The sequence below is a fragment of the Theropithecus gelada genome, chromosome 4, assembly GCF_003255815.1.
Source record: "Theropithecus gelada isolate Dixy chromosome 4, Tgel_1.0, whole genome shotgun sequence".
NCBI classification, from domain to species: Eukaryota; Metazoa; Chordata; class Mammalia; order Primates; family Cercopithecidae; genus Theropithecus; species Theropithecus gelada.
In genome coordinates, this window is record NC_037671.1 from 86,973,313 (window position 1) to 87,045,401 (window position 72,089).

The 72,089-nt window shown below is 37.6% G+C and overlaps 1 protein-coding gene across 1 annotated transcript; it reads left to right on the forward strand.

The window, feature by feature from the left end:
• The first annotated feature begins 27,375 nt into the window (after positions 1-27,375).
• On the forward strand, positions 27,376-46,302 carry SPACA1 (sperm acrosome associated 1). The gene is made up of 7 exons (XM_025384084.1): positions 27,376-27,586; positions 33,370-33,426; positions 36,975-37,076; positions 38,096-38,202; positions 38,847-38,982; positions 43,643-43,763; positions 45,666-46,302. The coding sequence occupies exons 1-7, from the start codon at positions 27,379-27,381 to the stop codon at positions 45,817-45,819; spliced, it is 885 nt and encodes a 294-aa protein (XP_025239869.1). The 5' UTR covers positions 27,376-27,378; the 3' UTR covers positions 45,820-46,302.
• Positions 46,303-72,089: the final 25,787 nt, after the last annotated feature.

Genomic DNA, 72,089 nt, shown 5'->3' on the forward strand with positions numbered 1-72,089 from the left:
ACCTCCAACATTGGGAATTATAATTCAACATGAGATTTGGTGGGGACATATATTCAAATTATATCATTCCACCCCTAGCCCCCTACATCTCACGTCCTCACATTGCAAAATACAATATTTCTTTCCCAGTAGTCCCCCAGACTTAACTCATTCCAGCGTCAATTCAAAAGTCCCAAGTCCCAAGTCCAAGTCCAAAGTCTCCTCAGGAGATGAGTTCCTTCTACCTATGAGACTGTAAAATCAAAACAAGCCGTTTACTTCCAAGACCCAGTGGGGATATAGGCATTAGGTAAACACTTCCATTCCAAAAGGGAAAAATTGGCCAAAAAAAGGATGCTATAGGCTCCATGCAAGATCAACACCCAGCAGGGCAGTCATTAAATCTTATAGCTCCAAAATTATCTCCTTTGACTCCATGTCCCACATCCAGAACATGCTGGTGTAAGGGGTGGGCTCCCAAGGCTTTGGGCAGCTCTACCTCTGTGGCTTTGCAGGGTTCAGCCCCCATGGCTGCTTTCACAGGTTGTTGAGTGCCTGGGGCTTTTCGAGGTACAGGGAGCAAGCTACCAGTGGACCTAGCATTCTGAAGTCTGGAGGATGGTGGTCCTCTTCTCACAGCTCCACTAGGCAGTGCCAAGGGGAAATGTGGGGTTAGAATCCCCACACATAGTCCCCAAAGAGGCACTGCCCTAGTAGAGGCTCTCTGTGAGGGTTCTGCCTCCGTAGCAAGCTTCTGCTTGGGCACCCAGGCTTTCCCATACATCCTCTGAAATCTAGGCAAAGGCTACTAAGACTCCTTTACTCTTGCACTGTGTGTGTGTGCCTGCAGGCTTAACACCACATGAATGCCTCCAAAGCTCATGGCTTTTGCTGTCTGGAGTGACAGGCAGAGATGTACTGGGGTCCTTTTGATCCACAGCTAACGATGGAGCAGAGGAGATGTAGGAAGCAGTGTTCTGAGACTGCACAGGGCAGCAGAACTCTAGGCCTGTTCATGAAACCATTCAGTCCTCCTAGGCCTCTGAGCCTATGATAGGAGGGGCCGCTGTGAAGGTCTTAGAAATGCCTTTGACACCTTTTTCCCATTGTCTTGGCTATCAGCACTTGTCTCCTTTTAAGTCATGCAAATCTCTCTAGCAAGTGGTTGCTCTGCAACCTGCTTGAATTTCTCTCCCCAGAAAACTTTTTCTTTCTCTGCTGCATATCTAGGCTACAAATTTTCCAAACTTTCATGTTCTGCTTCTCTTTTAAATATAACTTCCTATTTTAAAAAATTTATTTGCTCCTACCTCTGAGTGTATCCTGTTAGAAGCAGCCAGGCCACACCTTGAACACTTTGCTGCTTAGAAATTTCTTCTGCCAGACACCCTAGGTCATCACTATCAAGTTGAAATTTCCACAGATCCCTAGGGCATGGGTACAATGCAGCCAAGTTTTTTGCTAGGACACAATAAAGGCAACATTTGCTCCAGTTTTTAAGTTCTTCATTTGCCTCTGAGACCTCAGCAGCCTAGACTTCACTGTCCATATCACTGTCAGCATTTTGGTCACAATCATTTAACCAGTCTCAGAAGTTCCAAACTTCCCTTCATCTTCCTGTCTTCTTCTGAGCCCTCCAAATTCTTCCAACATCTGCCTGTAACCCAATTCCAAAGTTGCTTTCACATTTTCAGGTATACTTATAGCAATGTCCTACTCCTAGTACCAATTTTCTGTGTTAGGCCATTCTTGCATTGCTATAAAGAAATATCTGAGACTGGGTAATTTATAAGAAAGCAATTTAATTGGTTCATGGTTCTGCAGGCTTTACAGGAAGTATAGCATCAGTATCTGCTCTTGGGAGGGCTCAGGAAGCTTTTACTTATGTTAGAAGGTGAAGCAGGAAGCTTGCATGTCACATGGAGAAAGCAGGAGCAAAAGGGAGTGGGAGGGGGGTGTCACACACTTAACCAAATCTTGACAGAACTCACTTACTATTGTGAGGACAATGCCAAGCAGAAGGGATCTGCCCCCATGACCCAAATGCCTCCCACCAGGCCCCCCTGCAACATTCCTCAATGTTGATTAAATGAAACAGGATTAAAATTCAACACGAAATTTGGGGGGAAGATATATTGAAACTATGTCAATACTATAAGGCTGAATACAGTACGTGGCACTATACATCCGTCCAAATGATAGAATGTACACCACCAAAGGTGAGCCCTAATGTAAGCTATGAACTTTAGGTTACAATGATGTGCCAATGCGGGTTCATTGATTGTAACAAATATAGCACTATGGTGCTTGATGTTGATAGTTGGGGAGATTATGCATGTGTTGGGGGTAGAGAATAGATGGGGAATCTCTGTATCTTTCACTCAATTTTGCTGTGAACCTAAAACTGCTCTAAACAATATAAAGTCTTTAAAAATATATACTTTATTTTTTATAAGTTTTGGTTTGCAAGACAATTGAGCAGAAGGCACAGACAGTTCCTAAATACTCATTCAACCCAAACACACCTCCTGGTTTTGCCATGCATTAGTGTGGTACATTTTTTACAAATTATGAGCCAATCTTGATACATTAATATTAAAGTCCATAGTTTACATTAAGGTTCACTCTTTGTATTATACACTTCTATGAGTTTTGACAAAAACCCTATCACATGCATCTACCACTACAGTATCATACAGAATAGTTTCGCTGTTCTGAAAATCACCTGTACTCCACTTATTCATCCTTTCTTCACCTCTTTCCTCTGAACCCCTAGTAACCACTGATCTTTTTATTGTCTCCACAGTTTTGCCTCTTCCAGACTGTCATATAGTTGTAACCTTACAGTATATAGCCTTTTCAGATGGGCTTTTCTTACTTAGCAAGTTTCCTCCATGTCTCCTCACAGTGTGATAGTTCATTTCTTTTTATTGCTGAATAAAATTTCATTGTATGGATGTACCACAGTTTGTTTATCTATTTACCTACATTGGTTGCTTTTAAGTTTTAGCAATTGTGAATAAACTGCTATAAACAAAAGACATCGAATCAACCTTGATGCCATGAACAGCAGATTGAATGAAGAAAATGTGGTACATATACACCATGGAATACTTCACAGCTACTAAAAACATAAGATCATGGCCTTTGCAGCAACATGGATGGAGCTGGAGGCATTATCCTAAGCAAAGTAATGCAGAAACAGAAAACCAAATACTGCATGTTCTGACTTGTAAGTGGGAGCTAAACATGAGTACACATGAACACAAAAAAAGGATCAATAGACATTGGGGCCTATTTGAGGGTGGTGGGTGAGAGGATGGTTAAGATTGAAAAACTAGCTATCAGGTATTATCCTGATTACCTGGGCAACAAAAATATCTGTATACCAAACCCTTGGGACATGCAATTTACAAATGTAATGAATTTGCACATGTACCCCTTGAACCTAAAAAAGCAAAAAGCTGGAAAGAAAAAAAAAGAATAAAACTTACAATTAAAAAAAACTGAAGCAGGAAATTAAAGAAAAAAAGGAAAAATAAAATTACACAGAGAAAAACAAGCTTTCTATATTAGGCTGAGTCATCCCAAAGGCAGTAACAGGCAAAGCCTGGACCCAGGCGAAGTCTCAATAACATTATCAAAGAAACCAGGCTCAAAGGAATGTGCTCTAGAGACTCTCCCAGCACTCCCTCAACATAAGGAGAAGAAAGCAAATTTTCCTTTCCCCAATGATATGAGTAAACTTATGAGTTTATAGATTCCTGTTTTTGTAACTAGTAACTTCACGTATTCTGTTTTATCTAAGCAGCACAGTGAAAGTTATAAGACGTGCCTGAGCAGGCCTGGGCTGCAGCCATCTAGGTGCCATAGCGAAGGTTATGAGATAAGCCCATGCAAGGCATTAGAGCAAGCCTGGATAACAGCCATCTACACCGCATAGCAAGAGTCGCATGTAATCCTGAGTTATGAACCTGTCACAATTTGATTAACTGCCTTTGTTCTGCCTCTGTATGCTTGCTTTCACACCACTACGCTTTGCACTACTATAAGCTTATTTCAAGCTAGCCCACCCCCTTTTGGAAGTGTGTTGGGAGGCGGGGCTTGCAGTGAGCCGAGATTGCGCCACTGCCCTCCAGCCTGGGAGACACAGTGAGACTCCGTCTCAAAAAAAAAAAAAAAAAAAAAAAAAGTTAAGTGCTGTCTTTGTTCTAGGCCCAGTTTTTGGATGTTAATCTGCTAAGTCTAAGTGCACTCAATAAACATCCTCCTATTTCACCACGTAGTCTCTCCAGTCCTCCTCATTCCCACAACAAAACAAAAAAACAAAATGAAACTGTCATAAACATTTGTATGTGGGGCTTTGTATAAATATGTTTTCAATTCATTGGGATAAATACCAAGGAGCAAAACTGCTATATCATATGGTCAGAGTCTGTTTAGTTTTGTGAATATTGCCAATCTGTCGCCCAAAGTGGCCATACCATTTTGCATTTCTGTCAGCAATGCATGAGAGTTCCTCTTGTTCCACATCCTCACCAGAATTTGGTGTTTTAGTGTTTTTGAATTTTAGTTATGTGGTGGTTTATCATTGTTGTTTTAATTTGCAATTCCTTAATGACATGTTGTGTTGAGGATCTTTCTCTATGCTTATTTGCCATTTGTATATCTTCTTTGATGAGATGTCCATTCAGAACTTTTGCCTATTTTTCAATTGGGTTGTTTGTTTTCTTTTCTTATTGTTGAGTTTTAAGAGTTCTTTGTTGAATTATTTGGTTATCAGTCCTTATGTGTTTTGCAAATATTTTCTTCCAGTCTGTGGCTTGTCTTTTCATTTTCTTAATAGTATCTTTCACAGAGAAGTTTTTAAAATTTTAATAAAGTCTATTAAAAGTCAAAATCTGTAAAATCTGAAAAGAGTCAAAATCTGTGAAATATTTGAAGAGATTTATTCTGAGCCAAATGTGAGTGCTAAAGCCTGTGACACAGCCCTAGGAGATCCTGAGAACATATGCCCGAGGTAGTTGGGCTACACCTCGATTTTTTTTGCATTTTAGGGAGACAAAGACATCAATCAGTGTATGTAGGATATAAATTGGTTTGGTCCAGAAAGGCAAGACAACTTGAAGTATGAAGTGGTGGGTGTGGGTATGGGGGTGCTTCCAGGTCATAGGTGAATGCAAAGATTTTCTGATTGGCAATTGGTTGAGTTCATCTAAGACCTGGAATCAACAGAAGGGAGTGTCTGGGTTAAGATAAGAGGTTGTGGAGACCAAGGTTCTTATTACACAAATGAAGCCTCCAGGTAGAAGGCTTCAGACAGAATAGATTCATTTCTTATTGGACAGAATAGTCTTATTAGACTTAAAAAGGTGTCAGACTCTTAGTTAATTCTCTTCTGGGTCAGACACAAAAACCTGGAAATGGAAGGGGATTCTCTACAGAATGTAGATGTCCCCCACAGGAGACAGCTTTGTGGAGCCATTTCAAAATATGGCTCTCTCTCTATATATATAATACTTTATATATATGGTTATATATATATACTATATATAGTATTATATATATAATACTATACTATATATATATAAATACTTTATGTTCTAGGGTACATGTGCACAACATGCAGGTTTGTTACAAATGTATACATGTGCCATGTTGGTGTGCTACACCCATTCACTCATCATTTATATTAGGTATATCTCCTAATGCTATCCCTACCCCCTCCCCCCACCCCACAACAGGCCCTGGTGTGTGATGTTCCCCTTCCTGTGTCCAAGTGATCTCATTGTTTAATTCCCACCTATGAGTGAGAACATATGGTGTTTGGTTTTCTGTTCTTGCAACAATTTGCTGAGAATGATGGTTTCTAGCTGCATCCATGTCCCTACAAAGGACACGAACTCATCCTTTTTTATGGCTGCATAGTATACCATGGCGTATATGTGCCACATTTTCTTAATCCAGTCTATCATTGATGGACATTTGTGTTGGTTCTAAGCCTTTGCTATTGTGAATAGTGCCGCAATAAACATACGTGTGCATGTGTCTTTATAGCAACATGATTTATAATCCTTTGGGTATATACCCAGTAATGGGATGGCTGGGTCAAATGGTATTTCTAGTTGTAGATCCTTGAGGAATCACCACACTGTCTTCCACAATGGTTGAACTAGTTTACAGTCCCACCAACAGTGTAAAAGTGTTCCTATTTCTCCACATCCTCTCCAGCACCTGTTGTTTCCTGACTTTTTAATGATAGCCATTCTAATTGGTGTGAGATGTTATCTCATTGTGGTTTTGATTTGCATTTTAATATTAATAGCTGGTCATTCTGTGCCTGAATTCCAAAGGGAGGAAGGTATAATTAGGAATGTCCAACCACCTATTACCATCATGAACTGAACTAGTGTTTCAGGTTTACTTCAGACTGCCCTTGGCCAAGAGGGGTCCATTCAGTTGGTTGAGGGGCTTAGAATTTTATTCTTGGTTTAGAAGTCCAATTTATCAGTTTTTCTCTTTCATGGGTCATGCTTTTATTGTTGTATGTAAGAAATTATCACCAAACCCAAGTTGCTCTGGATTTGCTATGTTATCTTCTAGGAGTTTTATATTTTACATTTTGCCTCCAGGTTTATCATCTGATTTGTGTTAATTTTGGTGAGACAACTAAGGTCTGTATCTAGATTCCTTTTTTCGGGGGTGGGGGGCATGTGGACAACCACTTGTTCCAATACCACTTGTTGAAAAGACCACCCTTTCTCTGTTGGATTGTCTTCTCTCCTTTGTGAAAGTTCAGTTGACTATATTTGTTTGGGTCTATTTCTGGGTTCTCTTTTCTGTTCTGCTGAAATATTTGTCTTTTTTCCCCCAGCAATACAACACTGTCTTGATTACTGCAGCTTGTGAGTAAGTCTTAAAGTCAGGTAGTGTCAGTGCTCTGACTGTTCTTCTCCTTTAAATACTGTCTAGGTTGTTCTGGGTCTTTTGTCTTTCCTTCAGGGAGTGAGTGAAGACAAAAATGTAAGGGCAGGAAGGCAGAGATAATGTGGTTCCTTGTGAGGAGCTGTCTTCAAGTTCAAGGTTTTGAGCCATTTGTGCTACTGGCTAGAAAGCTGATAGAATAGTCTGGTAGAAAGTAACAGGGAAGGAGACTGGGAGAGAATGATTAGGGAAAATCTGTGCGAGAAGGAGAGAGACAGTTGAATGAAAAGAAGAAAGCAGGCAAATGGAGGTGAGGGGAAGAGCTTTCTATGCAAGGGAGAATAGCCAGTACAAAGATCTACTGGTGGGAAAAAGCTCAGAGTCCAAGAGAGAGATGCCAATGTCTCCCAGCAGGGTGAAAGGTGAAGTTTGTGGGAAAAAAAAGGAAAGAAAGAGAAAAGAAAAAGAATGAAATTGAGTCTTCCTGTCCACATACATGAACTGTCTCACCACGTGTTATCTTCCTTGATTTCTTTCATCACAGTCTTATAATTTTCCTCATATAAATCTTGTGCTTATTTTTATAGATTTCTTTTTTCCTTTCAGTGTGAATGTAAATGACATTATGTTTTCATTTCAAATTTCAATTTTTCACTGCTGGTATGTAAGAAAGCAATTTATATATTAACCTTGTATCCTGCAACCTTGTTAAACTTGCTTATTATCTTCGGGGTTTTCTGATGTTGATTCTTTGAGATTTTCTACATTGATGGTCATGCCATCTATGAACAAATATAGTTTTATTTCTTCCTTCCCAATCTGTATACATTTTATGTTCTTTCCGTATCTTATTGTATCAGCTAGGACTTCCCAGTAGGATGTTAAATAGGAGTAGTAAGAACAGACATTCTTGCCTTGTTCCTACCTGATCTTAGGTAGATCGTGCTTCTCGCCATTAAGTATGACATTAGCTGTATGGTTTTTGTAGATGTTTTATATCAAGTTGAGGAAGACCCTCTCTATTCCTAGTTTGCTGAGGATTTTTTAAAAAAATCATTAATGGGTTTTGGGTTTTCTCAAATGTTTTTTCTGCATCTATTGATAAAATCACATGTTTCTTCTTTAGCCTGTTAATGTGATGAATTAACTGATTTTTGAACCACACATGGAATAAACCCCAGTGGTTCATGATGGATAATTCTTTTTATATACCGTTTGCTAATAATTTGTTGTGAATTTTTACATTTGTGTTCATGAGAGATGGTTAGAGATATTGGTCTGCAGTTTTCCTTTCTTGCAGTGTCTTTGGTTTTACTACTGGTGGAATGCTAGTCTCAGAATGTTAGAGAGTATTCTTTCTGCTTCTATTTTCTCTAAGAGATTATAGATAATTAGTATAATTTCTTTCTTAAATTTTTGATGGAATTTACCAGTGAACCCATCTGGGCCTGGTGCTTTCTGTTTTGGCAGGCTACTAATTATTGATTTAATTTCCTTAATAGATATGGGCCTATTCTAACTGTATATTTCTTCTTGTTTGGATTTTGGTAGATTGTATCTTTCAAGGAGTTGGTTCGTTTATCTGGGTTATATATGTGGGCATAGAGTTGTTCAGAAGATTCCTTTATTAACCTTTTAATGTCCATGGAATCAGCAGTGATGATACATCTTTTATTTCTTATATTAGTAATTTATGTATTCTCTTTTTTTCCTAGTTAGCCTGGCTAGAGGTTTATTGATTTGATTATTTCAAAGAACCAGGTGTTAGTCTTGTTGATTTTCTTTATTGATTTCCTTTTGCCAAGTTCACTGATTTCTGCTCTAATTTTTATTATTTCTTTTCTTCTACTTACTTTGCGCTTAATTTCTTCTTCTTTTTCTGGTTTCTGAAGTTGCAAGCTTAGGTTATTGATGCTGTATCTTTCTTTTCTTTCATACATGCATTCAATCCTTTAAATTTTCCTCTAAGCATTGTTTTTTTCTGTATCTAACAAATTTTGATAAGTTGTATTTTCAAAATATTTCTAAATTTTCCTTGAGACTTCTTATTTGACCCACATGTTATTTGGAGGTATGTTTTTTAACATTCAAATATTTGAGTAAGTTTCTACCTATCATTCTTTTATTGATTTCAAGTTGAATTCTATTGTGGTCTGAGAATATGTTTTGCATGATTTCCATTTTTTAATATCTGTGGTGGGGTGTCTTATGACTCAGAATGTATTCTATCTTGATAAATGTTCCAGGCTAGCTTGAGAACAATGTGTATTCTGTTGTGTATAAATGTCAATTAGGTCCAGTTGACTGATAATGCTGTTCAAGCCAACTCTATCTTTACTTATTTTCCGCTTGTTTCATCTCTCAATTACTTGAAAAGAGGGATGTTGAAGTGTCCAACTATAATAGTGGATTTATTTATTCATTGAGTTATATCAATTTCTTCCTCATATTTTGAAACCCTGTTGTTAGGTGCATACATGTTTAGGATTGTTATATCTTCTTGGACATAAATATTTTCTACTTATCAAGTCAAGAGCAATTGTTTAAGATTAATCTAGGACTTTAAAGACCAAATAAAAGATGAGCTTTTATGTACAACCTCAAAACAGTATTTAGTATTTACAATTCCATCAACTATATTCTATGGATAAAAAAGAAAAAGAGGAATTGTCTCATAATTTGAATCAACTGGTCTCAAGTTTGGTATGAACAATTTATTAGAAACCCCTGTCAAAAATGGATAATGTCCTTATCATGTTATACAGTGCTCATACAAGTTTCACAGAGGGGTAGGGATTAATGCCATTGTGGTACTTTCCTTACAGAGGCATCTTTATTGAATCAAATACTAATGTAAAGTTCAGGTTATAAGTATACATGATTCATTTATTTTAAAGGTGCTTAGAATTAAGTATCACTCAGTACCTACATGAAGGCTTGTTCAGGTTATAAGTATACATGATTCATTTATTTTAAAGGTACTTCAAATTAATTATCACTCAGTACCTACATAAAGGCCTGTCCCCAGATCTACTAGGGAAAAAAGCCACCAGAAAGTTGGAAAAGTTATCTCATGCCTAGAAATGATGTCTAATAATGATAACTAGTAATGATGTCTACTGGCCACTTCCCTAAATCCTTGGGTAAGGAAACTACTCTCCCCACTAGCACTAGTCTGTTAATGGTAAACATTCAGAGAAGAATTCTAGTCATTAATCAATTCTAGTCACTAATCAAAAGTGATATTTGATATGCAGGAAATGGGATGGGGCTCAGAGAAGCTGGAAAATGTGGCCCCCAAAAGAAAATTTCAGAGCCTTATTTGAGAGATCTAACTTCAGAACTGAACTGTAATATAAAGTTGGATTAACTCCTTTTTCATGACATTCAACTGGAGCTTTCTGAATATCTGAATTTCCTAGATCTTTATTCATGAAATAGGGGGACAGGGAAGGAAGCCACCATATCCAAAACCATTAGAACATACATTGAGACTTTGACTAATGCCAAAGATGAAATAAGAAGAATTGCTTTTATCCTGCTGTGTCTAGCAACTCACTCTTTTGTCTGCCCTACCCGCAAGCAGAAAAAAGTATGAAACAACAGTTTGCAAGACACTGGTCATCAGGCAATGAAGTATAGTGATCCCTTAGAGATGGGAAACAATGAGGTAGGCTTACAGTTGCCCCAGAATATTGCCTTGAGAGAGTTTGCAGGCTGTGGTGCAGGGAGGGTGAAGCCAGGAAGAACCTGGCAAACTCTCTGAGTTGAAGGCATGGAGCTGACATTACCTGATGATAAATAAGTTAATCTACCAAGAAGATACAGCAATCTTAAATGTGTATGCACCAAACAACCAAGTTGCAAAATATGTGAAGCAAAAACTGATATAACTGAAAGGAGAAATAGCAAATCTAAAATTATACCTGGAAACTTCAACACCACACTCTAAGCAATAGATAGAACAACTAGACCAAAAAATGAGCAAAGATACAGAAGAACTTAATAGCACCATCAACCAGCAGCATCTAATTGACATGGAACATGCCACTCAACAACAGAAGAATATGGACTCTTCCCCAGAGTCAATGGAACATATACCAAGATAGAACATATCTTGGCCATAAAACAAACCTCGACACATTTAAAATAATTGAAATCATACAGAATGTGTTTTCTGACCACAACGGAATCAAACTGGAACTCAATAACAGAGAAATAACAGGAAAATCTCCAAACATATGGTAACTAAATAACATTCTGATAAATAATCCATGGGTCAAAAATGAAGTCTCAAAGGAATCAAAAAATACTTTGAACTAAATAAAAATGAAAATATATTAGAATTTGAGAAACACGCCTTACATAGTGTTGAGAGGGATATTTATAGCATAAATGCTTATATCAGAAAAGAAAACAGTCTCAAATGAATAACCTAAGCTCCCACCTTAAGGAACTAGAAAAAGAAGAGAACAATAAGCTCAAAGCAAGCAGAAGGAAATAAACAATAAAGATAAGGGTAAAATTCAAAACAGAAAATAAAGAAAATTAATAAAACAAAAAACTCACTCTTTGAAAAGATAAACTGACAAATCTCTAGCAAGAATGACAAAGAAAAAAAGAAGACACAAATTATCAATATCAACAGTGAAACAGAGGCTGTCACTACAGATGCTGTAGATATCGAAAAGATAACAAGGGAACACTACAAAGAACTCTATACCCATGAAATTGGCAACTTAGACAAAATGGACTAATCTCTCAAAAAGGACAAACTATTATAACTCATCAAGATGGTATAGATAATTTGAATAACCCTACAGCCATTTAGGAAATTGATTTTGTAATTTAAAAATTCCCCCAAAAGACATATCCACGCCCAGATGGTTTAACTGGAATATTCTACTGGGGGAATACAGTTGGTCCTTCTTGTCTGCAAGCTATGCATTTGCAGATTAAACCAATCACAAATCAAAAATATTTGAAACAAATTTTAAAAAGTAACAACAAAAAATAACACAAATAAAAATACAGCATAAGAACTATTTACAGGGCGGAGCAAGATGGCCGAATAGGAGCAGCTCCAGTCTCCAACTCCCAGCGCCAGCGACACAGAAGACCGGTGATTTCAGCATTTTCAACTGAGGTACTGGGTTCATCTCACTGGGGAGTGCCGGACGATCGGTACTGGTCAGCTGCTGCAGCCCGACCAGCGAGAGCTGAAGCAGGGCGAGGCATTGCCTCACCTGGGAAGCGCAAGGGGGAAGGGAATCCCTTTTCCTAGCCAGGGGAACTAAGACACACAACACCTGGAGAATCGGGTAACTCCCACCCCAATACTGCGCTTTGAGCAAACAGGCACACCAGGAGATCATATCCCACACCTCAGCAGTGAGGCTGGGGGAGGGGTGCCCGCCATTGCTGAGGCTTAAGTAGGTAAACAAAGCTGCTGGGAAGCTCGAACTGGGTGGAGCTCACAGCAGCTCAAGGAAACCTGCCTGTCTCTGTAGACTCCACCTCTGGGGGCAGGGCACAGTAAACAATAACAAAGCAGCAGACACCTCTGCAGACACAAACGACTCTGTCTGACAGCTTTGAAGAGAGCAGTGGATCTCCCAACACGGAGGTTGAGATCTGAGAAGGGACAGACTCCGTGCTCAAGCGGGTCCCTGACCCCTGAGTAGCCTAACTGGGAGACATCCCCCACTAGGGGCAGTCTGACACCCCACACCTCACAGGGTGGAGTACACCCCTGAGAGGAAGCTTCCAAAGCAAGAATCAGACAGGTACACTCGCTGTTCAGAAATATTCTATCTTCTGCAGCCTCTGCTGCTGATACCCAGGCAAACAGGGTCTGGAGTGGACCTCAAGCAATCTCCAACAGACCTACAGCTGAGGGTCCTGACTGTTAGAAGGAAAACTATCAAACAGGAAGGACACCTACACCAAAACCCCATCAGTACATCACCATCATCAAAGACCAGAGGCAGATAAAACCACAAAGATGGGGAAAAAGCAGGGCAGAAAAGCTGGAAATTAAAAAAATAAGAGCGCATCTCCCCCGGCAAAGGAGCGCAGCTCATCGCCAGCAACGGATCAAAGCTGGACAGAGAATGACTTTGACGAGATGAGAGAAGAAGGCTTCAGTCCATCAAATTTCTCAGAGCTAAAGGAGGAATTACGTACCCAGCGCAAAGAAACTAAAAATCTTGAAAAAAAAGTGGAAGAATTGATGGCTAGAGTAATTAATGCAGAGAAGGTCCTAAACGAAATGAAAGAGATGAAAACCATGACACGAGAAATACGTGACAAATGCACAAGCTTCAGTAACCGACTCGATCAACTGGAAGAAAGAGTATCAGCGATTGAGGATCAAATGAATGAAATGAAGCGAGAAGAGAAACCAAAAGAAAAAAGAAGAAAAAGAAATGAACAAAGCCTGCAAGAAGGATGGGATTATGTAAAAAGACCAAATCTCCGTCTGATTGGGGTGCCTGAAAGTGAGGGGGAAAATGGAACCAAGTTGGAAAACACTCTTCAGGATATCATCCAGGAGAACTTCCCCAACCTAGTAAGGCAGGCCAACATTCAAATCCAGGAAATACAGAGAACGCCACAAAGATACTCCTGAAGAAGAGCAACTCCAAGACACATAATTGCCAGATTCACCAAAGTTGAAATGAAGGAAAAAATCTTAAGGGCAGCCAGAGAGAAAGGTCGGGTTACCCACAAAGGGAAGCCCATCAGACTAACAGCAGATCTCTCGGCAGAAACTCTCCAAGCCAGAAGAGAGTGGGGGCCAATATTCAACATTCTTAAAGAAAAGAATTTTAAACCCAGAATTTCATATCCAGCCAAACTAAGTTTCATAAGTGAAGGAGAAATATAATCCTTTACAGATAAGCAAATGCTTAGAGATTTTGTCACCACTAGGCCTGCCTTACAAGAGACCCTGAAGGAAGCACTAAATATGGAAAGGAACAACTGGAACCAGCCATTGCAAAAACATGCCAAAATGTAAAGACCATCGAGGCTAGGAAGAAACTGCATCAACTAACGAGCAAAATAACCAGTTAATATCATAATGGCAGGATCAAGTTCACACATAACAATCTTAACTTTAAATGTAAATGGACTAAATGCTCCAATTAAAAGACACAGACTGGCAAACTGGATAAAGAGTCAAGACCCATCAGTCTGCCGTATTCAGGAGACCCATCTCACACGCAGAGACATACATAGGCTCAAAATAAAGGGATGGAGGAAGATTTACCAAGCAAATGGAGAACAAAAAAAAGCGGGGGTTGCAATACTAGTCTCTGATAAAACAGACTTTAAACCATCAAAGATCAAAAGAGACAAAGAAGGCCATTACATAATGGTAAAAGGATCAATTCAACAGGAAGAGGTAACTATCCTAAATATATATGCACCCAATACAGGAGCACCCAGATTCATAAAGCAAGTCCTTAGAGACTTACAAAGAAACTTAGACTCCCATACAATAATAATGGGAGACTTCAACACTCCACTGTCAACATTAGACAGATCAACGAGACAGAAAGTTAACAAGGATATCCAGGAATTGAACTCATCTCTGCAGCAAGCAGACCTAATAGACATCTATAGAACTCTCCACCCCAAATCAACAGAATATACATTCTTCTCAGCACCACATCGTACTTACTCCAAAATTGACCACGTAATTGGAAGTAAAGCACTCCTCAGCAAATGTACAAGAACAGAAATTATAACAAACTGTCTCTCAGACCACAGTGCAATCAAACTAGAACTCAGGACTAAGAAACTCAATCAAAACTGCTCAACTACATGGAAACTGAACAACCTGCTCCTGAATGACTACTGGGTACATAACGAAATGAAGGCAGAAATAAAGATGTTCTTTGAAACCAATGAGAACAAAGATACAACATACCAGAATCTCTGGGACACATTTAAAGCAGTGTGTAGAGGGAAATTTATAACACTAAATGCCCACAAGAGAAAGCAGGAAAGATCTAAAATTGACACTCTAACATCGCAATTAAAAGAACTAGAGAAGCAAGAGCAAACACATTCGAAAGCTAGCAGAAGGCAAGAAATAACTGAGATCAGAGCAGAACTGAAGGAGATAGAGACACAAAAAACCCTCCAAAAAATCAATGAATCCAGGAGTTGGTTTTTTGAAAAGATCAACAAAATTGACAGACCGCTAGCAAGACTAATAAAGAAGAAAAGAGAGAAGAATCAAATCGACACAATTAAAAATGATAAAGGGGATATCACCACCGACCCCACAGAAATACAAACTACCATCAGAGAATACTATAAACACCTCTACGCAAATAAACTGGAAAATCTAGAAGAAATGGATAATTTCCTGGACACTTACACTCTTCCAAGACTAAACCAGGAAGAAGTTGAATCCCTGAATAGACCAATAGCAGGCTCTGAAATTGAGGCAACAATTAATAGCCTACCAACCAAAAAAAGTCCAGGACCAGATGGATTCACAGCTGAATTCTACCGGAGGTACAAGGAGGAGTTGGTACCATTCCTTCTGAAACTATTCCAATCAATAGAAAAAGAGGGAATCCTCCCTAACTCATTTTATGAGGCCAACATCATCTTGATACCAAAGCCTGGCAGAGACACAACAAAAAAAGAGAATTTTAGACCAATATCCCTGATGAACATCGATGCAAAAATCCTCAATAAAATACTGGCAAACCAGATTCAGCAACACATCAAAAAGCTTATCCACCATGATCAAGTGGGCTTCATCCCTGGCATGCAAGGCTGGTTCAACATTCGCAAATCAATAAACATAATCCAGCATATAAACAGAACCAAAGACAAGAACCACATGATTATCTCAATAGATGCAGAAAAGGCTTTTGACAAAATTCAACAGCCCTTCATGCTAAAAACGCTCAATAAATTCGGTATTGATGGAACGTACCTCAAAATAATAAGAGCTATTTATGACAAACCCACAGCCAATATCATACTGAATGGGCAAAAACTGGAAAAATTCCCTTTGAAAACTGGCACAAGACAGGGATGCCCTCTCTCACCACTCCTATTCAACATAGTGTTGGAAGTTCTGGCTAGGGCAATCAGGCAAGAGAAAGAAATCAAGGGTATTCAGTTAGGAAAAGAAGAAGTCAAATTGTCCCTGTTTGCAGATGACATGATTGTATATTTAGAAAACCCCATTGTCTCGGCCCAAAATCTCCTTAAGCTGATAAGCAACTTCAGCAAAGTCTCAGGATACAAAATCAATGTGCAAAAATCACAAGCATTCTTATACACCAGTAACAGACAAACAGAGAGCCAAATCAGGAATGAACTTCCATTCACAATTGCTTCAAAGAGAATCAAATACCTAGGAATCCAACTTACAAGGGATGTAAAGGACCTCTTCAAGGAGAACTACAAACCACTGCTCAGTGAAATCAAAGAGGACACAAACAAATGGAAGAACATACCATGCTCATGGATAGGAAGAATCAATATCGTGAAAATGGCCATACTGCCCAAGGTTATTTATAGATTCAATGCCATCCCCATCAAGCTACCAATGAGTTTCTTCACAGAATTGGAAAAAACTGCTTTAAAGTTCATATGGAACCAAAAAAGAGCCCGCATCTCCAAGACAATCCTAAGTCAAAAGAACAAAGCTGGAGGCATCACGCTACCTGACTTCAAACTATACTACAAGGCTACAGTAACCAAAACAGCATGGTACTGGTACCAAAACAGAGATATAGACCAATGGAACAGAACAGAGTCCTCAGAAATAATACCACACATCTACAGCCATCTGATCTTTGACAAACCTGAGAGAAACAAGAAATGGGGAAAGGATTCCCTATTTAATAAATGGTGCTGGGAAAATTGGCTAGCCATAAGTAGAAAGCTGAAACTGGATCCTTTCCTTACTCCTTATACGAAAATTAATTCAAGATGGATTAGAGATTTAAATGTTAGACCTAATACCATAAAAATCCTAGAGGAAAACCTAGGTAGTACCATTCAGGACATAGGCATGGGCAAAGACTTCATCTCTAAAACACCAAAAGCAACAGCAGCAAAAGCCAAAATTGACAAATGGGATCTAATTAAACTAAAGAGCTTCTGCACAGCAAAAGAAACTACCATCAGAGTGAACAGGCAACCTACAGAATGGGAGAAAATTTTTGCAATCTACTCATCTGACAAAGGGCTAATATCCAGAACTTACAAAGAACTCAAACAAATTTACAAGAAAAAACCAAACAACCCCATCAAAAAGTGGGCAAAGGATATGAACAGACATTTCTCAAAAAAAGACATTCATACAGCCAACAAACACATGAAAAAATGCTCATCATCACTGGCCATCAGAGAAATGCAAATCAAAACCACAATGAGATACCATCTCACACCAGTTAGAATGGCGATCATGAAAAAGTCAGGAAACAACAGGTGCTGGAGAGGATGTGGAGAAATAGGAACACTTTTACACTGTTGGTGGGATTGTAAACTAGTTCAACCATTATGGAAAACAGTATGGCGATTCCTCAAGGATCTAGAACTAGATGTACCATATGACCCAGCCATCCCATTACTGGGTATATACCCAAAGGATTATAAATTATGCTGCTATAAAGACACATGCACATGTATGTTTATTGCAGCACTATTCACAATAGCAAAGACTTGGAATCAACCCAAATGTCCATCAGTGACAGATTGGATTAAGAAAATGTGGCACATATACACCATGGAATAGTATGCAGCCATAAAAAAGGATGAGTTTGTGTCCTTTGTAGGGACATGGATGCAGCTGGAATCCATCATTCTTAGCAAACTATCACAAGAACAGAAAACCAAACACTGCATGTTCTCACTCATAGGTGGGAACTGAACAATGAGATCACTTGGACTCAGGAAGGGGAACATCACACACCGGGGCCTATCATGGGGAGGGGGGAGGGGGGAGGGATTGCATTGGGAATTATACCTGATGTAAATGACGAGTTGATGGGTGCAGCACACCAACAAGGCACAAGTATATATATGTAACAAACCTGCACGTTATGCACATGTACCCTACAACTTACAGTATAATAATAATAAATAAATTAAAAAAAAAAGAACTATTTACATAGTATTTACATTGCATTGGGCATTATATGTGATCTAGAGATGATTTAAAGTATGTGAAAGGATATGGCATAGGTTATATGCAAATACTATGACATTTTATATAAGGGATTTGAGCATCCTCAGATTTTGGAATTCATGAGAGAGAGAGAGAGGCAGAGAGAGAGAGAGAGAGAGAGAGAGAGAGAGAGAAAGAATGTGTCCTGGAGCTAATGCCTCTTGAAACTAAAGGAAAACTGTACTTCTCAACTCATTCTATGAAGCTAGTTTTATTCTGAAGAAAGACACAGACAGTACAAAACAAAACAAAAAAAGAAAACAAAACCAAACTACAGACCAATATCTCTCATGAGTATAGATTTTATAATCCTTGAGAATATATTAGCAAATTCAGCAATATGTTAAAAAAATGAATTATACAATATAATCAAGTGGAGTTTAACAAGGATGCAAAGCTGGTTCAATATTTAAAAATCAATCCTGGTTCAATATTTAAAAATCAATCAATGTAATTCATCATATTAAGTCTGAAGGTAAAAAATTACATGATCATTTCAATTGATGTAGAAATGCATTTGACAAAATTCAATACCCATTAATGATTAATTTTTAAAAACTCCCAGAAAAATAGGAATGGGAGAACTGCCTCATCTTGAGCATCTACAAAACCCTACAGCTAATATTACACATCATAGTGAAAGACTAAATGCTCTTCTCCCAAGGTCAGGGACAAAGCAAAGATGTCTGCTCTCATCACTCTTATTCAGCCTAGTACTGAAAGTTCTAGCCAGTGCTGTCAGGCAAGAAAAGGAAATAAAATGCATACAGATTGAAAAGGAAGAATTAAAACTGTCCCTACTTGCATATGACATGATTGTGTAGAAAATCCCAAGGAATCTGCATAAAAACACCTAGACCTAATAAGTGAATTTAGCAAGTTCATAGGATACAAGATAAACATACAAAAATAAAAGTACAAAAGTAAACATACAAAGTAAAAGATGATAAATTGGACTTTATCAAATTTATTTTTTTTGCCTGTGAGAGATTCTATTAAGAGGATGAAAAACTAGCAATGGACAGGGAGAAAATATTTGCAAACCACATGTCTGACAAAGGACTAGTACAATATTTGGAGTATATCATATACTTATCAATACAGCTAAAATTTAAAAAAAATGTTGTTAAAGATGTGGAGAAACTGTATCACTCATACATTGCTTGCAGGAATATAAAATGGTTCAGCTACTTTTCAAAACAATTTAGCAGTTTCTTTAAAAGGTAAACATGCACTTTTCATACAACCTAGCAACTGTGCTCCTAGCATTTATCACAGAGAAGCGAAAATTTATATTCATACAAAATCTGTATATGAATGTTTATAGCAACTTTATAATAGCCAAAAACCAGAAACAATCCAGATGTCCACCAATAAGTGAATGGTTAAAGAAACCGTGCTACATTCATATCATAGAATACTACTTGGCAATATAAAGGAACAAGCTATTGCTACACACATTAGACTGAGAATTATATGCAATAAAAAAACCAGTAATCTCAAAAGCCTGTATACTCTATGATTCCATTTATATGGCATTCTTGAATTGACAAAATTACAGAAATGGACAATAGATTGGTAGTTGCCAGTGGCTAAAGAGGGGTGTTAGAGCAGCAGAAGAGTGAACGTGGCTATAAAAGGGCAACATGAGGAGCCTTGAGGTGAACCAAATGTTCCGTGTCTTGACTATATCAATGTTAATATCCTGGATGATATTTTAGTGTAGTTTTACAAGATGTTAGTACTGGGAAAACTAGATAAAGCACACAAAGGACTTCTCTGTATTATTTCATATAACTGTATGTAAATCTACAGGTATCTCAAAATAAAAAGTTTAATTTAATACATAGTAGCTATATGTTGCCTACCAAAAATACAACTTAAATATAAAGCCAAAAATAGGTTAAAAATAAATGGGGGCTGGGCACTGTGGCTCACACCTGTAATCCCAGCACTTTGAGGGGCTGAGGCGGGCGGATTGCCTGAGGTCAGGAGTTTGAGACCAGCCTGGCCAACATGGTGAAACCCTGTCTCTACTAAAAATATAAAAATTAGCTGGGTATGGTGGTGGGCACCTGTAATTCCAGTTACTTGGGAGGCTGAGGCAGGAGAATAACTTGACCCTGGGAGATGGAGGTTGCAGTGAGCTGAGATTGCACCACTGCACTCCAGCCTGGGCAACAGAACAAGACTCCATCTCAAAAAAAAAAAAAAAAAAAAAAAAAAAAAAAAAAAAAAGACAATGGAAATAAAATATATACTATACTAACATTAATTTAAAAAAACAAAGCTGGATTGGTTATTTTAATATAAAAACATATATTTCAAAGAAAATATCACCATGGATAAAAAAAGATTATTTCATAAGATAAAGAGATCATTAATCGTGAGAACACAAAGATCTTAAATATGTATGCCCCTAATAATAGAACTTCAAAATGTATGAGGCAAAAATGGATAGAGCTGCAAAAAAAAAATAGAAAAATTCACAATTATAGTTGGAGATTTTAATACCTCTTTTTTAACAACTGATAGAACTAGTAGACACAAAATCAGCAACAGTATAGTTGACTTGACAACACTATCAACTAACTTGACCTAACTGGCATTTATAGAGCACTGTACCCAGCAAGAGCAGAACACACATTCTTTTCAAGTACACATGGAACATTTACCAATATAGATTATATTCTAGGCCATAATACTAATATCGACAAATTTAAAAGGGTTCAAATCTTACAAAGTATATTCTGTGACCATAACACAATTAAATCAGACATTTAATTATCTGGAAAATTAAAAAATATTTGGAAACTAAATGCCACACTTCTAAATAACCTATGGGTCAAAAAGGTCAAAATGAAAATTAAAAAATATTTCCAGTTGAATGAAAATGAAATCATAGCATATCAGAAACTGTGGGCTAACGTTAAAATAGGACTCAGGAAGAAATGTATAACACTTAATGCCTATATTTAAAAAATCAGAAAAATCTCAAATCAACCACCTCATCTTCCATTGTAAGGAACTGGAGGAAGAAGAGCAAATTAAAACTAAAGTAGGCAGAGAAAAGGGAATCAAAATTAAAGCAGAAATCAATAAGCTAGAAAACATAAAAACAATAAAGTAATTGAAGCCAAAAGTCAGTTCTTTGAGAGTATATCAATAAACTTCATACACCTTTAGCCAGGCTGAGAGAGAAGGCATAGGTTACCAACATCAAAAATGAGACAGATAACATCACTAGAGTTTCTACAGATATTAAGTGGATAATAAGAATATATTATGAACACTGTTATCACTATAAATTTTGTAATTTAGATGAAATGAACAAATTCTGTGGAAGGCACAAACTACTAAAGCTCACTCTAGAAGAAACAGATAACCTGAACAGCCTTAGGTATACTAAAGAAATGGAATTTGTAGGTAAAAATCTTCCCATAAAGAAAAATCCATGACAATAATTCATAGGTGAAGTATACCAAACATTTAAAGAAGCATAAGGTCAATTCCACACAAACTTGTCCAGAAAATTGCAGAGGAGAGAATATTCCATGACTCATTCTATGAGGCCAGTATTGCAGTGATATCAAAACTAGACAAAGATATTACAAGAAAACTATCAACCAATATTCTTAGTTTGTAGAAACCAATCAATATTCTTGGTTAGATGTAAACATTCTAAACATTACAAGCCCCATATTGGAAACATCTCCCAAAAGTACACCAAAAGGTGAATGGAAAAACAAATTGTGATATTATCCACACAGTGAAACACTACACAGCAATATAAAGGGATGAACTGTTAATGCACACGACAACATACATGAATCTCAGTGTTGCTGACTGAAGGAAGCCAGACACAAAAGAATATATACTGTATGATTCCATTTACGTAAAACTCTAATGTAGCTGCCTACAAAGGCCCTACCTCTCTGAGGGTCTTGTTAAGGTAGTAAGAATTTACAAGTATTAATGGAAGAGTAGTGTTCTCGCCATAAAATGTTCTCTTGCAGATCAGTAGTTGCCTAGGGACAAGGATGGAGGTATGAAGGGGATGAGGAAACTTATTGGTGTGACAGATATTTTCACAATCTTGATTGTGGTGATGGTTTTAGACTTTGTTATTTTTTATGTTTTCTTTTCTTAAGAAAATTTATTTCAATAGCTCTAGGGTCACAAGTGTTTTTTGTCTACATGAATGAATTGTATAGTGGTGAAGTCTGGGCTTTAAGTGTACCCATAACCCAAATAGTGTACAGTGTACCCAACAGGTAATTTTTAAAATCCCCTCACCCTTTCTGAGTCTTCAATGTCTATCATACCACTCCATATGCATTTGTCTACCCATAACTTAGCTCATACTTATAAGTGAGAACATGCAGTATTTGGTTTTCCATTCCTGAGTCACTTCATTTAGAATTATGGCCTCCAGTTCCATCCAAGTTGCTGCAAAAGACATTATTTTGTTCTTTGTTTTGGCTATTTGATGGTATATTTCATGGTATGTGTGAATATATGTATCACCTTTTCTTTGTCCACTCATTGGTTGATGGACACTTAGGTTAATTCTACATCTTTTGAATTGTGAATTGTGCTGCAATAAACATGCATGTGCCTGTGTCTTCTTTATGTAATGATTTCCTTTCCTTTGGGTAGATACCCAGTACTGGGGTTGCTGAAGGAAATGATAGATCTACCATTGGAAAATTTCCCTACCATTTTCCATAAAGGTTGTACTAATTTACATCCCCACCAACAATGTGTAACTGTTCCCTTTATATTGCATCCATGCCAATATCTATTGTTTTTTGATTTTTAAATAATGGTCATTCTGGCTGAGGTAAAGTGGTATCTCATTGTGGTTTTAATTTGCATTTCTCTACTTTAGATGTGTGCCACTTATTGTATGGCCTATGTCTCAATAACGCTATTTTAAAAAATCTTATTTTGGAACAAAATCGTTACTCACACCTCAAAGTAACTAGAGAATTTTTAAGGTGAGTACTTATGAGTTTTGGGAAGTACAACTTATGTTTTCACTTGCTTCCAAAGCACTCTTCCCCAGAATGCCTGTCCTGTGTTATTACACGGTTGAAAGTAAAATTAAAATCCTAAGATAATTTAGGTGCATCTGATGTTTAGTGGTCCCATACAAGAATTCCCAAAGACTCTAAAGATATCCAGTTATATGACTCTCCTTAATCTACATGTGTGAAAAGTGTAAAGCTCTGGTATAATTGAGCCATATATGTGAAAAGGTAGTAGACTTTTATATAGCTTGTTAATAAATATCCTGAAACCATGGGAGTTGTAACACCCTGTATGGTTTGTGCTCTGGTGGCGGTACAGAGTAGAGTTAAATGGAGAAACTGTAAACTTGAGACTCTGGGGGAATCCTTGAGTTCAGAAATTAGGACAATTTAGGCTTGTCACCAGGGAATCCATGTTTAGAAAGGAGGGTAAGGGTCACATCTATTTTAGGAGTATTAGAGAGACAAAATTACAAAATTGGAAAGCAGTTGAGTTTGGAGTGGGCGTTAGTAGAGAAGTAGTGAAATGGGACACTGGGATAGACCTTGTTCCTCGGTAACCAAGGGAAATAAGAGAACTTGTTCTTACCATGGACTCAAAAGTAAAAAAAAGAAAAAAAAAGATATGATCACAAAAGCTGTGGGGGAAACTCAATGACACAGGTAAATTCTAAAATTCTGTTTCATGTATTAATCTGTGCACATGTAGCTAAGTGAGGCTATGCATCTATAATCTGAATAACTACAGGTAGGGGACCTTATTCAATCTTAGAAAATGTGGTTTACACAGCCCTGCAAAGAGAGGAATATGAAAGTACCATATGCTTTCTATCAAGACTTATTCACAATGTGATACTTATTCCTGTCACAAATGCCGACCACATTGCTCTAGAATATTATTTAATTTTCAATGGCTTTTAAAATTCTTCTTATTAAAATAGAAAGAACATCTTATGAGTACCACTCTTCCTTTAACGCATGGAAATTCTTATTGGCTTAAGAAGACCTTCAGTGAGGTAAGGACGTTGTAGGCAGTTACATTTTATTGAGAAGATATAGTCTGACCATTTGAAACTGCTATTCCTGTATTCAAAAGTCCAGGGGGGTTCCTACAGCTTCTTAATTTTTTATGCCTATCTTTTTCCTGCAGTAGGTTTCCTACAGTTTCTACCACAAAATTCCCTCATTGTGTAGCAGTGCAGTTTTAAGTGATGGACACAGAATGAGGACACAACAGAGGTAAGGGTGTGAAACAAAACAGCCAGGGGAGAAATCCTGCCTCTGGGATCTTGCTCCAAAGAGAGAAACCTCCTTTCCCCTAAAGGTTAGAAATATCACAAGAGGGCCAGGCATAGTGGCTCACGCCTGTAATCCCAGCACTCTGGGAGGCTGAGGCGGGCAGATTACGAGGTCAGGAGATCGAGACCATCCTGGCTAACATGTGACACCCTGTCTCTACTAAAAATACAAAAAATTAGCCGGGCGTGGTGGCAGGCGCCTGTAGTCCTAGCTACTCGGGAGGCTGAGACAGAAGAATGGCGTGAACCCGGCAGGCAGAGCTTGCAGTGAGCTGAGACGGTGCCACTGCACTCTAGCCTGGGTGACAGAACGAGACTCTGTCTAAAAAAAAAAAAAAAAGAGGTTTGAGAACCTTCTCTCTGGGGGATTACTATGGAGAATGCTTTTTACCAAATCAAGCATATTAAAGCCAAAATCAATTTTATCTCCCAATTATTTTCACAAATATCACTGTCAAGTTTCTAATATTATAGCAGTACTTAGAACATTATATTAACTCTGTGTATGTGTGTGTGTGTGTGTGTGTGTGTGTGTGTATGTATTTTTCATGCTTGTGGCATGTATGAGTGGTTTTCATCTTTTTTTTTGGTATATGGTTATCTCAAGCTGCCCACTGAATGTTTTCACTTGACTTCTGTTGATACCTCCAACTTAACCTGCTTAAACAAAATGTCTACTGACTTTCCTAATTCCCTTTATTTGCTCCCTCCCTCACTCCCTTATCCTGCTTAGGCAGCCAGTCATTCCATTTTGTTAATCCTTTCTTTGTTATTTCTCTCACATTCATTTCTCTTTTCATTTTTATGGTAATCCTTTATTTAGGCCTTGATTATCTTGTGCTTATATCACACATACACAAATTGGTCTTCCTTTTCAGAATACAAATTGGTCTTCAAGGGTAGGTAGTGCAGAGACTGGATAGAGGAATGATTTTCCCGCGTGCCAAATGAGGCCAAGCAAGGTAAGGTCAGACCAAGATAGGTGAGCTATGTCTGGGCAGAGTGGGGCAGAGGCGTTTGGGCTTTAATCCCCACATCCGAAATTGGAGCTGGGGGTGGAGATGCTTAGTTCCAGGCGGGATGAGGTGGGTCAGAGGAGCATATCAGGGATTGAGGGTGGAATTCCTGCTCCTTTGTATCTGCAGGTCAGAGTAGGGTCAGTCCCTCTAGACTCTGTGCCCTGCCCTTCTGGTTAAACACTTACCCTTCATTTATTTGTGGCTAGAGAGAGTACTAGAGAGACAGTAAAAGTTTGTTGAGGACAGATATTACACTTTTTCTTATAACTTACATGAGTAACACAATATTTTATAGGTGATTTATATTGCTGCTATTAGAAATATTAATAGTCTTTTTTTCAGAGTTTAATCTTTCAGGTCCTCTTTGAGACCCATCTGGATTCCCTTTGCAGCTGTTTATTTATTAGATTATTGATGTTTCCTTGAGTCAAAGTACATACTATAGAGTTTATGGGACTTCCTCTGCTCAAAAAGGATACTATCTTCAGGAAGCAATGGATCCTAAAATTGACTTTGAAACACTCAACAATTTGCCAGCAACAATACTATGTATCATCGTTTTAAAGTTTGTGTTTGACAGCATAATTTTTTACTTTATTTCCCTCAGGATTCAAAAAAGAAAAATTTTGACTCATTTAGCCATGAAACAAAGGCCTTTACTTCTTGAGATCATCTCTAAGTTTCCCATGTTAACTCCCTCATAATCTTGTCAAGCGCTATATTTTAAGGTATTTTAATTGATATGAATGTTCCCAGAGACTTCTCACCGATATCAATTCGAACTTTAATACTGAAGATGTTTAGCAGTCCTTGTATTTTCAAAAGTAGAAGCCTTTTTGGGAGAAAATATTCAAATAAAAAATTTCTACTTCTGCTTCAAACAACCTGTTTTGTTACAAATAAGTGTCTCTGAAGACCCTCTTAATACTCTTCTGTTACCTGCTTATCTGTTAGTCTGCTGAGACTAGATATTCAAATATTCCAAAAGCCAGAGTGTACGCAAGTTCACTTTCAACTCACTTGTCATAGGAATTTAAACAAACAGCCTCAAAGTATGGCGCCCTATGTGTCTTTTCAAAAACAACCACAACCAACCACAATGTGACTACTAGATGAGGCAAAATTTGTAATAACAGAATCAAAAGTGAACCCTAACTTTTCAGCGCTTGAACTCCCAATCACCCCCACTGAAAGCTTCTTCGTTGTTAACCTTGAATCGTAAGAATCACTGATCATCGAGTAAGTGTTCGGGAGATGTGACTGGGAGCTCCAGCTTTGTAAATAATTTGCTGGATGTTTTTGGGCGAGTCATTTCATCTCTCTGATTCTTAATCTCTTCACTTAAAAATGAGGGGCTTGGAGTATCAGATGATTTCTAAATTTCTTCTTACTCAAAGTCTATTATTCTGATCCCAAAGAAGAAATCGAGTCCTTCTCAATACATCCCAAATTGGACATTCTGGATAAGAAATTTTGAAACCAAATCACACGAAGAGTATGTGAGGGCTAAGAAGTCTAGTTTGGGAAAGGGTAAACATTATGTACGAAAATGAAATGTCTTAGAAGAAAGCAGGCAGGGTGAGCCAAGAGGTGAAGGGTCGCTCCATCAACTGCGGCGGAAGGAGCAACTGACAGCAACGCCTACCGCACCCGGAAGGCTCAGGGAGGCGGCCTGGGCAGGGAACTTCCGGTTGCGGGTAAGGGAGGCGTCCTCTTCTAGGGACTTGTCGCACGTGGCTCCTCGTCGCGTCCTGGCTTGCGCGCCACGCAGCCCAGCTCCGCGCGTGTTCCAGGCGCTCAGCCCCGGAGCAGCGCCCAGGCAACCATTGAGGCGTCACGGTTCGTCACAGGAGATTCAGAGCCGGGCGGCTGCGGGCGGGGCGTCGCACCTCTCTTCAACGCACCTGTCCTCAACCATGAGCCCCAGGGGCACGGGCTGCTCCGCCGGGCTGCTGCTGACGGTCGGCTGGCTGCTCCTGGCGGTCCTCCCGTCTGCGAGCGGGACCAACGTCACCGCCGCCGTGCAGGATGCCGGCCTGGCCCACGAAGGCGAGGGCGAGGAGGAGACCGAAAACAACGACAGCGAGACCGCGGAGAACTACGCCCCGACTGAAACCGAGGATGGTGAGGGTGGGAACTCCCTTGGGGGCATGCGGTGGCCCCTGTTGATGGAGCAAAGGCGAACCATGAGAATTATCCGTGTTAACGTCTAGAGAGCTCTCTCGCATACCTCAGCCCCGAGTTTGTCCCTTTCTTGCATCTTGTGGCCTTAAAGAAGAATGTGCTCATTCTCCCAGGCCACAGCAAGATACACAGATAAGCACGTATATAGAAATTACTATAGAAAACTTATAAATATTGCTTTGGACAAGGAAAAAGATTTTTTTTTAAGGGTTGGAGGTAGCCTTCCACCAAGAGGAATCATTTTGACTCTTCTTGCATTCATTTTCCCTTCTCATAGTAGATTCTTTTTTTTCAAGTTCCAAGTTGCTTGATTTCCACATTTGCACTTGAGGTTGCAGTGGAATTCAGAATCCCCCTTTACGACGACACATCTAGATAGACCAGTATGCCGACAAAACTGCCCAGAAGCCCCATGGCAGCTTCCTGCAGCTCCTAGCCTTGAGCACCTCTACATTGTGGTGTTTCATTGGTATGTGCAGCCTCGGACAAAGGAATGGAGCAGTAGAAAACACCTGTCAAGGGATCCAGCTAGTGGCTTTGTTAGATGCTGCATGTTAACCAAGGAACAATGAGCCCCTGCTTGGTTCATACATTTGCTTTTTTCTGCTGGCTCATTAAGCAATAAAACTTTACAGGCTGTTGTACTGATTAGTAACTCACATTCTAGCAGGTGGAAGGTCAGCAGCAGGTTTGCTATCTTCTCAAGGATTATCCCTTTCCCTTCTAAATGACCCAGCTGCGATTCTTTTAATATCGTTTGCATTCTCACGTGTCTTCAGTCTATACATATCGAGTGACTGCTGTGTCTACCAGCCTTTCTTTTATTTCCTGATAGTGACCCTCAGCACCAACAAAAAGAAATGGATTGTCTGAGGTTAACAGTGGGATCGAGGTTTGCACGGCCTTGTAACATTACACTACAGAGAGCTTAAAAAGATCCTTGACTTCAGAAATGTGAAAAAGAAAGACTAGGAAAGAAGAGAACATGTTCTAAAGCATAGTAGCTATTGCTTCATTCTCTTCTTTAAAGTAATTGAATTAACAATTTTAGTATTAAACTGGCCAAGAGATACTTCTAGCTATAAAATGCTAAACATTATTTAGGCTAAACTCAGACAATAAAGTTATAATGTCTTACATTCAAATTAAAATGTAGGTTAGTTACTCTCTCGGAGTCTCAGTTTCCTCATCTGTGGACTTTAAGGAATCCATGTACTTTCTGGGATTTTAACACATACAGTTTCATGCATAAGTGCTTTTTCTTGGGGAGAGCGAGAATCCAAAACTTTAAACAATCTGAGGTGTTAGAGGTCTGAAAATTTCCAGAACTGTTATTGAAATTTGCATTGTACCCTTAACCCTCAGTGGATCAGTAGAAACAGTTATCCCCATTTACAGTCCAGTGGACCTTTAATTTTTTTTAGTCATTTAAAAATAATTTACAAATATGGATAAAGGGATAGTGAAAACAACTTTGTTAGAAATTTCAAGAAGAATTTAAACATGGAAAAATTCAAATTTTTATTCCATATATCCTAGTTTTGAAGGTGTATGTACCCTAACTGGGCAAAGTACTTTGAATGCAACTAAGTGCTCAGTTGTTAAGCATGAACCTAGAATGCATTCATTGTGTTAATATTGATTACAGATTTTGAGTGCATCTTTAATAAATTTGAGCTTGTCATTAATCTTGGTTCTTTTTGCACTTGTCAAAAAACCAACACTTTTGTTGAAGAGAAAGCCATCTTTTCTTCATAATTGGAAAATATTTTCATCTTTAGATTTATAAACACCAATTAGAATGATTGGTCCAATGAATTTTACTCATTTCTACATAATCTTTTCTTTCAGTCACCTTTATATACATATCTTTCATCACAATATGTTCATTTACAAACCTTGACAAATAAATGTTGGTGCATAAATGTTTTAAAAAAGGAGTGAATACTGTCCACATCCTTTTAGCAAAACAGTATGGTACAAGTTATTGTCACAGTATATTTCCAGATCAAATCTTTCCTGTTGAAAGGCTAACTACATGATAATACCATATATTCTTTTCATCCCCAGAAAGATACTATTTACTCATCAATTCTTAAGTTAGAAAAAAATTCATCTAGTATATCCATCCAAGATGTCATCATCTCTCATTGAGATTTTGCTTATACAATCAATTTCATCATCATCATTAGCATCTAAAATGCTGTTATCTGTCTCTTTTCATCTTCTGATTCATTCAATAATTGTGAAATGTTTTTCTCTGTCAGTTTTCTTCTCTTTGCCATTATGGGCAAAAGATGAAAAATTGTGAAATCTCAACTATGTTCAATAAAAGCCAGAAATAGACTACAAGGAGGATACCTCTAGACTTCTTTTATATCTTCTTGAAAGATGATGTAATATCTTGGGTAAAACAATATGAAAACACAGGATGTTGTAAAATAGCCTGTGTTAGTGTAATGATTTCACAATTACATTATTTTTCTAGGCAATTCCAATCATTCTTTCATTTTTAAATTTTAGTCATTTAAAAATGTAGTTGAAAATAAAGAGTAATACAATCATTATGGGTGATGAAATATCACAATGTTTCAAGATAAAGAAAAGTCATTAAGATACTAGATTTATGGCCAGGCACGGTAGCTCACACCTGTAATCCCAGCACTTTGGGAGGCCGAGGCGGGCGGATCACAAGGTCAGGAGATGGAGACCATCCTGGCTAACACAGTGAAACCCCATCTCTACCAAAAATACAAAAAATTAGCCAGGCGTAGTGGTGGGTGCCTGTAGTTCCAGCCACTCAGGAGACTGAGGCAGGAGAACGGCGTGAACCCAGGAGGTGGAGCTTGCAGTGAGCTGAGATCATGCCACTGCATTCCAGCCTGGGCAACAGAGCCAGACTCCGTCTCAAAAAAAAAAAAAAAAAAGAAAAAAGACATGAGATTTATATCCTTATACTTTTGTTTTACCTTGTATACCCTTTAATATACCTTTTAAATATATCTTTTATGCAGGTATACCTTTAGATTTATAAACAGGATCCAATAGACCTACATAATAATTGCAAAATAGAAAGTTGTAGTCTATACAATGAGTTTTATCCTATACACATATGTTCTTTTTGTCTTTGGAATACTTCTAAGGAAGAATAGAAGTCATGAAATATCAACCTTATAAATCAACTGTCAGAAACTGAAAAACTAAAATTGCACCCTGATGATAGATACCAAAAGTTACCGTGTGCTGTCCTGAACTGAAGAGAACATTTCAGAATCTGGCCACAACTAAAAGAGCAAGATCATTATCCTCATCACTGTGAATGCCAGGCTTTTGTTAGTGTAGCCTAAGACCCAGTAGATTTTTAGGGAAGCTTCTGCACATCTTTAACTCCTATTGAATTCACTATTGAACTCTCCATTCGTTTTTAACTGTCCTATCAAATTAAGACAACCCATAAAATAGTTTTGGACAGCTGACTGTTCAGCTGTATGTGAAGGACTTTTTATTCCTACAAGGTTTCATTTTGTTAGATTTGCCCATTATTTCACCCTGTCATTTTTTAGATACGGATATATCATCAAATATATTTGCTATCCTTTCTAGCTTTGGAGAATTATGGATTTAGTCAGCATGATAACAGCATCTTTTTCCAGGTCATTAATAAAAATGTTGAACAGGACAGAGCCCTGTGACACATCACTCCTACCATGTTGATACCAACTGGTTAATTAACCACTGTGGTCTTAGAGTTTAAACAGTTTCACATAAAACTACTGACATTCAGACCGTTTATTTTCTTACCACTCATAGGTTTATAACAAGAAATTTTGACAAATGCTACACTGAAGTCCAATTACATACAATTCCACTGACCCACCATTGTAGGATTCCCATTTTTTAAAAAGGTTACTGAGTAACCTAATGGACACTCAATACATCATAGAATATTAAAGCTGAAAGGGACTTTAGAGACCTTCTTATTTAGTCTCATTTGTTTTTCTTTAAGGAAACAAGTTGGAAGAAATTAAACAGCTTTCCCAAAGTAGAATACATAGTAATTGACTAATGGTTTTTGAAAAAGGCTTATATTTACAAAGAGTGCAGCACTCATTCTCTTAGCCGTGTTTTCTATGTTCAGGATTTGGCTTTTAATTTGTATCACATAATGTGCCAGTAGAAGGTATCTAAGCATTCCACAATTCAAAATGATCATCATGATAGTCTAAATCATTTATTTTTGTTAAAGAAATGACTTAACAAAGTCAATATTGATTTACTTATGTACACTGGGTGCTTACTGAGTATTCAAGATACTATATTGGGGCCGGGCACGGTGGCTCATGCCTGTAATCCCAGCACTTTGGGAGGCTGAGGCTGGTGGATCACTTGAGGTCAGGAGTTTGAGACCAGCCTGGCCAACATGGTGAAACTCTGTCTCTACTAAAAATACAAAAATTAGCTCGGTGTGGTGGCATGTGCCTGTAGTCCCAGCTACTCAGGAGGCTGAAGCATAAGAATCACTTGTGCCTAGGAGGTGGAGGTTGCAGTGAGCCAAGATCATGCCACTGCACTCCAGCCTGGGCAACAGAGTAAGATTCTCTCAGAAAAACAAAAGCAAAAAACTATATTTGGTGCTCGTAAGTACAGAATAGTAGTGTTTATGAAGCTATTGAGATTTTACAGTTATCAAAATAGGAAAAAAACCCCAGCATTATATTAAATTAGTAAGTACATAATGGGTTTAAATTGGGTAATTATATCTTAAGTATGTTTGTAGTACTAAACAATTTATAGAATGCTTTCACACACATTATCCTTATTTAATTCTTACAACAATCAAATGAGATGGATTTTCCTTTCCAAATTTTGCAGAAGGGTTAACTAAGCCTGACAGGATTTAATTAATTTGCTCAAACGCAAACAGCTAATTAGTGATAGAAGCAGCTCTTTGGACTCCAGTTCGATGTGTTTTCCATGTGATTTGTTGTCCTAGGGTACAATGCCTTTTAAAAGTCATCTTCTAACATCTCATTTGATATTTTTTCTATTGAGATTTTAGTCCTAATTTGAGCTGAAGAATGGCTTGTATAGTATAGCTAGTGGAATTTTATGTCAAACTTCAGAATGATGAGAAAAAGAGAAACATGATTTAGAACCAACAACATTTAATTTTTTAAATAGTAATACACTCCTATACTAACCTGGTAAAGTGTTGAAATAAATTCTTAGAAATATTTAAATTTACCATCTTAACCTGGGAAATGAGTAGAACTAATCTATAAAACTTTTATCATTTTAATAAACACTGGTTAATGACTTCTCTTTGAATAGAAATTATACACTCAATTTTGGAAAATAGAGAATGGAAAAAATTGGTTTTTACAACTGACAGGCCTTTGCGTGTTTTTCTGAGACCCTCTATCAAATTTTAACTTACTATATATCAACTGATGAAAAACATTTTTAAGGTATATACAAAGTTTAAATATAAACCTTTCTATTAGGTTATTTCCTAATTTAACGGACTTCTTTAGAGGTTTGAGACTCTTTTGAATTAGACAATAACAGTACTCAGAATGGCATTGTTTTCTGATTTAAATGGAAAACTTAAAAAATGTCTGCTGCCTATATGATACGCATGTCTTTCATCTCCAAGTAAGAGGTGTTTCACTTAGAAAAGTTTTCATATAATTAAATAATGTATCTTTACCCTTTATGTTTAGTTTCAAATGCGAATGTAGTCAAAGAAGTAGAATTCGGAATGTGCACCGTTACATGTGGTAAGTAGCTTGGAGCAGATGAATAAACCATGTTGTAATTTGCGGGGGAGGAAAGGTAAAAGCAGATAGTGTGCAACTTTTTATTTGTAGCTTGTGTACTTTCATGCATCTCTCATGGATTTTTATTTCTAATTACTATAATGTATACACAAAACTCAGGGTGACTGCTTTAAACTGTAAGATATTTTCAGTTTGTAATCTCTAAATCTTATTTTAAGCCAGCTCCCTAATTTTTTTTTTTTTTTGGGCACATAAACTGCCTTCACCAAAGTAAAATTTTCTCTATCTCACAGATGTTCAGAAGATGAAAGAGTTTCCAATGCATCTCACAGATGTCTTCCCGCATATTGTGTTGGCAAATTTATCAAGAATTTGCTTATTTGTAATAGTCCGTTCTAAATTCTACATTTCTCCAATTTGCTTGTCATGTTTTGGAGAAAAGGTGTATTGGCTTTGTGGGGAGGATAATATTCAAAGAATATGACGTAGTCTGATCATTCCATGGATAGAAATTGGACATAAAATTTCTCTAACAAGTTTACAATGAAGTTGATGCCGCTATTTAGAGGACTATCCTTTGAGAAACAATACTGTAGACCAGGGTGCTAAGAAGACCATAGATAATTCACAATGAAATTAAGTTTCTTCTAAATAGAATCTGCCTTGGAAAGAAAACAGTGATGAGAGGGAAAAGGGGACAATTATCAGAGGATAAGAAGACAAAATCCATGCAGATCTAGATCAGAATGAATTTCGCAGGAGTAGGGGTGTCAAAAATTACACCTGAATTGTTTTCATTTGGAGAAGCTTTTTAACATTGTGGTACAATATACCTAACATAAAAGTTACCATTTTAGCCATTTTTAAATGTACAAGTCCGTGGACTTAAGCATATTCACATTCTTGTGCAACTGTCACAACCGCCCATCTCGAGAACTTTTTTATTATGTCAATCTGAAATGCCCATTAAACACTAACTTCTCGTTTTCCCCTCCTCCCAGCTCCTGGCAACCACTATTCTCTCTATCTCTTAAAATTGTTTTAGCTGTTTTTTTTTTTTTAACCTTAATTTCTTAGTAAGTCAGTCATAAAATGAGAGAAATCCATGTAGTAAGCCTGCAATTACTTATTTGTGGTTTACATCTTTGTTTAGCTGCTAACTTCAGAAATTTTCACAGGTAGAGAATTATTTTTATGACAGTTCAAGTAATTGCCATTGTTTTCTATTATTTAAAGACAAGTTTAGAAATTGTATTCACTCAAATGATTATTTTTTAAAAATTATTTGCCTGCTATGTGCTAGGCATCGTTATAGGTGCTAGGGATATGAGCAGACAGAGCAGACAAAACTCTCTACCCTCAAGCAATGTATAGTTTACATAATATGTAAAACATACAATGTGGCAGGTGGTAATAAGTTATCAGGAAAAAATAAACTAGAAAAAGCAATATTTCATGCCTAAAATGTTAAAAGCCTTTCAATTTAGAACTAGAAGAGAAAAATGCCTTGATGAAAATTCTGTTTAACTTCTGAAACAATATTTTAGCAGTCAAAAAGTTTTCTTTTATATCCAGGCAGATTTTTAGGTGTTACTTGGTATTGCAGAAAATCCCACACCTACATGCATCTCAGTGAACTGTATTTAGCTAAATAAATAAATACATAAAATACCTGCTTTATGCCGGGCATGGTGACTCACTCCTATAATCCCAGCACTTTGGAAGGCCGAGGCAGGTAGATCATGAGGTCCAGAAATCGAGGCCATCCTGGCCAAGATGGTGAAACCCCATCTCTACTAAAAATACAGAAAAATTAGCTGGGCACGGTGGCGTGTACCTGTAGTCCCAGCTACTTGGGAGGCTGAGGTGGGAAAAGTGCTTGAAGCTGGGAGGCGGAGGTTGCAGTGAATTGAGATCGCACCACGGCACTCCAACCTGGTGACAAAGCGAGACTCCATCTCAAAAACAAAACAAAACAAACAACAACAACAACAAAAAACCTGCTTTAAAAATATTTATGCACTTCGGAATTAAGGCTGTGCTTCTAAAGACTCTTTCGGGCTGGCCATGGTGGCTCACGCCTGTAATCCCAGCACTTTGGGAGGCTGAGGCTGGCAGATCACCAGGTCAGGAGTTCGAGACCTGTTTGACCAACATGGTGAAACCCTGTCTCTACTAAAAATACAAAAATTAGCTGGGCATGGTGGCATGCCCCTGTAATCCCAGCTATTCAGGAGGCTGAGGCAGGAGAATTGCTTGAACCCGGGAGGCAGAGGTTGCGGTGAGCTGAGATCATGCCACTGCACTCTAGCCTCTGCGACAGAGCAAGACTGCATCTCAAAAAAAAAAAAAAAAAAGTCTTTCATAAACTCAAGTGGAGCCTTACTTCAGCCATTCTTAGCCATCATTTCTCTTAACCAAAGACCTTCTTCCTTCCATCCTTCCATTTTCTTATTTCATATGTAGCCTTCTCCCTTACTATTCAAAATGAGGTCCACAGACTGCAGCAGTATCACCTGGGAGCTTGTTAGAAATGCAGAATCTCAAACCCATTCAAGAACAGCTAACTCAAAATTTGCATTTTAGTAACATCTCCAGTAAGATAACATCTTAGAGGGGCTGGAAGAGGAAATCTAGTAGTTAAGGAAATAAAAATGGACTCTTTCTTAACCTGTCTTAACATGGCACATTTTTCAACATGTAGCTAATCCTGCATTTTGTTATTTCTCTCAATTGTGGTGATGTGAGGCAAACTCTGGAATTCTGAGATCAGTTAGGAAAGTTAATTTCTTGTTACAAAAAGTGTGACGTTCTAAAGAGAGCATCCTGTTGGAAATGGAGATTTGGTCAGTGATAGGTTGTCCTCTCTATATTTAATACAGACATTTTATGAATCTAAATATTTAAAGGCATCGTTTATGCTAAAATGTGATTTTTTATTTTCCTCCAGAGCTTCCCCCATGCTTCCCCAGAAAGTTCCTGGGTCAAATAAATTTGGGAAATATTGTATACCACTGTATTCCATCAAATCCATGACTTTATGGACTGTAAGAAGTACATTTTATGTACTCTAAAAAGGAAAAATACTGCCAATTAATTTATGACATGTTATCAATTGTAAATGTATTCTGATTTTACAGATGTTAAAACGTAAAAATGTAAAAATTTTACATCTTAGATCCATGCAGATGTACACAATAGCATGTTAATTTACTAGCATATTAAAAGTTCCCTCAAAATTCTGTAGTAAAGCGATCCCTTTAATTTCATTTAATGTACTATTTTCAAATGTGCATGATTATGGAATCCTTTTTCTTATGGTACCCAGAGGAACTAGTGTTTCACATAATTCACTCCAGAAAATGCTGTTTTAGGAAATAATTCAAAATGCAGAGCCAGAAAAATTTTAAGTGTTATCATTCTGAATTTAGGAGCTTAATTTCTGAAATTAGAAGAAAAGTCTCAAGAAAAGACCTAGGTGGGAAAGTGAAGACACTGTGGAATCAGTTTTTTTCTTAACATTTGCCCTTTTTTATCTTAAACCAAAGGTATTGGTGTTAGAGAAGTTATATTAACAAATGGATGCCCTACTGGTGAATCCAAGTGTGTCGTACGGGTAGAAGAGTGCCGTGGACCAACAGATTGTGGCTGTGAGTTGAATTATGTATTGGAGGGAGACTGTGGGCAAGAGTTTACTCTGGGGAAATATTTTTCACCTCAGGTTGCCGCTGAGTAGAAGGAGGCAACCAGTTGACATACTGAAAGGAAATCATAACATTTTAAATTCCACTTCTTTAAACAGTTATAGTTCTGAGCAACTTTCTGATTTTGCTTCACCTTTTTTCAGAGACATATAAAAGTTAACATATATTCTCTATAATACACTGGAGGCTTACTGTATATAGGATCTATAGTTGAGGCTATCCTGTGGTGAAATGCTTTTGATGCTTTGATCATGGCATTTTGTCAGTAGATTTGTAAACTTTAAATTGGGAACGTTGACAGCTGTTCCATATATCACATTATGCTGTTATGAAATTTCAGTATCTCTGATGGGAGTCCCTAACAAGTACATTGGAAGCCACTAATAGATCTCATAGTTTAGTCTAACAGATGACTAGGCCAATTACAACTTACTCTGCATAAGGAGCAGAGAGCCATGGTGTCTCCTCACTTGCTTCTTTTGGTGACTATCTTTGCACCTATCAGTCTTCTGTTCCTCTACACTCAAACTCCCAATTATAAGTTTGATAACTTCCAGCATATAGTTGATTTTTAAAACTGGAGGTGGCTTTTTAAAGTAGTATTGTGACACCTGTAATCTTAGCACTTTGGGAGGCTGAGGCAGGAGGATCACTTGAGCTCAGGAGTTTGAGACCAGGTTGGGCAACATGATGAAACCCCATCTCTACAGATTTTTTTGTTTTAAATTAGCCAGGCATAGTGGCATGTGCATGTATTCCCAGCCACTTGAGAGGCTGAGGTGGGAAGATGGCTTGGGCCCAGGAGGCAGAGGTTGCAGTGAGCCAAGATCATGCCACTGCACTCCAGCCCGGGCGACAGAACCAGATCCTGTCTTAGGGGAAAAAAAAAAAAAAAAAAAGGTAGTGTCATGTATAAAGCAATTAATAATGCCCAATCGTATTTATGTGTTTAATTTTTTTTTCAGGGGGTAAACCAATTTCAGAAAGTCTTGAAAGTGTTAGACTGGCGTGTATTCACACATCTCCTATAAATCGTTTCAAATATATATGGAAACTTCTAAGGCCAGACCAAGTGAGTAATGAATGGATATAACCTGGTGCTTTCTAGTGAGTGATAAAATTTGTTTCTCAGTTCTGATGGTTTTCAGAAAACTTTCTTTTTAAAAGCAGTTTGCCAAAATGAAGTTAAGAATTATACAACTTTATTATTTTGGAATTTTAAAATTTTCATTATTCGGTAGGACTAAACTTTACATACGTCCAAGGGCCAGCTATAATCAGAACTTTAAAACGTCCATTTTATACAAAGTATTCCATTTTGGAAGCAAGGTTTTCATTGGCTTATATAGGAGTTGTGTAATAATAACAGTGGCTAACATTAATTAAAGGTTTATTAAGTGCCAGACATGACACTGAGTGCTAGAGCCTTTTTTAATCCATGTAACAATTCTGTGAGGTAATCACTATCATTATATCAATTTTTACAAATGAGTAACTGAGGTGCAGTGAGTAACTTGTCCACAGTCACACAGGCATGAAGTGGTAGGGTTGGGATTTGAAGTCTGGATTGTGTGACTGAAAATCCATGTAGAGCATTAATTACTTAACTGGGCTAAGGGAGACAGTAACCCTCCTTTCCTTAAGGGAAATAAATTGTTTCCTGGTAAGTGTACATGAAGAATGTTGATACTTTGTTATTTTTTTCTTTTTAAATAGCAATCCATTGTACTTGTAAATGATTCAGCAATCCTAGAAGTACGCAGGGAAAATTACCCCTTGGCTTTCCAGTGTGACACATTGGATAATAATGAAATAGTAGCAACTATTAAATTCACAATCTATACGAGCACTGGTAAGTGTCCAGCAATGTCTTGGTTTGCTTATATGCCAAACTTTAAAGAGCATTAAAATCACTTGGAGGCTTGTTAAAACACCAGTCTCTAGCCCTACCCCCAGAGTTTCTGATTCAGTAGATCTGGGATGGGACTGGAACAAGAATTTCCATTTCTAACAAGTTTCCCTGTTGCTGCTGGTCCCAGAGACCACACTTTGAGAACCACTGGTTTACATCATTTAGACTTTTCTACAAGATACTAATTAATTTCTTTTTCACAAAGTAGTCACAGTTGCCTCACTTTGGGAAACTGGTGTATTTCCTTTTTTTTTTTTTTTTTTTTTGAGACGGAGTCTTGCTCAGTCGCCCAGGCTGGAGTGCAGCGGCCTGGCGCGATCTCGAGTCACTGCAAGCTCCGCCTCCCGGGTTCACGCCATTCTCCTGCCTCAGCCTCCCGAGTAGCTGGGACTACAGGCGCCCGCCACCTGGTGTATTTCTTAAGTATCTTCAGAGAACAGTCCTCTAACTTGAATTATATTCTTGCTTTTACTTTCATTAGAAAAGTGAAAATGGATAAATGGAATTCTCATGGATGCTTATGAAAATTTTCATTCAGTAAAATAAATAATATTAAGAAATACAATGTCAAAGTATGTCTCTTTAAAAATTATATATTTGAAGCAAATGTTTTTTGATGAAGCACTAATACAGTTCTCAAAAAAATATATCACAAAATGCAAATATTGTCCTGAATGTCATTTTACATATTAGAAACCATATTTTCCTTGTGAGTTAGATCCATTTGCATATATTCAATTTAATCTGTGATGTCTTACATATCCAGGTAATTATTTCCTTTTGTTCAACTGCTCTTAACTGTTTTTACTGTTGTTATCAACTTTGTTGTTAGCGATGTGGGGACTTGGTCACAAGTTCTTTGGAGAATCCTATCAAGACTCAGGATCCTTTTTCCAGAAAAATGTCCACACACAAATATGCCAAAAGTTACATGTAATTTTAAAGGAGTTTTTGGACTTCTTGAAGCTATTTCTGAACACAAAGTAAAGAGCTTCTGCTGTAGTTTAAAGATACCGCACAACATAACCATTTTATTGAAATGAAAACAGGTTAAAGTGTTTTAGAGTGATTTTAAAAAATAAACTACTATTTAAACCTTCTTTGATACGCTGTTTAATGAGTTTAGAAACATCTTCATGGTGAAAGCTAATAATCTTATCCCTCTACTGGGATAACGGGTGTCATTAAAAGGATAATTTTCAATAAAGCTCTAAAAAAGGCAAGAGAATAAAAACATCATTAAACTAAAAAATATCTCAACTGGCCCTCGTTCATGATGTTAAAGGTGTGTGGAGCCATTGTCAGTCTTTGTCCCTACTACCTTGTCCCTGTTAGGACAATTCAGTGTGGTTAGCTCCTCTCATACGTAGAAGGGAGCATGCATTTGGTAATGTATATGTTAAAGACTGGAACACAGACCCTAAAATGTCAGGCCTTTATTGAGACAAAGTTAACTTCTCTCTCTTACATCAGTCCAGGAATGGTGGGATAACTCTGCCATCTCTGTACGTGCACTGATTGAATGACAAAATGTTTTTAGAACACTCCAGTATCTATTAATTTCTTTAGACATGACAATTGGGTACACCACTGCAACAGACCCCTCTGACTGATTAGAAATCAAACAAATGTTTTGGCTAGAAATGTCTACACAATATGGTACTAGCATGAAACAAATATGTAATAGAGATATTTTTAGAGTAAATATGGTTTCCCTAGTGAAAAATTCTCATCCATTCACTTAAATATCAGATTTTTCACTCCCACAATAGTTGTCTTTCATAATTAGGCATTGTTAAAAAAGATACTTTGAAGTACTCAGAGTGTGACTATATTTGGAAATAGGATTTTTTGCAGATATAATTAGTTAAGATGAGGTTATACTAGAGCGGAGTGGGCCTTTAATCCAATATAACTGGTTCCCTCATAAGAAGAGGACTATTTGGGCATGTTTGTGTGCACACAGACACACAAACACAGACGGAGCGTGGGGTGGGGAATACCAGGTGAAGACACAGAGAGACACAGGGAGAAGACAGCCATGTGAAAATGGAGACAAAAATTGGAGTTATGCTACCAGAATCCAAGGAATGTCTACCAGAAGCTGAGAGGCTGTAAGAGGCAAGGAAGGATCCTCCCCCAAGAACCCTCAGTGGGAGCATGGCTCTGCCAACACATTGTTTTCAGACTTCTAGCCTCCAAAACTGTGAGACAATACATTTCTGTTGTTTTTAAGTCACTCAGTTTGTGGTACTTTGTTATGGTGGTCCTAGGAAACTATTATGTACATAAGCTTAGTTTATCTAAAAGGTGAGAGCATCAAATTTAGCCTATTTTTCATTAAACATTTCAATAGGAAATTGAGCCTATTTTTTCATTACCTGTAAAAATAGTCTCGGTGACCCTTGCAAGACTACTGTTGTAATAAATAAAATCTTCATGCCCCTCTCTCTCCACCCTCTCTCAGCTAACATTGCAGAGTAATGGATAAATGAATTTTGCATTTCTTCTTGTCAGGTTTCAGTTATAAAAGGTGTCTTTTATTTAAGTTTCCAAAGTGCCACCACTTGTGTAAATCTAAAGTTATTCTGAAATAAAAAGATTTTTAAAAATCCAACAATGTTGGAACATAAATATAGATGTACTTTCTCTAGCATACTTGGAACTATTTAGCAAGATCCCTAACTTGAGTTTTTGGCTGTGGAATTACTAGGCAAAATGGAAAGTTATACTCCATGATGTCTAACAGATAGGGAAGCAAATCCAGAAAAATAAGCAGTTGAGATTGCTCATATAGAAGACTACTTCTGACAGAGTGGTACTTATCAAAATCAAAATATTTAAATAGTCAAAATATACCTTGTATAAATTAAACCTCCCTGAACCTTGGTTTACTCATCTGTATAATGCAGTGGTTGGATCAGATGATCTCTGTGGTTCTTTCTTCCATGAATCTTTTATGATTCCAGAATTTGGGGACATAAAAGAGCTACAATAAAGACATATAATTCACAAAGGAAGTAATATTCTATGTTAATTGGCTTTTTACCAGTTTACAATGTAGTAATACTATAATACATGCAGTAGACTGGTTTTGTCTCTTTAATAACCTTATTTGCTGAAAGAGCAGAGAGATATGGGAGAGAATGCTTGATGTAAGAGTGGTGCATGAGGTGGGTACAGTGGTGTGTGCCTATACTAGCTACTTGGGAGGCTGAGGTGGGAGGATCACTTAAGCCCAGGAGTTCAAGGCCAACCTGGGCAATATAGCAAGACCCCATTTCCTAAAGAGAGAGGGGTCAGGGTGTGTGGATATGTGTATGGAAAACGATGAGCTTCAATTCCTTTCTTATAGCAAATATAAAAATTGGAGAGGTATCATAGTCTTAAGTGTAAAAGCTAAACCCATAAAGTTTTAGGGAAGAAATATAGGAGAATATTTGCATGATTCAGGAGTAAGCAAAGGTTTCTTAGACATAATTCAGAAAACAATCACCATAAAAAGAAACATGGAATAAATCAGACCGCATCAAAATTAAAAACTTCAGCTCATTAACAGAAATCATTAGGATAATGAATAGGCAAGCCAAAATCTGGTAGAAAACATTTATAAAACATGTACAGTCAGTACAATCAGTTTGAGAAAGTTCTCATGGTTTCTTAGAAAGCTAAACACACATCTGTCTACCCTACAACCCAGCAATTTCTATTATTAGATATTTAGCCAAAAATTAAGATATATATTCACAAAATGACTTGTATAAGAATGTTCATGGCAGCTTTATTTATAATATCTCACAACTGGAACAGCCTAGGTATCCATCAGTAGGAGGACGAGTAAACAAATTGTGGAGTATACCTAGTAATAAAAAAAAGATAGTTGCATATAACAGTATGGGTGAATTTCTAAAACATTATTCTGAGTAAACAAATCTTTACACAAGAGATTACCTAGTGTGTGTTTCCATTTATATGTAGTTCTAGAATAGTCAGAGCTAATCTATGGTGAAAAAGAAAATCAGGATACTTGTTGCCTCTGAAGGATGAAGAAGGAATTAATTAGGAAGAGGCTCAAGGGAGCTTTCTGGGGTATAGTAATATTCTGTATCTTGACTAGCATTTAGTTACTTATACGAGTTTGCCTTTGTGAAAACTAAGCAAATGTACATCTAAGATCTTTGTGCAATTCTTTGTGTGAAAATTTTATTTCAAAGAAAAAACTAATATTAAAATCCAGTTAACGATGTGCTTGCTGAAAAATTTTGGGGGAAGTATACTGACATTTGTAAATTATATTGAAATGCATAAAAAATAAGAAGGATTAATGAGTTGATAGAGGAATGGATAGATGAATTTTAAAATATTAATGGTAGTATTTAGATGGTGGTAATACAGGCTGTTCATTGTCAAATTCTTTTAACCTTTTTGCATGTTTGAAAAGGAGATTTCAAACATGCAGAGCAAGATGATTAATAATTTTCTCTGCACTAAGTATTTCTTTATGTTTCTAGAGTTGTTTTTCAAATATCAACTTTTAAATTAGATACTCATTTCCTTTTCCTCAGTAGTCATACTCATTAGGTTTGTGTGTTTTCTCTAGAATTGCAAATGAGAAGATCAGGCCTACCGGTCACTGATGCAGCCCTAATTTTTGTGCTGACTGTAGGAGTCATTATCTGTGTATTTATAATCTTCTTATTGATCTTCATAATCGTAAATTGGTAGGTGAATGGCGGAATGCATCATCACCCTTGATTGACATCCTCCTCTTCTTCCCTCTCCTCATCCAGTGAATTGCAAAGCCCTGTCCGTGTTGTCTCCTACATGTTGCCTTGAAACTGTCCATCTCCTTTCATTACTCCTGTGACTGCCCTAGTTCAGGCTACCCCATCTCTTTATGTAGATGCTTTTTAAAACAACCTCATGACTTGCTTCTCGAACTACGAAAGAGCTTTTAAATGCGATTTTTACAATTTTACATGGTAATTGCTTTAAAAACTTTTATTTAATGAATGTTTGTGTTGTCCAGTTTTGGTTCTCTCAACTCTAAAACTTGGTTATTGTAACCTACTAATTCATTTGTATGACAATATTTATAATACCTACATGAGTAGTACACCCTGGTAAATCTGAGGGCTCATGTACTATTGATTTGTAGCTGATGCATCACAAACTAAAAATGAATAATGAACACAAAAGGCATTTCTTAGAGAAGAGGTAATATATATGTTTTATATGTATGTACATATATTGTATATACAATATAAATATATCTATGTACATATATTCTATATGCAATATAAATATATCATATATAGGTCATATATGTGTACCAAATATGTATATAGTATATATTATTTATATATAATATATAATATACATGTGTATATAATATATGGGTTATATAATATATATGTAGATCTATGTATGTATAACATATACAACCTCATATCTAAGATGTGCCTTTTTATTATTTTTAGTTTGTGATGTATATATATTACAGATGATTGTGTATACATCACATATATATAGTATGTATGTATATGAGCCCTCAGGCTTACCAGGGTGTAATACTCATGTAACTATTATAAATATCATCATATATATTACACACATATATTTGTACCATGTATACACATATATGTACCATATATGTATACATACATATATGTGTATTATGTATGTGTATACATATATAGATACATATATGTAATATATATGTATCACAGACTAAAAATAATGCATAAAAAACACTTATTAGAGAAGAGGTAATATATATTATATTTACATCCATGTATATATAGTACATATATATGTATATAATATATATACATATAGTACATACATATGACCTGTATACAGTATATATACTATATTTACATATAGTATATATACTATATGTACACAGATATATACTATATATACTTATATATTATATATTACCTCTTCTTTAAGAAGTGCCTTTTTATTCATTATTCATTTTTAGATTATGATGCATCAGCTGGATGCATCATCACAATGAACTGGCTGGAAAATGATTTTGTTATGTATTGTAGGAAGTACACTGAGGACTTTAAGTGAAAACAATTGTTTTCATAAAATTTTCCAAAGGAATGATTTTTTTTAGTACGTCCCAGACCCCCCACCCCTATAAAAGTGTTTTTAAAAATCAGCCTTCCGATTTTTTTTCCTGAGTAGGTATAGTTGTGTAACCTTAGTGTAGGTGCTAAACATTTTTGAATAGTAATTTTTATCATTGTAATTTTTAAAAATTTTATTCTTTATTGAGATAAAATTTGAATATAAAATTTATCATTTTTACCATTTTAAAGTATACAGTTCAGTAGTCATAAATACATTTATATTCTTTTTCTTTCCTTTATAATATACCTGTAGTATACCTGTAATGTAATGTACCTGTAATATGTACAAAGGTACAAATATATATATACAGGTTATATATATTTGTATATGTACAGGTTGTATATATTTGTACCATATATAATATATACATGCAGGTAATACACACATATATATATTTCTATACATAGAAAATATAGAAATCTATTCAGTTTTAGTTTTCGTTTCATATGGTGGTTTTGGTTTTTGCTTTTTTCTTCCAGGGCAGCAGTCAAGGCTTTCTGGGGGCCAAAAGCCTCTACACCTGAGGTACAATCAGAGCAGAGTTCTGGGAGATACAAAGATTCAACTTCTCTTGACCAATTACCAACAGAAATGCCTGGTGAAGATGATGCTTTAAGTGAATGGAATGAATGATGTATGAATGATATATAACAAATCAAAGGATATTACAGAATATTAGATTCATTATTATAAAAATAAAATATACATTGAAATACTTTAATAATGTTGCAATGGATTGCCACAGTGTGAAGGAAATGCAATGTGAGGATAGGACTGTTTTATCAGTGCTTTTTTCCAGTACAGTTATCAAATACTACTTTTAATTTGTTCTCAACACTTATTTCAGGTAATAGCTTGGGAATATTTATCTAAAGGTACCCCCAACAAATCTTCTAAGTGCATTTTTGATCACTTTGATAACTTCTTAGGTGATTTGCCTGTTTTGTCCTAAATAAGAACAATGTAATATAGAAATGCTCTACACATTAGACTTCCTCTCCCCTGAAAGCACTGTGTTGAACTTGCTAAAGCAAATCACACTTTAGAATTTCTGCAGGGAATGTGACATACAAAGTTTGTAAGACATGAAGTAATAATGATAACAATAAATACTTAGTGACTACTATGTGCCAAGCATTGCTCAATCCATTTTCCATATATTAGGTGACTTAAATATGATTCTACATAGGAATACATAAGGAAGAACTGGAGAGGAACTTGGAGGTGCCTGAGGAAATGACATGAATTTAACACATCCTATATTTCTCAGAGAAGCAGTGAGTTGAGGACTTTTGAATAACCACTGATAAGCACCTTCATTGTTCTTGGTATACAGGTAACATCTCAGAACCAAGGTACTTATTTTTGAACATTGTCACTGCCTTTTTGTTCTGTGTAATTATGTGATACTGTTATGGCCAACTATCAAACAAGGTACCAAGACATTACTTTGATTCAGTAGACTTCATCAGAAATGAATTGTCAGAGGTTATCATGGTAGCACAAAATATATACTTTTTAATGTTTATATGAATTCTATGCCAACTTTATTTCTATTATTATGGGATTAATCTGATACCATTAACTCTTTGCACACCTGTGCAGAAGACATTGTAAATGGGCATTTATGGTACACCTCCCTCTGGTAGCCAAGAAATAGGCTGTGTTGTAGAATTATTCATGTTTTCTGTTACATAGCATTTGTATTTGAGAAAAGCAATGAGGAATTGGCTGGAAAATGATTTTGTTATCTATTATAGGAAATCCACTGAGGACTTTAAGTGAAAAAAAATTGTTTTCATAAAATTTTCCAAAAGAATTATTTTTTGTTGCCCCCAGAGGTTCTGTCTGGGGAGTTTCTCAGTTGGTAGTGGCTCAGTAGCTTTGGCGGGGGTGGTGGGAGTGGTGGGGGTGGTGGGGGTGGTGGGGGTAGGGGTGTGGGGGGCGGTGGCTTGAGGCCGAGGCCTGGAGAACCTGTCCAGTAAGGAGCTATGGGAACAGGCACCCACATAACAGTCTGGCCACTTTTCTGTGGGGCTGCTGTGGTATGCTTGGGGCCCGCTCCAGTCCCTTGTCACCTCAGATTTTCCAGAACTGGAGGTGTCCCCAGTGAAGGCTATGAAACAGCAAAAATGGCAGCCTGCCCCTCTCTCTGGGAGCTTTGTCCCAAGGAGTCATGGACTTGTTGCCCACCCAAAGGCATTTGTAGGAAATGACTGGAGACCCCAGTTGGGAAGTCCTGCCCTGTGAGAAGGAATGCGATCAGGAAAAAAACAGTCTGGTCACGTTTTGGTAGAGCAGCTGTGCTGCACTGGGGGTCCACTTCTGCCTCTAGTCATCTCAGACACTCCAAAACCCAAAGGCTGGAACAGCTAAGTCACCCTAACAGCAAAGATGGCAGCCTGCTCCTCCCCCTGGGAGCTCTGTCCCTGAGTAAATTCACATCTCTGTAGGTTGGAGAACATGGGCAGAGGTGGCTGGAGGCCCTGGTTGGGAGGTCCTGCCCAGTGAGGAGGAACAGAATCAGATACCCGCTTAAAGCAGCAGCCTGGCCACATTTTGGTAGGGCAGCTACGCTATGCTGGAGGACCTCTTCCACTGTGGGTTGGCTTCGACTCTCCAAAGCCCAAAGGCTGGAACAGCTAAGTCACCGGAACAGCAAAGATGGCAGCCTGCCCCTCCCTCTGGGAGAGCCATCCCAGGGGCAGTTCAGATCTCTGTTGGCTGAAGAGCTTGGACAGAGGTGATTGGAGGTCTCAGTTGGGAGGTTCTGCCCAGTAAGGAGGAATGGGATCAGGCATCCACTTAAAGCAGCAGTTGGCCACATTTTGGTAGAGCAACTGTGCTGTGCTGTGCTGGGGGATCCCTTCCACCACGGGTCAATTCAGACTCTCCAAAGCCTGAAGGCTAGAGTGGCTATGGCACCCAAACAGCAAAGACATGGCCTGCCCCTCCCCCTGGGAGCTCATTCTTAGGGAGGTACAATGCCACTAATGGTAGCTGGCTGGAATTCCAAGCCAGTGGGTCTTACCTTGGGCTTTTCTTCCTCTGAGTCTTTCTTTGATGGGAGACTTTTTATTATGGCTTTGATTTTGCTACTCATTATTAGTTTGTTGAAATTTTCTATTTCTTCATTGTGTTTAATCTTGGTAGATTGCATGTATGAAGGAATTCATTTCTTCTAAATTTTCCAATTTGTTGATGTATTATTGTTTATAATAGTCTCTAATGATACTTTATATTTCTGAGATCTCAGTTGTTGTGTCTTCTTTTTGATTTCTGATTTTATTTATTTGGTTCTCCCCTCTTTTTGTTAGTCTAGCTGAAGGCTTGTCAATTTTGTTTACCTTTTCAAGAAACCAACTTTTTGTTTTGTTGATCTTCTGTAATTTTTTAAATCTCAATTTCATTTATTTCTGCTCTGATATTTATTATGTCTTTCCTTCTCCTAATGGGTTTAGTTTGTTCTGCTTTTTTAGTTCTTTGAGGTACATCATTAGGTTATTTGAAGTCTTTCTCCTTTATTGGTGTAGACATTTATTGCTATAAACTTCCCTCTTAGTACTGCTTTTGCTTTATCCCATAAATTATGGTATGTTATATTTCCATTTTCATTTGTTTCAAGAAATTTTTAAATTTTCTTGTTAATTTCTTCATTGACCCATTGGTTGTTCAGAAGGATGTTGTTTAATTTGCATGTGTTTGTGTATTATCTGAGTTGCCTCTTGTTATTGATTTCTAGTTTTATTCTATTGTGGTGAGAAAAGATACTTGATATGATTTATGGATTTTAAAATTTTGTTAGGATGAGTTTTGTGGCATAAGATATGGTCTGTTCTGGAGAATGTTCATATGCTAAAGCATGTGTATTCTGCTGCAGTTGGGTAAAATGTTCTGTAAATGTCAGCTAGGCCTATTAGATCTAGTAGGTAGATTAACTCCCCTATTTTTTTGTTGATTTTCTGTCTGGATGAGCTGTCCACTGTTGAGAACAGGTTGTTAAAGTCTCCTTCTATTATTGTATTTCAGTAGATATCTCTCTTTATATCTATTAATGTTTGCATTAAATATTTGGGAGTTCCAGTGTTGGGTGCATAGATATTTATAGTTGTTACATCCTGTTTAATAGACTCCTTTATCTTTATATAGTGTCCTTTGTCTCTTTTTACAATCTTAAATTTGTAGTCTATTTTATGTGATATAAGTATAGCTACTCCTGCTCTATTTTGGTTTCCAGTTGCATGGAATATTTTTTCCACCCCTCACTTTCAGTCTGTCTTTATAGGTGAAGTGGGTTTCTTGAAGGCAGCATATAGTTGAGTCTTGTTTCTTTATCCATTCAGCCACTGTATGCCTTTTACTTGGAGAATTGAGACCATTTTACATTCTGTTTTATTATTGATAATTAAGAACTTACTAATGCGAATTTGTTGCCTGTTTTCTGGTTGTTATGAGACCTCTCTCTTCATTTTCTCCTTTCTTACTATCTTCCTTTGTGGTTAAGTGATTTTCTCTGATAGCATGTTTTGATTAGTTGTTTTTATTTTTAGTGTATCTATTATAGATTTTTGCAGTGTAGTTACCATGAGGGTTATCAAAAACATTTTGTAGATATAACAAGTTACTTTAAAAGAGATGATGACTTATTAACATATTAAAGACTAGAAACAAAGGCAAAAAAGGAACACACAAAATATTTACATTTTAACTCCATTCCCCTGACATTTGGACTTTTAATTGTCTCAATTTACATATTTGTATATTACTTATCTTTTAACAGTTTGCTGTACCTATCATTGTTTCTGATAGATTTGTATTTTGGGTTTCATACTAAAGTTTTGAATTGGTTATACACCACAATTAAAGCAATAGAGTATTCTGGGTTTGTCTATGTATTTAATTTTACCAGCGGGTTTTATAGCTTGAAAAGTTTTCCTTTTGTACATTAGTAGTTTTTTTCTTTCAGATTAAAGAACTCTCTTTAGTACTTCATGGAAAATGGTTCTTGTGGTGCTGAATTCTCTCAGCTTTTGTTTGAGAAAGACTTTCTCTCTCCTTCATATTTGAAGGATAATTTTTTTGGATGTAATATTCTGGATGGCATTTTTTTTCCTTAAGTACTTTGAAAATGTCATTCCACTTCCTCCTGGCCTATTTTGCTTCCATGAGAAGTTGGTTGCCAGATGAGTTGGAGCTCTCTTGTGTCTTATTTGCCTTATCTTGCTGCTTTTGGAATTTTCTCTTTGTCCCTGACCTTTAAGAGTTTGATTACTATATACCTTGGGGTAGTCTTATTTGGGTTGAATCTATTTGGTGTTCTCAGACCTTCCTGTACCTGGATACTTGTATGTTTCTCATGTTTTGGAAAGTTTTCAGTTATTTCTTTGAATAACCTTTCTATCTCTTGCTCTTCCTTAGCTCCCCCTTGGACACCAATAATTCTTAGATTTGATCCTTTAAGGTAATTTTCTGTATCTCATAGGTTTTTGCGGGTTCTTTTTTTTTTATCTTTTTCTTTTTTTCTCCTCTGACTGTGTGTTTTCAAATGCTTGGTCTTTGAGCTCACTGATTCTTTCCTCTACTTGGTCCATTTTGCTGTTGAGAGCCTTTAATGAGTTCTTCAATTCAGTAAACGTGTTTCTCCAATTCCAAGATTTCTGTTTAATTTTTTTAATCACTTCAATCTCTTTGTTGAATTTCTCTGATAAATTTTTGAATTGCTCTTCTGTGTTATCTTGGAGATCACTGAGTTTCTTTAAAATTGCCGTTTTGAATTCTTGGTTGGAGAGCTCACAAATCATCATCTTGTTAGGCTCAGTCACTGGATTTTTGCTTTATCTTTCTGAGGAGATCATGGTTCGCTATTTGGTCCTGTTTCTAGTAGGTATATACCTATGTCTTTGCACTGAAGGATTAGTTATTTCCTTTTTCTCTTCCTGGCTTTTAAAAATATATGTATATGTGTATATATATGTATATATGTGTGTGTGTATATATGTGTGTATATATATTTGCTTAGCAAATCCTTACCACTAAGTTGCTGCCTCGTTTTTGGCTCCAGATGCCATCTTAAGCCCAGGTTTGCCTTGCTCTGGTAAATGATGGGAGTGCTGCGTGTCCCAAATGGGAAGGGTCCCAAAGACATGATCCTGGAGGTGTGGGAAGACAGGCTAGGAGTTTGTGCCCAGGGGACCTGTGGAACATACTTCCAATAGTGTGGTGCTGTTGTATAGCCACTCTGATTTGACATCTCCTTTGACCAACTTACAGGCAGTTTCCAGGGCTGGGGATAGTGATTCCACCTACCTCCTTTGTCTCTGTCTTTCCTCAGGGATATTTCCTTCTTCAGGCAGTCACTATAGTTCCTGTGGGTTAAGGCAAGAAAGCTTCCTTCCAGGAAACCCAAGATAGTAGGAAAGTTAGTTTACCACCTCAATTTCATTTTTTTCAGTGTAGATACCATGAGTTTCTACATGGGGAAGATTTTTCACCTACTTGTTGCCAGAATGAATGGGGAGGGAGAGGCATCACAGATGTGGAAGTCTGCTTCTCTTACCATCTGCTCAGAGTTTTTACACTTCCCTGTGGCCTTGGGAACTATTTCATCCTCATATTTGAGTTCTAGGTTGTTGCTGGTGAAAATCTCAGTGCTGTATATTTGTTTTAGGGGAGGGAGAGTGGGAGGGAGTGAAGCCAGTTTGCTTCTATGCTGTCATTTTAAAACTGGAAGTCCCCAATCCTTGTTTGTAAAACCACGAACAGCAGTGGGTCCCAGCTATACTTTAATGAACATTAGTGTTTAGCCAGGTTAACCGGGTTAGTTGTCATTGGTGCTGTCCACTGAATATTTCTGGCTGTCTACCTTTCAGATACATGGTAGGATAGTACTTTCTCAGCCCCTCATGGTTGAGTGGGCCCATGTGACTACTTCTGACCAATGAGTTCTGAGCCAAAATTCCACAGTTACGAGTCATTCTCAGGCTGCAATATTTAGTTGTTAAAACACCCAGAGCTCACCTTCTGTCTTCCAGAGCAACAAGAAATGCTCAGATGATGGTGGCTCTGACACTTTGGATCTCAGAGTAACGACTGTAGTGTAAGATTTCCAGTCAACCAACAATGGATATATAGCATGAGCGGTAAATAAACCTTGCTATTTTAAGCCACTGAGGCTTAGAAGTTTTTTTGAATACATCAGCTTTGCTTCATTGACAAATAAGTTTTTTATGAATAAGAAGTATTAGTGGTCAAATGAGGTGAATAACCTTTAGTGCAGGACTTCTCAAAGTCATCAATGTGCCATATACATTGTGACTGTCCAAGAAGGGATATGTAGATGCATTATTTCCCAAAGTTATTGGTGGTCTATGAAACAAAAATGAAATCATAAATGAATACGAATACTGTACCCACTCAGAAATACACTTTTGAGGACTATCCCTGATGCGTTTGTCCGTGAGGAGCTAGGGTTCAGTGAGCTTATATTTCTTAATGTATAACACACAGCAAATCAGCAATACACCTTGACAATAGTAACATTTCATCTCTGGGTTTCACTTAGACCTTCCACTGTTGCAGACCCACCTGGACAGCGTTTCTGAAACCAATTGCTTCCAAAACTAAGGGCTCCTCTCTTAAGTACTATGACCACACCAAATTAATCAGCCAGCCTTATTTGTAAAGTAGATCATAATATAATATGCTCCAGGTCTTCATGAAATCACTCCAGTCTCATTAAAGCCTGCTGTCATTTGCCACTTGATTAGAGTCTGTGGGTGCGGCGGGGGGATCCCTCCTTGCCATACACAGTCTGAGTCTCCATTGCCTACCACTGAATGTCAGTGGAGCCAGTCTCTTCCCTCTCCAGGAAGATTAGATGAGAGGAATCTTCTAGCTCCTATTTTCTCCAAAATTCCAGGCTGGAATTTTTCCTGGTCAATTTTCTTGGTCACCAAAATATTCTTAGGGAAAATTTTGAAGTTTTCATCTGCATCCAGGAAGTAAATAAAGCCAAGCCATAATGTATCAAAAAGAGTCCTTCTTTCTGGGCACCAAGTTATTTGTCTCTGCATGTGCAACAGCAAGATTTTGTGAAATGTTCAGAGTAACACCCTACTCACCAACAGAATCCTTCATTCATCCATTCATTCAACAAATACTGACAGAGTTATTCCTGAGCTTATTCACTAAGCACTGGAAATACAGTTTGTGGAGGGAAAAAAAAGGAAAGGTAGACACTCTCTTGTCTTGGAGTTTATCATTTACTTAAGGCAGACATTACAATTAACCAGAACTAGGATGAATACATTGAAGAAAACCTACAAGTTTCTGTGAAGCAGTGGTAGGGAAAATGACATTTAAAGGGGACTTAAAGCCTAAATAGGAACTACCTTGGCTAAAGGGGAGAAAGGCCTAGACAGAGGGAAGAACAGGTATAAAGACTCTAAGTCAGGAAGAAGCATGGTGTATCCTGAGAGAATGGCAGCAGAGCTGAAGAATAGAGAAAAGAGAAAAGAATAGAGAAAGTAGAAAAGAATGTTGAGAGATGAGGCAAGGAATGTAAGCATGTAAGCAAAGGCAAGTGATATGATAGATATTTAATTATACATGCTATGTATTTTATCATATATATTATTAGTTAATATAAATACAAAATAATATGCCTAAATGGCCCAAGAATACATATCCAGGAGTCAGGGCTGAGGTTAGCACTCTTGATTATTTTTCTCCACCATATTTGCTTATGCCTTCCTAGAGTTCATTTATTGTTGGCCAAAATTGACAAACTATGACTATCAATCCTTACCTAGACAGGGTTGTCTGTGATTTAATCTAACCTGGGTTCCTTTGGGTGGTACTGGGAATGCAAGATCTTATTAATGAGAATTTAATTGTCTTCCATAATGGCTCCTAATTCACTCTCATGTTATGCAGCTAAGAACTAGATAAGGAGATTAAGAGTTCCCACCAGTGACCATGGTTCCTGGGCATACCTCTAGGCCAGCAGCAAGCGATAAGCAGGTTGATAGACATAGTAGGCTGCAATTTCTACAGTCTTGGACATGACATGGAATGAAGCAGATAACATTACTCATCTTGTTGAAATACATTCCAATTTCCTTCTGTTAACATAAACATAATGTTTCAATTTAAAATGATTTTCTTTGTAGAATGGTTCTAATATAGTCTATATGTTCTCTGTTTCTGTCTTCTTGATCTTTTAAAAATTGATGTGATTTTTCTATTTTGGTTTTACTTTAACTATATTTTAAATCTGCTTCCTCAGTCATTTTTTGTTATATTCTGAAGGACAATCTTTTTGGAATTCATAACCCATTACTGTTGTGATTCACCATCTGTCTCGAAAATCATAGAACCCATTTACATGGTTATTTAGGCTTTGAGGTTTGTGCAATTTTATTATCTGTGATCAAGTCATTTGTATGGTGGAAAACAGTTTGTCTTTGACAGTTTTCTGATTCTTATTGAAAATGAAACCTCTATGCTGAATTTCAAGGACTTTTTTCATCATGTAAAATAAATGCAAAAAACCAAACCTTTCTTTATTATTCAGTTTCTACATTTTGCAAAAATATCAAGTACATTTAAATTAATGATAAGTATTCAATTTTTTTTTCTTGTTGAGAAGAAAACCTAGCATTAAGCAACAATTATTTAAATCATGCTCCTAGAGACATATATACAAGTTTATTCTCCATACTTGCCTATGTACTTATAAATATACGTCTTAGTTCTTTAGGTTTCATAGTGAGCATTTTCACTAAAATGAAGTACATTAGTATATATGCTAAGTGAAACTGGCATGAGCAAAGGTTCAGATGTGGCAAGGCAAATCATTGCTTTCTGTGATAACAATAAGCTATGTCCTTGAGGAATGTTCCATAGCTAGAAAGGAGTTTTTGCTGAGCTACCTATAGTGCTCATTGAATTTTGGATTCACTCAAATATGTTTTTTTTTTTTTTTTTCCGTGAGCGTTATTTGTTGAGGACAATAGAAACATCATAGCTTTCTTTCTGTACATTAATTTTCTCCCTTTTCTTGACAGATAATGCTTTTTTCCCAGGCACTACTGAGAAAAAAAAGCTCAAGGTACTTTTGGACAAACTGGTTGGGTTTAGGCTCTCTCATCAAAGAGGCATTGTGAGATTTGTATTATTTATGTAGTACCCCAAGGTAACACCAATAAGTACTTTACAAAAGCAGAAATTATCTGACAGTAATGAAATCATGTTCTTCTAGAACAAACAATACAAGGCCCTAGCGGTAATAGGGACAGGAAAGAGTACAGTCCAAGCAATACTCTTTTGTATACTCTGGGGGAATGCAACACACAGCATACAGTTATTAGAGCTAGCAAGCTTCACACAGGAAGTGGATACACTGGGTTTCTTTGCAGCAGGAATAGGATCTGCTGAGGAGGATAATGTAGGGTGTTGGCCTGAAGTTATGAGTGCATGAATTTGGTGGTTAAAGATTCCAGAGGAGATGAGAGGGCCAGAGGAAGGAGTGGAGGTGGGGTGTGGGATGGGGCTGTAGGAAGGATGAGGAAAAGTTGTAAGCAGGTGCAGAGTCATGGGGAGGCTGGAAGGTGAAGAGAAGCCAAAGCAGAGTGGGAGAAGCATAGTCTGAACAGCAGGAAAGGAAAATGGACTTGGCAGTAACATTTGGCAAAGACTGGAGTAGGAAATTGATGAGAAGGAGGCCAGTGAGAAGGAGTTTGTGTAAATCAAGGCAGGATGTGATGAGTGTCTTGGCAGCACAGAGAAATCAAAAAGATCAGATTTTAGGGAAAAATATTTTAAGTAAAGCTAGAAATGAGGACATACAGATAAAGAGAACATGAACTGAGGAACCAAGTTTAATCTCTTTTTATAGTTACCTTCACTCTCATCTACTCCCATATTGAGTGAACCCTATTTTGTCAAAACTCTTCCCTTGAACTTCAATAGCACTGTTTTCCTGTTTTCCATTTAACTCTCTGTTATCCTTTTCCCCATGGTTTCAACCTTTCTTTCAGATACTTCCCCGGAGCTTTAATTTTGCATTTCTGCTGGATGGATATTTCCTAATAGATGCACTGCTATCACCTCATATATAGAACTGGTTTTCTTTGTATATAGTTTTACAGCACCTCCTCTGTGGTATCACTATTCTCTAGTTATCCACACTCAAAACCTTACCCCATCTAAATAGTGACTAGAGGTAGGCAGGCAGTTGGGGATGGGTAGCCCACTCTTATCTATGAGATTATTCTGAGATCTTCTAGTAGAGCTACTTATTTACATGATGAGAGCTTCAGTAAGGGCAAAGGCACAGGTCCACATTTCAGCCTGCAGTAAGGCAAAAGAGAAAATTGAGAACAAAGCAGCTTCCTTTGAAGAGTGTAATATGGAAGTTGCACACATCACTTACCACTCGCATCTCATGGGGCAGTACTTGGTCATATGACCACACCTAGCTGCAAAGGAGGCTGTAAAATGTAGTCTGTATCTGGGAGTCTGAGCCTAGCTACAAATCAGAGTTTTATTACTAAAAGGAAGAAGGAGAAATGCTCTGGTGGAAGGCAGGGAGAGTATTAAGTAGAGGGGAGAGAGAATTAGCTAGCACCCTGTAGCTAATCACAAAACCCCACAAGGATCTGTATTGCCTCTAATTTTCTGTACTTATCTGCTTCCATTAAATTTACATTCCTTTGCTTTGTTATTTCTTCTTTTATATTTTTATTACCTCTCTACCAAAAGCATAAGCTCCTTGAGGACTCCAACTGTATGATAAAATCTTTGAGCACCTAGCACAGCACCTGGTACATAGTGGGTGTGTAAAAATTATCCCAACAGCATGTTGGGAGGCCAAGGTGGGTGAATCATGAGGTCAGGAGATGGAGACCATCCTGGCTAACATGGTGAAACTCCGTCTCTACTAAAAATACAAAAACAAAATTAGCTGGGCATGGTGGTGGGCACCTGTAGTCCCAGCTACTCAGGAGGCTGAGGCAGGAGAATGGCATGAACCTGGGAGGTGGAGCTTGCAATGAGCTGAGATTGTGCCACTGCACTCCAGCCTGGGCAACAGGCTGGAATGAGACTCCATCTCAAAAAGTATATATATATCATTTTCACAAATTATAATGATGATGATGCATTTTGGAATCAAACATAATTGGAATTTGTGGCACAAGTTGGGAGAGAAGAACCTACTCTGAACAGTACATTAAGACATATTAGTTGAAACAGTTACCGACTACAGGGCTCAAGAGTGCATAGGCTGGGTGTGGTGGCTCACGCCTATAATTCCAGCACTTTGGGAGGCCAAACTGGGCAGATCACTTGAGGGCAGGAGTTCAAGACTAGCCTGGCCAACATGGTGAAACCCCATCTTTACTAAAACTACAAAAATTAGGTGTGGTGGTGGATGCCTGTAATCCCAGCTACTTGGGAGGCCGAGGCACGACAATCACTTGAACCCAGGAGGCAGATCACACCACTGCACTCCAGCTGGGCTGACAGCGAGACTCTGTCTCAAAAAAAAAAAAAAAAAAAAATATGCTGTTGCTGTGGTACACATATTATACCTTTTACTTAAAAGTGCTTTGATAGCATTCAGCTAACCTTCCTAATGCCATGTGATATGATCTTGAGTATAATTATAATCAGAGCTGAGAAGTGTTTGTGCTGGGCTCATGATCTCATTGAATCTTGACATCTGTATGAGGTCAGTATTAGCCTCCTTTTAAATATGAGGAAACTGAGGCTTAGAGGAAGTTGAAGAAGTCACCCTCACAGTATTATGTGAGTGCTGAGTGAGAGTTAACACCCACTTTTCTGACCTAAAAGTCCAGTGCCCTTCCCACATACCACCAATATATGAGCATGATACGCATAAGATGGCAATAAACTAACCAGAAATTCTGAAGATAAATAGACATGAAAATGGAAGGCAGAATTTAATAAGCAAACCTATGGATCGTCATGAAATCATACAGCCAACTGTACTCCTAGGTTGAAAATTGGGGAAGACCTAATAGAAGCCATGCTATAACATCTTAATGCAAATGGAGTAATATCTCCTGGTTACTCCAGAAGTCTGAAGGTCATAACTCTAGATGCTATATTGCTATAGATAAATTTCAGACCAATATGATGACTCTGTCAGCTATCAAAAAAGCTAAAATGAGCAGTGTGAAGTAGCCAGGCAGTGGGGTGAAGGGGGGTCAATATCAGAAGAAAAAGAAAGAACAGAATCCATGGGAATAGTCAGGGGGCTGTGACCTTGTGTAAAAGACTGAATCAGGATGTAAAACCCTACAGAGAAAGGCTAGGGAGTCTGTGAAAGAAGTCATGTAAATACAAGGAAATGACCTTCTCAACAAGGGAAAGGGAAACAAGGAACATGAGAAAATAACTTAACTACAGATGGCCAAGAAGTCACATCACTATTAAACACAGCCACATTGAATGAAATTGGCAGAACCCAGCTCCAAGCTCATTACATGAAGAAGCTCATTTCGTGAAGAAACATGAGTTACAGAGATAATTGCTTAATAACTTACAGACTTCTGGCAAAATGGAGGTGTCAGATGGGGCTGGGTTACAAAAGTTTTTTAGGTGAAAATTTTAAAGGATCATGGTTTCAGGTGGTTCTAATGTCACTGAGGAAACACCACTGGGTCCGCACTGTGTCAACGGGAGTATACAAAGCCTCCCGCTGCGTGACTAAGGATAGGTTAAAGTGTGTCAGTGTTCTCACTAGGAAAAAAAGTAAGTGCCTTTATGCTATTAAATTGCATATTACCTTATTAATTAATTCCATAATGTGAGAAATTTGGTATTATTCTGGTCCAAAGGACATCCACAGAAATTTTCTTTCCAGAAAGGAGGATATTGAAAGAAATACAGCCACAATTATTTTGTTAAATATGAGAGACAGGAACAACTGGTTTTTGTTTTGTCAATAGAGATAATAACACATATGATAATGTCAACAATATATTATCTATGTCTCATTTAACAGGGTGCTTTGCCCAAGATTAGACCTCCTATATTTTTTGATAGAACTGGGGTAAGGGTCTGAAACTTCTATTAGAGGTAGATATGATATGAGTTCTACTTTAAGATCAAATTGTCTTTTTTTGTGTGTATTGGGAAAACATCTATTTTAGCTCTTTGGTTAAGCAAAGGTGAAGCAAAAAAAAATTTTTTTTCAGTGATAGGGGTGATGGGCTCTACAGCTCAGTCACAAGTTTGTCTCCTTGTGAGAGGAATCATATCCCAGCAGAAGCTGCCCTGAGCCTGGGAGTGAGAGGAAGCCTTTGAGGAGTTGAGGGCTTGGGCTGGGGAGTGGAGACAAGGCCAGGCTGGCACTGGCACCTGGGAAGAAGGCCATGGGCATGACCTAAGGAGGGACACACTAACATGGGACCCTGCTAGGCATGGGGACCTCGAGCACATTTTAGCTTTGTACCAATTTTAAAAGTTTTCCATACTTTAATTCCCTTTTGCAATTCTTAAGCCAAGAGTAAGATTTGGTTTAATACAGTTGTCTGGTCTTAGATGTGTTTTGGAGAATTGGGAGACAAATCTATGCCCACACTTGGGGAAAAGGGTGAGAGGAAGGGAGTAACAGTGTGAGGAGGCACGGGGGTCATCAAAGGGCCGGGAGGTGACAGAGTACAGCCAGACAGGAGGGTGGAACTTGCAAGCATTCCTCCTAGGTTCATCGAAACACAGAGGGGTAAGCGACAACTGTGTTAATAACTCGACAAAAAAATCCCAAAACTTTTGCCCCTCTGTAAAAATGTTTACATATCAATATCGGCTCCAGTGGTCAAGTAAATAAATATTCATAATTATTTATTCCTGCTGAGTAGTTCACACAAAGTCTTGAGATAGCTCCTTTCTCATTCCTTTTCCTTATTCTGCTCTGTCCAAACCAAAGGACTCACCAGGCATTGGCCAGAGTCAGACTACCATCTCCTTCTCTGCAGCCTGGAGCATCTTCACCTTTGGTTGAACAGACACTTGGAAGGTTGAGACCTCTGAGGCAAAGTTACCTCTTTACCCCAACCCTTAATCAAATATAACCCCTCATGTCTCCTTTTCCATTTCTTCAACATTCTAGAGGGTAATCAGAGATTTATAACTCAGAGAAGGAAGCATGGGAAAGTGTTATAACTTTAAAGACTCAACACCTGTTTTAGTAGTCATGGCCCTTTTTGGGAACCTGGGGTAAACTGTAAAAGATAAAGCCTTCTTGGGGAGCTAATTCTTGGGAAATTTTATTGGCTAGGTGGCATCTTTCATGCAATGTTCTAGTTCAAGGGCAACTCAAGAAAGGAAAATATAAAATAATTGTCAGCCAAAAATGTCACTATATTTCATTGGCCTCCCCAGCTCATCAGCCCATGTACCAGAATGGACCTTAAGAGGGGGACTTTCTGATGCTATCCAGGTCAGGACTTTGTTCTCTAAGATAATCTGTGGTTTATGTAATCATAGATAGGTTCCTCACTGTGCTACGGAGAAATTTGTTACCTAAGTTTTACCTACCAGTAACAAGTCTCTCCAAAGCACAGAAAGGAATTCATTCTAAGCCATTCTTCTTTAGAAAGCAGCAAGCAGAAGCTCATTTTTAACCAGTTAGTTGGGATTAGCTGAAAGAACAAGAGTATGACAGGAAGAATATTATGCAAATATCAGATAATCCACTACATTTAAGGTTAAAAAAAAGAACCTTACATTGGGGAAGGAGGCAAACTCAAAAGTTTTTTTAATAAAAATTTACTTTCTATTTTATTGTTGCTACTGCTGCTGCTTTTTAGAATTTCCTATTTTATTTTGATAATAGAAAATAATAGGTTTCTGAAACCTTATTAACAATTATCAGTAGAAATGATGTAGGGTTTGAGGTTAGAGAGATGTAAAAATGTATTGTGTCTCTGCCACCTATTTTGTGTGTGACTTTGAGGAAGTTATGTACAATCTCAGGGCTTCTCTTTCATTTTCTGTAATTATATCTACCTCATTGAGTTTAGGGAGAGGTAATAAAGAATCCAAATACAGAGCACCTGAAATGCTGTCTGGTACATATTAGACACAATAAATGGCCATTGTTATTATTATGACTATTGAAATAATTTTTTAACTGTTGCAGCACAAGCCCTTCACACTCAAAAAATTAGAACAGCAGAAGCATAACATAATGAAGTCTTGGAACTAAATTTACCCATTATAGCAACTTTTAAGTATCAATTCAGTTTGCAAAGTTCAAGATTTCCTGAAGAATACCAAAATTCCCAAGACATGCAAATATAGTTTGACTGTGTCCCCACTCAAATCTCATCTTGAATTGTAGCTCCCATAATTCCCATGTGTTGTGGGAGGGACCTGGTGGGAGATAATTGAATCATGGGGAGATGGGGGCAGTTTCCTCCATACTGTTCTTGTGGTAGTGAATAAGTCTCACAAGATCTGATGGTTTTACATGGGGTTTCCCCTTTCAGTTGAGTCTCATTCTGTTTTGCCTACTGCCATGCATGATGTGCCTTTCACCTTCCACCATCATTGCGAGGCCTCCCTAGCCACGTGGAACTGTGAGTCCATTAAACCTCTTTTTCTTTATAAATTTCCCAGTCTCAGGTATGTCTTTATCAGCAGCACGAAAACAGACTAATACAGTAACTTTCTACTAGAGAAAATTGAGTAAGAGGATGGCAGTCCCTGATGGCCAGGAGCAGACCTGGCATTTGCAGCTAGACCGTGGTGTCCTCCTGTTGAACATAAATAATTTAATAGGAAACCATTTTCAGATAAAAAAAAAATCAACCTTGTTCAGACCACAAAAAATGATCAAACATCCCCATATTATGTATAATTGCTGATTCTCTACCAATTACAACTTTAGTGGTACTTCATTCTTCTCACCTTCTAGACAGGAATTACTAGGGTACCCAGTCACAAAATTATTGCTACTTCCTAATAGCATTCAATCCAAAGAAAAGTCCCACTTCCCTAAAACCTCCCCAAATTCTTGATTATACTCTTTTTCCTTTAGAAGTATGTAGACATGGATCCTCTATTTATGGCATTTTATGGAAGAGAAGTCTCTGAGGTCGACCTGACTATTTCTGCTTCTTAGGAAACTTATTTTTCTATGTGTGGGTGGACTTAAGGTTCACTTTTTTTCTTTGTTCTTGAAGATCTATAGTTTTTTTCAGGACATAGGGTGGTGCTGATTATTCTGTATCATTTTTTTCTGGGTTAAAGTTGAATTCTTTCAACTTGTAGGTTCAATTCTGTCGATTATTCCAGAAGAGTTTTCTTTTATTGTATTGCTGAATACTTTTCTCTTTTTACTGTTTTCTGTTCTATTCTTCAGAAATTCTATTCAGAGATCCTGTTGAATCTGGTCTTACAACTATCAACCTCTGTCAAATCACATTACCTGCTTTTCCTATAGCCACCCCTGCTGCCTGTCATACAGCCAACAATTGCTCTTCTAATTGCAACATCCTTGCATGTGCATTTTTGGATCGGGACATTTATTTTAGCTCATCTATATTTTGTCTCAGGTCTGACAAAGCACATGGTATTTTTCAATGTTCTTTTTTATGTTGACCCAAAATTTCATAATGTTTGACAGATATTTTCTAATATGTGATTTAGGATTCTTACCCCTTTCTTCATTATAACCTTTTTGTTATTTTGGGTAGGTTTCAAAAGAAAGAAGTTTCATCTCTAGCTAAAAGTGTCACAGTTGTTTTTAAAAGTGTACTATATAGTCCTGGTACAGTGATGCTGTGTTTGGGAATGGTTGTTGTCTCCTTGACTCCCACTTCATGCCCCCACTTTGTGTAGAAGTCATGTGATTGAGGAATAATCTCAGTTTCAGGGCCTGGCATATCCGTAACTATGAGCTTGGTTCAGGAGTGAGCATGTGAGGTACAAGATAAAGTTTGCAAAACTTCTGAGAAATATTTTCTCCATCTTACAAGAGAGCACAGGAAAGAATGACTTTTTTGTTCCTCTGTTAATGTCCTATATAGATGTGAAGTCTAGAAGAATTGTGGCCATCTTGACTTCATCTTAAGGATGAGACTAACATATGGTGTAACCAGAGATAAGGAACCAGAGGGCAAAGAATTGTGTTGACAACGTTAGGCTAACCTTCAAGCTGCCCTTCCTCTGGACTTCTAGCAAATCTAGCCAATGCCAACACATTTCCTTATTGTTTAAACATGTTGAGTTAAAGCCATCCTAGCTAAAAAAAAAAAAAAAATACAGCAATATGGTTCTTGTTCTGCTTTCACTGGGCACGTATTGTGTTACAGGTGTTCCACCTCAGTAGTAAGTTCACTTAGAAATACGTCAAAGCAGTTCATGTGACCATAGTGGTAACGAGTGCCAAGCTTATCTTAAATGCCTTGGACTAGGTTATGTGCACCAAAATGTCCCAGTGAAATTTTTATATTTTTTTCTTGTGACAAATATAAGCAAAATAATCATAGATCAAAGCCCTCATTGGTTCTACTTCTGTGTTTTTAATGATAGCCGTGATTATTCTGCCTAAGAAAAATAACATGTCCAGACTCGGGGCCTTCATGATAAAGTACAAAGCAATGTACTGAATGTAGTGCTTGTCTTCCTTCTGAAAATGTTCAATGGAAGTGCAGATATATGGTAGAGATATTTGGGAATTGTTAAATGGTTGAAGAGCGATAGGATGGACCACATGTGGCTAAAATAGTCTTTATAGCTTGGTCATTCCAATTCATTTCCTTCCATTACAGCTAACATTTATTGAGAGTTAACTTTGCTTTAAATAAAATAATTTAATTTAAAATAAAGTTTATTTTTTCTATAATAAAAAGAAAATAACTTTCTTGCACTTTCACCCCTGAATTTTTCAATCACCTAGCTGTATTGTTGAATTTAAATGTAAACTCTTTTGTTCAATAGCTATTTATTGAGCACTATTTGCCTGGCACTTTGCCAGATACTAGGGGCTGAGGGGAAGAAAGGACAAGAGGACATAGGGATGAATAAGGAGATTCCCAGACCCTGAGGCACTCCTAGCCTCTGCAGACACAGACACACAAAAATACAACCATTTAGATGGTAACAAAGACAATGGCATAGTTAGGAACCTAAAAGGAACCCAAAGGTGAAAATGGTAACTGTTGTATTGCCAGCAAATTTAAGTTATTGTGTTGATGCTTTACTGTGTTCACTCTCTCAAGGATATCTTTAGTTGTAAGACCTTCTTGGATACCATGTTTTAATTCTCAGCAGTGATGGAGAGTAAAGAAAAAATTTTGAAGAAAACAACCCTCAAGTAATATGATGCAGAGAGCCATTTCCCTGTCCAAGTAAAACTAGACAAAGACATTGGCATTTGTTTTTAGCAAATGGAAATAACAGTAGTTTGAGTTACTGCTTATATTGACAGATGTTATCAACTTAATATTCCTCTTGCAGAACTTTACTCTTACATAAATTTGGAGGATGCATTTATTTCTTAGGGCCACTCAAGTTCTAGTCATTAAATTAAGGCTGCAATGTTGTATTCAAATATCAGGGATCTAAAAGTGTTAATTCTGCTTCAAAAGGTGACTGACAAATTTAGGAAATAACTCATAATATTTAGTTCATATTTATCCACGTGGTTTGGAATTCTCTTTGGCAGGTTAGAATAGGTCTTCAGACTCTATTATCATGAACATAAGTGACTGTTAGAATGGAATTTACAGGGCAAAGATTATTATATATCTAGCTTGTGGATTATTTTTATCTTAGAAACTTGCACAGCTTTTCCTCCCACGATTAGCAATGGTCATAAAGCAATAGTGTTCTGGAGAGGAATTAGCATATCTCTTGGTAACATCTTGTTATGGTGACTGGCATTTGGGGCAATTGATTCATCAATAAGTGATTTGCAGGAATTTCACCCTGGAGAAGTAGTTAGAGCCATCACTCACAAGTCACAATGCCAAACCGTTTTAGATGATGATTATATGCTGTTACAGAATTTTCAATCCTAGTCACAGATTTTTCTACTGAAAATGAAAACTCACAAAAGGAATGTAGAATTAGATCTCGGGATAGCCCAAGAATGCTTTTACTGGAGTGCTGAATTTGCCTTCTTTGTGGCTGAGCCCAAAATCTTGCATCATTTCTCACTCCTGTGAAATTAGGGACAAGAGGAGAGGCAGCTTTCCTTCTGGGAATTAATGCCTCACTCTGCTGTCATATTTTCCAGTCTCTTCTACTAAGATGTGATTTTCAAATGCTTCATAATTCTGGGCATATGCAGAACCAACTCCAATAATAAAACCACACAGGAGTTGCCATCAAGTGTAGGCCCTTTCCTACCATGAGGTGTTCTGACACAGAGCTGTTTCCATCCTGTTAGTAGGTCTCAAGAGGTCATTGATGAAGGTAGTCTCCTAATTAGGATCCACACAGAACACACTTGCCTGACTTTCAAATCAGGGGCTCCCCAACTTCCTAGTTGCAGCTCAAGAGGCTCATTGCCCTGGGACAATTTTATTTCACCTTCAGCACCTTCAGGTGCTCTCTGGGAATCTCTGTTATGCTGAGTGACTAAATTTTGACTACCTGTGGCCCCAGGGAACCTAATTTCACTAACAGATGCCCTCTTCCCCATTTCTCATCAACCATTTGATGTGGAGACCAGCAAGAAAACTTTAAGTTTGTCTGAAAGCCTATGGAATACAAACCAGAGAGCACCTCTATCCCACAACTAGACTGACTGCACACAGAAAGATGCTCACATCTTCTGCTATGCATGTGAAGCACCATGGATCTGACTTTAGATTTGAGCAAAGGCTTGGGAATAGTAAAAGAATAATCTATTGAGCTGTAAAAGCCACAGATGCCACAGCTCATGGTTCATGCAAACTTGGAGTGTGTTTACCAAAGGTGGGGAACCCTAGATGTCTACTCTGGTCCTATACTACCCTATCTTCTTGTGCTCCCTGTGTCCTTGTCCAACACTGTCAGACTTTTGATGCTTCCTTGAACACAAGATTGACGTTCAGAACGTTATGCTTTTACTTCAGGGAGATCCCTATTTTTTTGTTTCTACCTGGCCAAATTACACTCCAGCTAATGTTGAATTCTCCTCAGCGAAGCTCCCCTGCTCCACTCCCTGTCAAAATAATGCTCTTTTCTCTGTGTTTCCTATAGTACTTTTATCAAAATGTTCTATAGAAATGGCTTTCTGTGCACTTCTCTTTCATTTTCTATTTTTTAAAATTAAATTAAAATTTTTTTTTTGAGACAGAGTCTTGCTCTGTCACCCAGGCTGGAGTGCAGTGGCACAATCTCAACTTACTGCAACCTCCGAACCCCATGTTTAAGCAATTCTCTTGCCTCAGCCTCCCGAATAGCTGGGATTACAGGCGTCCACCACCTCACCCGGCTAATTTTTTGTATTTTTAGTAGAGACGAGGGTTCACCATGCTGGCCAGGCTGGTCTCGCACTCCTGACCTCAGATGATCCACCTGCCTCGGGCTCCCAACGTGCTGAGATTACAGGTGTGAGCCACGGCATCTGGACTTTCATTTTCTGTAAAGCTTTGGCTAAGGACATTATCCATTGAACCATTCCCTGCCTCTGAGACAATGACTGTGAACAAAATTTCCCTGAATTAGATAGGAGAATAAACTTTATCTCTTATGAAGAATTTGTATGCTTCCTTCTTCCAAATATTATATTGCCTTCTTAGTTTTCACTGCCAAGAAACTTAAGACTAGGCTTTATATTCTTTCTCAGTAATGGTAGGGGCTTTGATAGCTGTTTTGCTCCCATAACCTATGGTTCTCTACTTTTATTTTCATGTTGTTAATGTTTTGCAGTAATCATCTTTGTGAATGAACTCAATTTATTTCTAGAAATAGGTAGGGAATAAACAAAGACAAGACCAAAGTGTTACATTAGAATGACACTTAGAGAAGATATTTATGTAAATGAGTATAGGAATTAGGTACAAGTGGACGGCCTCCCCAGGACCTAACTTAATTTAGCCTGTTAATAGAGCAAATGATATACTTCAAATTATTTTCCTTACAAAATCATTCTCTCGATCAGTTTTTGGGTAAAAGCTAAATATTGGATTATTTAAATGAAGGTGGTGGGAGCTTAGCAAGTTGAGTGGAACAAAATTTGGATCCAGTTCTGTGACTTGAGGCCAAAGGAAGAAGAGACCTAATTTGGGAAACTGTGTGGGAGCAAGTGATTTGATAGAGTGGCTTTACACAGAAGCATCCCGGGATGAACCCATAGCCTGTGGGGAATGAGGCTTAGGTGGCAAAATTCTTCTTGTCTTAAATTGAACAGCAGGTGCTGAATAGGGTGGGAATTGTAGGAGAAGGGAGAAAAGGGGAGATGAAGAGCTCAGTGGGCTCTACTCTGGAAAGCTGGGACAAATAAAGGGAAGGGAAGCAAGACTGGGTCTGGCTGGACCTACAGAGTCCATGCTAGTGTTTTCCTAGCCCAGTTCTCTAATGACTAGTACCTACTTGCAGTCCAGCCTAATAACACTCAGTCTGTCCCTGCATCATTGTTTTCTTGCAGGAACTCAACTCTGAGTCTCAAGAAAACCAAAAGCAGGTGAACCCCAGGGTCCAAGTGTTTCGCACAGTCCTTACAAGGCCACAGGTAAACTGCCCACAGCCCTCTCACCACCCCAATTTGGCCACTACCACCTCATCACTACCAGCTGAATCTTTGCCAGGAGAACCTGCAGAAGGGAGGAAATGTGACTTAGATCTACAGGATATTCTTTTTCTTTCAGGTATGCAGTGTCACATGCAGCCTTATGGAAAAATAGAGTCAGGGAAGGGAAGGGCAAGCCCTATTTCTAGTACTGATACAAGATTGGGCACAAATGCTTCTAATCACAGTAACCTGAAAATGTCAAATACTTTTCTGAAAAATGGAGAAAACTATTTTATTTTTCTTAATACCTTTCCTGGCCAAGACAATGTCAAAGAAGTAGACTTAAAGCAAGGGACTCCCCTGCCAGGAATGTCACTTTCCTTTCAGGGAACTTTCATTCCTCGTCATCACCAATGACAGGAACTGTCAACCTCCTCATCCCTCTGTTTTCCTTTTCCAGTTCTTGTCTCCAGAGGATGCTCTCAAACTCCTAGTCTGCCTGTTTCTGATTCTGGAGGGGTGCCTCCATCAGAGCTGCTGCCTGAGAAGGTGATTGTTTCCACTGCGGCTTCTGGTGGAGGTGATAAGGATGGTTCCCTGAAGGACGCTGTTTCCATCTTTCCTCTGCTTGTGTGTCAGAGTCTCTCCCTACCACTACCCGAACTCCCCTCTGTGTTCTGAAAGATCCCCTTTCCCAGACAGCTGCTGGGTTTTTCATCAAAGCACAAGCAAGCCATCTTCATTTACACCAGATGGAACCTGGAAATCTATTTTCTCTGTCTGTCTTTCCTTTCCTCAATATCCATTAATATTTAAGTGAGTTGTTTTCAAAATCACCCAAGGTAGAAAACCCCTACAAAACATTTATTATTTCAATAATGATGCATGGCTTATTTTTTCCAGTTTCCTGTGACATGTATAACATCTGAAATTTGAAAAGCTTCCAAACTAAAAGTGTATGCAAATGTTTATTTCCTTAAATTGGCTTTTATATTTACATTAAATAAAAGAAAACAGGAGTATCTTGAAAATGTAACATCTATTTAACTGAATACCCAGAAGACAACCCTCTGTCCTCTTTCCCTATCAAACTCAGCCCAAGCAAGGAACTTGAGGTGAAACAAGAGAAGTAACAAGTCCTAGTGACATAAAAGGCAGATTGAAGGTCACCTTCAAATTGGATATTGCCAACGTTTTGCTCTACTCTGGTGTTTTTTATGGATTGCATCTTGACAACTTTTGCCCAGTGTGAATGCAAATAGCAGCAAAGAGGCATCCATGTAGTCATATGAGCTCAAATATGTCACCGTGACTTGGTCTGAAAAGCAACATATAGATACTAGAGGAAAAACCAAAAGCCAAAATGCATATTTGCTCTTTGAATCATGGCAATGTGAGGAACTACTGAGAAATAAAAACAAAATTCTAAGTCCCCTAACTGACTGAATGAACCCTCTCCTGGCCAAGTAGACCTCAGGGTAACCTCAAAAACTGAGTCTTGGCCTTGACTGGATGGGAGGTTCAGACACACTTTGAATACCCACTCCCCCACTAACCGCTAGGAGGGTTTCCTCTTTCAGAACTAAACAGACACGAGCCCTTCCAAAAGACTCCACCACAGATACCAACCAACGGCCTGACACTGCCCTTTCTTTTGTGCCTCATAAAAGACCACCGACAACAGTGTGGTTCTGGCCAATCTAAGGAGAATGTGCTGCGACGGTTTTCATGTCCTCTGCTTTACCTTTTGATGCCAGAGTGCAGAAACTCCACCCTTGGATCATGCTAACGCCACCAATTTTTGTACATGAGACCCATGAAGGAACATGAAGCTCAATTGTGCATGCACATGTTTCTCCTTTCATAAATATTCATGACTTCTCCTATAGTTTACTGAATATGTATATTTGTCCACCTTGTGCAGCATAAATTTCTATTCCCTTTGTCCATCTCTTGAAATGTCTGTTTCCAGCTTCTGGCTGGAAGATATTAAAACTGAAGTGTAAAAAAAACTGAGAAGAAGGGAAAGAAATAAATATCTAATTTTTAAGTATATAGTCGCATGGTGTGATTCTGGCAGTAAGACAGATGATTAGACAAGCCTGATTTCTTTTCTAATACTAAATAACATTTCCCCCAGCCATACTTATGATTTTCTTCTCTCTCATATAAAGTTTTCCACAGTGATAACATGTAAAACTATGATTAAATACAGAGAAGCACAGTTCAAAGGCCTGAAAATCTGCTGTCCTTACGTTGTTGCGTTGTGCATGACAGTTTTGCAAATACTCTGGCTTTATAAACATGAGATTCATCTGCATATTCAGTTTTGAATAAATCCTTCTAGTTCTGAAGCAATGCTATTAGCCCACACTAGTGTCACTGGCAGGATATATTAATGGCATACTGTGGTAGACAGAAGAATATCGGGAATATTGGAAATATGGGCTCTAGATCTGTTTTTACTTATTATTTAGGGTAGATTTCAAATATTTTGATTTGTTAAGTAACTTCTCAGTTTGTCCATGTTTTCGAAATCACGTGAAGTTGGTGACTGGACTGGCAAGCATCTAGGGTTGTTGAGCTCCATAGGAAAATTAGGCAAAACCTGGTTATGTTATTTTGTGACTTTGGGTGTGGAAGGGAAGATGGAGCTGGACAGGTAGGAGGGGAGAAGAAATGTTGCCTAACATAATGGAAATGTGCATAGTCCTTACTACTACTAGTTCTATATACTATTTCTACTTAGGTCTTTCTAGTAAAGAACATGGATGTAAAGTTGTTGTCTTGATACAAGGATAAAGTCTACATATTCTGCATAGGATACAAATAATCAGTGAAAAAATGCCATCTTTCCTTAATTCTAAGATATTCCATTTAATTCATTATCTCAGGAAATGTTAAGAACATTACATTAAATGAATAAATGAAGCATAAGGTATATTTTTATTTCAGAAATGTTAAAATGTAAAAAAAAAATATTTTTTTAGAATCCAAACCTATATTATTAATTCAGTGCCCTGCATTGTGTCAAATGATATGAGAATATAAGAAACATAAAATCTACTTAAGTAGCTAAGACACAAACAATGAATCAAGTAGAAAACCACAAAGACTCATCTGGCTGCAATACCAAAAATCTGGCTCAACAATGTCAGACCTCAGAGAGTGGATTTTCTATAGGTTATATATCATTGAAACTCTGTGATTAATGAAGAAAATGAAAAGAATTTGAGGAGGGACTGGAGAAACAAGAACTAAGAGAATATATTTACGTTAGAAAAGGTAAATTAAGAAAGACCAACCCAGTGAAGTATGTTCTAACTTTCCTGTTTACATATTTTTTGACTTTAAAATTCAGTCTTTTTGACATATAACTTCGGAGAAAACAGTCCCACAACCTCCCGCTTATATTAGGAGAAAGATTTAGTTCCTCAAAGTCACATGGTGAGTCTAATAAGGCAATCTGTAAAATATTGTGATCTCCAGATCATCATTAAGGCATAGAAAATAAGATTTTAAAGAAGCATATTGAATAATAAAAACTCATTAGATACACACTGATATATACACAAACACATGCACAGTTTCTCTCTCCCTCTCTCTCTCTCTCTCTCTCTCTGTCTTTTTGTGAAAACTGATTAATTTTCAGGGCTTTCTGATGTTTTATAACTGTATGTCTACATATGGTTCCTTGGGGGATTAGGACATCTGGGAATCTCAACATATGTTCTTGAGATACTGTATCTCAACTGTAGTCTAAAGTGTTTCTATTTCTCTATAACTTACATCTTAAAGTTATAATTGCTGAACTATTCAGCATATTGCTTAATGGTTTTGAAGATACACTTGGCAAGGCAACCAGGAGGCTGGATGAGGTTGGGAACAATCATGCTGCCAAATTAGCTCCATTTAAACTTTAAAAAAAGAAAAACCGAAGGCAATAAAATTTCACTGTTTATATTAGAAGTCACGTTTGAATTTTTCTGGTTTAGTCTAATAGAATCAAACTATTGGAGCCTCTGGAGGTGGGGCTCTAGGTTTTGGTGTTTGTAAGGAGCTGCCTAGATGACCCTAAAGTACAGTCAGGATGGAGAAGAGCTGATCTAGCTCGATCTTCTCCCTTGTGCGTGAATTTCTTCTATAACATCCCTGATAAATGATCTTTTATTCTTTTGTGGTTGATATTGTATTGGCTTTTTAA

What these genes read in the sequence shown, in the direction of transcription:
- SPACA1 (XM_025384084.1), top strand. Translation starts at nt 27,379, where the DNA reads ATGAGCCCCAGGGGCACGGGCTGCTCCGCCGGGCTGCTGCTGACGGTC. An exon ending in AATGTGCACCGTTACATGTG is followed by an intron (nt 33,427 to 36,974) that starts GTAAGTAGCTTG and finishes CTTAAACCAAAG; the next exon opens with GTATTGGTGTTAGAGAAGTT. An exon ending in TGGACCAACAGATTGTGGCT is followed by an intron (nt 37,077 to 38,095) that starts GTGAGTTGAATT and finishes TTTTTTTTTCAG; the next exon opens with GGGGTAAACCAATTTCAGAA.